The 53943-nt window shown below is 43.4% G+C and overlaps 1 protein-coding gene across 1 annotated transcript; it reads right to left on the bottom strand.

Annotated features, from left to right (window-relative positions):
• Positions 1–873: 873 nt before the first annotated feature.
• LOC131478861 (uncharacterized) lies at positions 874–21751 on the bottom strand (the record flags this gene model as incomplete). Its single annotated transcript, XM_058659423.1, is given in 10 exon segments — positions 874–929; positions 932–989; positions 3501–3636; positions 5743–5865; positions 7790–7953; positions 9351–9436; positions 12674–12697; positions 12700–12836; positions 15704–15852; positions 21191–21751. Coding segments are annotated over 10 exon segments (1494 nt in total), but the record flags the coding sequence as incomplete, so codon positions are not given.
• Positions 21752–53943: the final 32192 nt, after the last annotated feature.

Consider the following 53943-nt stretch of genomic DNA (forward strand, 5'->3'; position numbering starts at 1 on the left):
TAGTAGTAGTAGTACGGTGTGTTGTAGCAGTATACATATACATACATATGCACATACGTATGTAGGCATCTTTATGTCTAGTAGTAGTAATAGTGATAGTCGTAGTAGTAGTGATAGTAGTGGTAGTAATAGTACTACTACTAGTAGTAGTAGGCGTGGATGGTCCTTGGATATTATCTGGAGTTTGAGGACACTCTTTTGATATGTTAGTAGCAAGAGGTAGGGGGTGCTGAAAAATTCAATTTTGCTACTAGCAGTAGTAGTAGTAGATGTAGTTACAGCTGTAGGAGCAGGACACGACAAAATGATAGTGGTATATTTATATACGTATGTCTTTGCGTATACGTGTAGTACCAGTAGCAGTAGTATTAGTAGTAGTAGTAACAACAGTAGTAGTAATAGTATTAGTAGTAGTGGTTATGATACTATTGGGAGTAGGCCTAGAAGGATTCCTATTACTATTTAAAGTAAAGGAGCACTCCTCTGAAGAGTATTTTAAGAACCTTTACAGATACGTTGTGATGGCTGTACCTCACTGTATATGCCATTCGTCTCTAGCCTCTCTGTAGTAGGTGCCACAAGGGTCACAGTCGATGGCTAGCCACTGTCGGCAATTAGCTAGCCCTACAGCCGAGCGCTCCGCAATAGTAACCGAGTAGCTAGCCACACACTGTTTTCGAGCTAGCAACACAATAGTTCATAAGTAGAAACAAATTCAGAGCCACCAACACATCTCATAGCTTGCACACAATTCAGAGGTAGTAAGGATCACTGAAAATCACCCATACACGTTGTAGCTAGCCACATACGTTGTAGCTAGCGACACATGTTGTAGCTAGCCACATAGTATATAGCTAGCTTTATATACTATACCTGAGACACAATAGAGTAGCTGACGCCCCAAGCATCACGTATTTGTTCGGTTGGATATCCCCACTCAAAGAACCATCGTGAAAGTAGCTGCAGCCAAATGACTTCGATATTATCGCCTGCATGCACCCACAAGTTCATTCACAAAAACACCATCATCGTGAAAATACTCGTCATGATACCACTGCATGTCTATCTATGGACGTCTATCTATCTATGTGTATATCTCACTCTCTCTATTTATATGTACAGGTACATATATATATATATATGTATATATATATAATGATGTATGCACACCAGGCCATGAAAAACTCACAGCTCACGAATATGTGTATGTATACATGAGTGCAGCATCTGCTAGGAGCTTACGCATCCGACTACTTTTTCTGAGAGCTGCCTACTCCTTGTGCGCCTGTACATGCCTTTCCTTCGTTGCCGGCGCCCACGCACTGAATGTCAGATGTATCGAGAGCGCCACAAAAGCTGTACGTGGTTACTTCTATGCAATTCACACATACAAGAATTCACTCTACACACGAGTATACGACGCGCATATTCTTTCTCCGTCTCTCTCTCTGTATATATACATATATTAGTTCCTCTAAAGGTAGACATATATATATATATATATATATATATATATATATATATATATATGTTGAGCACACACGTACGGGGTCTTCGACACCCATACCCGCCCCTCGATCCTATGAAATATTCGCACATATACACAAGCAGACCGTACACGTACGTTTACTCCAGCATAAACACATATATATATATATATACACCGTAGATAAATCTTTGCGTGCAAATAAACAAACACGCCGTACACCTACGTATATTTGCGTATACACACACACACATACACCTACGCCGTACATACACGTCTACGCGAATATACGCACACACGTACCCACCCACCCACACACATACCCACGCTGCAGACACACATCCATTCGCTGAGGTGCAAGCACTCCAACACATACGTATGCATGCATATGCAACCCACACACATATATGCCAGTTCGCATATTATATACATACACACGCCATACACGTAGGTATATACAGAGAGAGAAAAACAGAACACTCGTGTGCCCCCCCACCGTCTACCGGCTATCACTTTTTTTCACTATGTAACCCTCAAACCACCGTTGACCATCCAAGTATTATTACGCTACTGCTGTTGCGATGGCAATCTGTCTACATTCTTACGCTAATAACACGGCTGTTGACCTTCCTCTTACAGTGCTGCTGTGGCCATGGGTGTGCTTCTACTCTTCTTCACGTTCATGTTACTGTTCACAATCTCCTAGCAGTACTAATAATGTGTTGCTGCTTCCTCCGTGTATTGCTACTAGAGTGCAGGGGCTATGACTATAGCTGCCTGTGTTGTTACTTTTATTTTTACCTCCCTCTAATTGTTGAGCAGCTGCACTATTGCAGCGGCTTTGTATCTCCTTTCCGACGCAAATTTTGTTAGGAAAAATTTTTGTACATTCCTGTCATTGCAGTAATTAGCATTGTACGCTCTCAGTTCTAGGGTACTACACACATTTTTCTTGTGCTAGTGTTGTTTCGGAGGTTGCATGTCCACTTCCCGCGTCTGCTGTTGCAGCACCTACGAAGTTCTCTTCTTCATTTACTAGTACTGGATGGATGTTCCCTGTCTCCTCACTGATGTCCACGCTCTCATCCCAATGTTTACGTTACTGTGATGGTGCTGCGGTCGCAGCAGCACGTAGTCCCAACTTCCAAACACATCGATATTCATCTCCCTCTGCACATATATACATATATATATATATATATATATATATATATATATGCAAATATATTAGGATACATTATCACTGTACACATGTTCGTTGCGCTAGTGTTGTTACTGTGGCTTTATACTGCGTTTCTAGCGTTCATGTCATTATTGTTGACGTGCATCTGTCGCTACTACTATTGAAGCGGCTACGCCTCTCTCTTTCTGAGCAAGCGCTACTGTTTCCATGTCTTCCTTACAAGGCTGCTGCTGTTGCAGCGTATGTTGTGAGTCTATATTTCTACTTTTCACAAGTGCTGTTCTCTTCGTGCTTCCGTAGACCCCCCCTACTACTTCAAATATAGTGCCACTACGATCTACTTCTCTGTTGCCAGTAATTAGTGGACGATATACATAGACGCTATTGCTGCTGCCATTGGTGTAAGTTTACCTTCTTATTCTTACACTTCTGTACACCTATAATACTTATATTATACATATATATTGCGACTGCAGTATCTAAGATTGTACTACTACTGCTATTACAACAACAACAACTACTACTTCCTTTGCAGCCCTATTGCTACTTTTTCCTGTATCTCTTATGAAGATATTACTACTACTACTACCACTACTACTTCCTTTGCAGCCCTACTTCGACTGTTTATACGTATCTCTTATGAAGATACTACTACTACCACTACTACTACTTCCTTAGCAACCCTACTGCGACTGCTGTTTATATATATCTCTTATGAAGATACCACTACTAGTACTACTACTCCTTCTTGGTACGACTACTACAGTGCTGCATGTCTGTGGTAGTGATGCTGTTCCCGTTATTTCCTAGCACTGCTGCTGTGAGACTTACTTCTCCTCTTTCGTTTTTTTCTCTCAGAGGCATTGGAAGACTTAGAAAGGGGAAGGCGCACGAGCACAACAGTGCAGACCATATCAGAACGTTTGGAGCGTTCGCGTAGTTCATCACTTTCACTCCCGCTTCCTCTCTGTACCCAATCACACGCGCATGCAGTAACTGAAGAAGCAAAAGCGTACAAACTGTTAGCATACGCAGGGAGAAGAAAAGGTACTGTTCTTTTCAGCTTATGAAAAGAAAAACACGCATAAACCCTACTTTATACACAACACACCACTGAGTGTGCCCACATGCATGCACCCCAATTAAAGAAACGCATAGAGTGTGTCAACGTGCATGCACCCGTCTTGTAGAGGACACGCATTGAAAGTGTGTCGGCGTGCATGCACTCCACTACAAGAAACGCAGAGAGTGTATCAACGTGCACGCTCTCCAGTACATATATATATATATATACATATATATAGGGAAGGCACTGAGTGTGTGTCAACACGCATGCACCCTATTCCTACAGAAGATACTCAGTGAGTGTCGAGATGCATACACCCAAAGAAAGGAAATGCACTGTGTGCGTGTCAGCATGCATGCACCGTACGTTCACAGAAGACCGCATTGAGTGTGCGAACAGCAACAACGTCAAGACAGCCCCGGTCACTCAGTCAGCCATAGGGCTTTGCGGGTGCTCGTTTGTGCAGACCCGTATGTGTGTAGGTGTGTGTACTGTGTGTTTACGGGTTTGTGTTTGTGTGTGAGAGCATAATCATGTGGGGGCGTGTGTGTACGTGTTTGTTGATGTGTCTGTATGTATATGTGTATGTGTGTGTGTGTGTGTGTGTGTGTGCATGTGTGTGTCTGACGAATGACTGCTGCTGTTCCCACCCCTCTGGCGGTGTTGGCGGAGGGCCTCTAGCAGATCACATGCGTGTGCAGCAGCAACAGCTGAAAAACATTTTACACATTCCCACTCAAGTGTCTGTAAATGTATTATACGTGTTTATGTGTATCTATCGTTCATGTTCACGATTGTGGAGTTTTCCGGCAGTATGCTGTGTTGGCGCTGTAAAGTCTCTGTGTGGCTGCTGTCTCCTACTACGACCATTTCGTCGGCAGGCGGCTTCGTTGAAAATACATGGACAACGGCAAGCAGGAAACTTTCATTCACGCGTCTCTTCACACACGCACATATAATTATACATTGACAAATATGTGTTTCTATATGTACATGTGGTGTCTGTATGTGTCTGCGTGTGTGTGTGTTTCTCTATTAAGTGCACGTGTGTGGGCGGATGTATCTCTGTTTGCGTGTGTGTGTGTGTGTGTGTGTATGTGTCTCTCTCTGCGTATGTGTGTGTGTGTGAGTTTGTGGCGCTCTGTATGTGTGTGTGTGTGTGTGTGTGTGTGTGTGTGTGCGTGGGGGGCGGGCTCAGTATGGGTGTGTGTGTGTGAGTTATGGCGTGTGTGATTGTGTTCTAACTATTTCAGTTCTGGTCAAGAAAGGAAACGCGTTAGGTACGCAAAGGTTGAATAGTCGTACACCATTCTGAAGAAGTGTCGTGACGAACAAGTGAAGAAGATATAAAGGGGTGACGCACACATCAACCTTCTTCAAACGCATGCTGCGCAACTGAGAGAAGTGATTATCATTATTATTACCACAGTTTTGTTACTCTTGATTGTGTTAACATTATCAGTAGTATTATCAACCTTACCTCATACAGAAAAAATTTAACACAGACAGCTAACTAGCCTTTGTTTACTATGGGCCTGCCTACAGTATGCGAGTATGTGAGCAGTGCTTGGTGTACCTTCCCGTCAGACGGAAGACATCTGCGGCCGCGACATTTCTTTTTCAGACTTCTAGAGGATTGATTGCATACTAAATTGAAAATGTCTATCTCTCTCTACACTAAGGCACATACGAATTTATATTTATATATTTATATATATAGGAATATACGCATATATATATATATATATGCATACGTACACATATTTATATGTATATGCATACCTTCAAACATATGAGTATGTATGTATACACATATGCATATACTATCGTGTGCTGATTCTCCTCTACCGATATATATATATATATATATATATATATATATATATATATGTATAGCTACACTGGCGTGTAAAGATTCTCCTCCACAATGATTTATATATATAAGTATATATTTGTATATATATGGATAACTGTACTAGCGTGTGAAGGCTGCTTTCTTCCAAGTACCTGTCTGCACGAGTCATGGAAATATTCAACACACGTCCTGTTCGCTGGTAGGCCTCCAAGAAAGTGAGATCTCCGAAAAGCTTTTTCGCTGCTGCTCTCCAAACATCCATGTCGCACATATATCTGCAAAACGTAATACCAGTGCCATCCACAACACATATAAACACACATATATGTTCATGTGTGTACATATATGTATATATATATATACATACCTATACATATGCATATGAATGAAGATATATATATTTATATGTAACTTCCTCCTCCTGTGTGCATTGATTAAGACACACACGCATGTCTCCTCTTTTTGTCTATTTTGATAGACACACACAGACATACATATATACATCCCCTCGTCCTGTGTACATCAATACACACAGACACACTCACACACACATATGTCGCCTCCTCTTGTGCACAACAATACACACACACGCACACATATGTCGCCTCCTCCTGTGCGTATAAGTACACACACATACATGTCCCTCCTCCTGTATATAATAATATACCCACCCCACACACGAATACATATGTCCCCTTCTCGTATGTGTCTTTATACCTACTCACACACACACACACACTCACATACTCACACACACGCTCACACACACACACACACACGCAAAGGTATAGGTTGCCTTCTGGCGTGTGTCTACATACCTACGCACAGACACACACACACAAATACATATGTTCCCTTCTAGTATGTGTCTTTATACCTACTCACACACACACACACAGAGGTATAGGTCGCCTTCTTGTGTGTGTCTACATACCTACTCACACACACATACACACATCTGGGGTTTCCTCTGTACTCGAATACAAACACACGTATGTGCCCTTGTGTCCCTTCCTCCTGCCTCTCAATACACACACACACACAGACACACATACAAATATGCCCCCTCCCGTGTACAGTAATAGAGAAACACACACACACACACACACCCCCTGTATCCACTGATACACACAGACACATATACATATATATATATATATTTCCTTCTGTGTGCATTAAAACCCACATATATAACTATATCTTTTTGAAGCTCAGTAAATATTGGCCATACACGTAAAGGCAAACGAAATACTATTCACACACGCAATAGTATCTGTCTACAACACATGTGAACTCCATATGCCTAGAGAGAAGTACCGGCAGTGTCCTATGTACAACTACATCTCCATATATAAAGAAATAAACGTATACATAGATATATATATATATCGGCGAACAAAGTGAACGTGTGGATAGATACATTTGAAGACACAGACACGGAGACAAGCATATACACACACACGAACGGGCACACTATCACACACACACACACACACACCTTTCTTGACATTATCTTTCCTGCATTATATACATCCCTACACACAGAGGGATGTATGTATGTATATATACAGGGCAACACGGACGTATAGATATATATGTTTGGAGACTCACACACACACACACACACGAAGCCACACACAAACACACACTCACACATATACACACTTCTTCATGCACGTTCACACAAATACATATACTAATATATCAGGGAGCGTGCAGAAGATTGGGCGTTCTACATCCTGTACAAGGAGCGCAATAATGACTACCATGCGCCGGCTTCACGTTATACGAAGAAACATCAACATACAATACGATACTAAATAGCTCGCAGGTTAAAGTACTGGTTTGTATGGGGGGGTGTGTGTGTGTGCGTATGTGTGTGGGTGTGCGTGGACCTCCCCACGGAGTTCAGGGGACCGCGTCTCTGGACACACACCCACACACTAAATAGAAAGATACTTCTCTATTCATGCAAGCCCCTAAACGCGTATGTACACGTATGTATATATATATATATATACATGTGTATCTACATTGTACATCTAAATATATATATATATATGACTGATTATATTTATATGTAGCTTCCTATTCAATGTGATTACATTTCATAGACGCACTATTCAGACACATATATCTATATATAAAGTGTGTAGAGATGCATATATATATATATATATATATATATATATATCTTACCCCTTTGTAAGTACATTCCATAGACGCACAAGCCAACTGTTTGGAGACAGCCCTTTCCAGTATTCAATGAGATATTCGGCATTGCCCTGTCGCAGCAGCTCTTCATCGGTCCGCGTGCACAGCCACGCTGCTACAACAGCTCCAGCGCTGCAGCCTCCTATCACCTATACACAACAAGCAATACCACAATATATATATATACACACATGTGCACGTAGCATACTTTATGGTCTCTACACGCATACGTACAGTCAAAAGAAGCTTGTCTACAACGCTTTAGATCTGAGTAAATGGAAAGGAATCAATCTGAAGTAACATAAATGTGAATATGTCACCTAATTAGATGCATGCAATATAAACATATACATATATATAGTACACACACACACCGTATGAATACTTTTCTCTTCCTCTCAATCTTTTTTTTTTTCTCTCTCTCTATATATTTCTCTATCGGAGCGTAAAATGGTTAGCCACTAAAGTGGGTCCTGCAATATATACATACTAATACACAAAACATAAAAATATCTTCTTTTCCTCTTGAGTCTCACTCTCAATGTACGTGCATATATATATATATATATACATATACATATATATAGGAGTGTTAAGTGTGTCGCCATTGAGTAGGCGTACAATCTATACGTACATACATACAGACACACACACACACACATTCACTCACACCACGAGAATATCGTTCTCTTCCTCTCAATTTTTTTCCATGTATGAGCGTACATATACACACCAAGTGAATATATTTTGCTTCCGCTCACTCTTTCTCAGTGTATGTATATATACATATATATATATACAATGTTCTTAATCTATATATATATGTATATATAGACATTGGAGTGCATAGTGTGTCGCCACTAGTATGTATAGTACTCGTGGTTTCATTTTTATAGAAAGTTAGCGCAAAGGCCTATATATATGTCTGACTTCGTACACATGCACAAATACGTCATATAAGTATCATTCTCTTCCTCACTCTTCCTCTACCTCAATGTACGTCTAGATCTATGTATATATATACATATCTGTTGGAGACTACTACTGGCTACTCTGTAGCGTACATGTTGCAATAGTGCTACTACTACTACTACTAGGAAAAGTAGTATTAGTAGTAGTAGTATTAGTATAAATATATTATAGTAGGTAGTAGTAACAGTACTAAGAGTAATGCTAGTAGTATTTATAGTAGTAGTAGTACTACTACTACTATTTGGAGTAGTAGTTGCAGCAGTAATAGTGACTCTAGCTGTAGTAAAAGTAGTAAGAGTAGTAACGATGGCAATTCTAGTAATAGTAGATGTAATACTAGTGCTAATTATTAGAGTCGATCTAATAGTAATACTAGTGATGTTACTAATAACAGCAGCGGTAGTAGTACTAGGAGTAGTACGTGTTGCAGTATGACACTAGTTGTACTTCTAGAAGGAGACGTAATATTTGCAGGAATGAGAATAGTAGTGATACTACGGGTAATCAAAGCATAAATATACAAGAGTTGTAATAACAGTAATAATTGTAATGCTAACAGCAGTGGTGATATTACTTTCGGTAGAAGATTCCTCCCGTTGACTTGTGTCTTGAGTAAAACCTCCAGGACCCCGAAATGATGGAGCCCCAGTGATGCGCCCCCTGCGATATATGCGTAGAAACATACACACACACACACATATGCATATATATATATACATATACAGATATAATACACAAACGTAATATATATATATAGTATATATAATATATATACGTAATATATACATGTATATACATATATAATATAGCACCAGAAATGCTCCCCCTGCTATATATAAGTAGAAACACACACACACACACGCATATATATACATACAAAATACACAAACGTATTATATATATGTAATATATAAGTATATATGTAGCACCAGAAGTGCTCCCCCTGAGATATATACGTAGAAAGAGACACAAAGACATACGCACATATATATATATATAGCCGAAATAATTAGCCACCTGCGATATATATGAGGAATGATAGACACACATATACTGAAGAAAATAATATATGAACATCAAATACCCATATATATATATATACGTATGTATACATATATATATTTTATGTATTTATGCATATACGACCCGAGTGATCAGCCACCTGCTATATATGTGTAGAGACACAAACCCAGCCATATATATAATACACAAATGTTTTATATATAATGAATATATACACACATAAGCATATGCATATGTGTATTTATGTATTTATATATATATATATATATATAACGGCTTGATATGTCCTGGAAGAAATAGTAAAGTGAACTCCTTATCACTCCCTCAGAGACACACCGACGTACATGCAAAACACACATACCCAAACACCTGTTTTGCAAAGCGAGAGGACGCAGCAGCAAGAACACCAGCAACAGTAGCAGCAACAGCAGTAGCAACCGTAGCAGCATGTGCACCAACAGCAGCAGCACCCTCAACAGTCAGTGTGTCTACAACAGCAGCACAAAAACAGGAACAGCATCAGCAGCAAAGAAGACCCCAGCGCCAGCAAGACAGCAATATCGATAACTGCAACAGGAGCGTCAGCAAAACAGACATAGCAGCAGCAGTGCTAGCCACTGCAGACCAGCAACAGCAATAGCAACACCACCACCAGCGCCAGCACAACAGCAATCACAATAGCATCAACAGCAGCACCAGCAAAACAGAAATATCAGCAGCAGCAGCAGCAGTAGAGACTGCACAACAGCAATAACAGTAGCTGCAGTAACGGCGGCAGCGAAATAGCAACAGCACTAGCAACAGCAGTAGCCACTACACAACAGCAACAGCAATAGCAGCAATACGAGCGCCAGCACAACGGCCCTGTGAGAACAATTTCCTCGCATTTCTTAACTTTCAAATGGCCATGTGCAGCAGTGAGAACACCGCTACAGCGCTAGCAACAGCTTGCCATGCGCAGAGCACCACGAAGACCCACAGGCGCAGACTGCATGATATACATGATATCATACAATATGGTTACGTCTAGAAATGTTGGTCGGATGTAAGAGCCAGAGGGCTCACCGACAACAACAAAAGAAGCAAGAGGGTTCCAAGATAACAAAAAAAGGAGGAAGAAGGTTATGGATAACAGAAAACGAAGCACAGCTATATGAATAAAGGGAAGAAGCAACGGTTGTAGGACAGCAAAAACAGGCAACGAAAAACGGGGTAGTGGGCGTGGTTTCTAGGCATAACATCATATATATGTAAGAGAAGACGGACGCAGCAACTCTTGAGGCATGCACACACACCAAGACGCTCTATCTATCTGTGTGCGTGTGCGTGTTTGTGTAGGCGTGGGTGTATCTATATGTATGGATGTACGAATGTATGAATGTATGTATGGTGTCAGTATGTGTGCGCGTGTGTGGAAGGCAGGTGTGTGTAAATATAGAGTGCCACTGTGTGCGTTGTGTAAGCGTTGGTGTACGCATGTGTAGTCTCTGTGTTGGTGTACGTGTTTACGTGTGTGTACGTGTGTTTGCATGTGTGTACGTGTGTTTACGTGTGTTTATGTGTGTGTACGTGTGTTTATGTGTGTGTACCTGTTCGTACGTGTGTGGGACGTGTGTGTGTGTCTGTAGATGTGTACGTGTGGAGGCGTGGGTGTATCAGCCTACAGTTTCAGTACGTGTGTGTGCAAGCGTAGGTGTGTGTATGTATAGTGTTTTTGTGTGTGGGTAAGCCTGAATGGATGTACCTATAGAGTCAGTACGTGTATATGTGTGTGTGTATGTGCATATCACCACGGGGCGGGAAAATAACGCCCACAACTTTCCTTACCTAAACATTTCAGAAACATCAGCACTGCAAAAACCTTTACATTGATTGTCTACGTCCGCATATGTACATATATATACATATATATTGAATAGACATGCAAAACAGGAAGGCTACTAGAGTGTCTAGCACATCAGCTGTCCCGACTAGACGCTACTGCTGTCGCGAAAAAAAACACTCCTTAAAAGTTTATGTTTGAAATTTACAGCACCAAGGGCTACATATATATACGTACACGTATACGTAAATATTATCATGAGAGTGAAAGAAGCGACGGAACTACTATTGTTCCCGTCTAGAGACGTCTATACAAAGGCTATAGCAGAACAGGCGTACAAATACACATGTACATAAATATGCAAATAATGTGCGGGTGACACAAGCAACAGAATTACAACTGCAAATATAAACGAACGCGCAAGAGTTTCACACTGAAGTCGGGACAACAGCAGCAGCAGCACAAGATGGTCAGTCGTACTAACAAAGCCACCAACAGCCTGCACATATATATATATATATATACATATATATATATATACATTTACACATATATATATATATATATGGCAGCAGCACATGATAATATCATAGACACGTAAACATATATCTATACATATATGTAGAGAGAAACATATACGTACATATACGTAAGCCGATGTATTAGCACAAAGATGAGTCGCTATCGCAAATATACATATATATATATATATACATCTCCATATACGGTGCCATATATTTATATATTGATGTTCATGTTTTGAAAGCCAGGCGTAGATGCAGAATGTGTATGTGAACATCCGTAGTTTGCTTCCATATTATTACTGTTTGGAGAGACAGGGAGGTGTCACTAGCATATACATATATATATATATTATATATATATATTGCCCGTGTATCTTCACTTAGAAGAGTTACTGTGAAATACATACATATATGTACTTACAGGTGCATACATATGAGTACATGTATTATACGTGGATATGTGAAAGCCTTTTCGTATAGGCCGCAGGGCCCAGCTGTGCAGTATTGACTCTTCTATAAATGACATACCACTGAGTACAAGGCCAGTCACTCCCAGAGACTTTGCAGTTGCTGGACAGTCTTGGCAACTTCATACGCATGTTCAGGGACGTGCTGTTGCAGATCGACCAAGCACCCGCACACTTCGTCAATAAAAAGCTCCACTTGCTGCTTTGTTCCAATATATGTACGGCTGCACACAAATGAACCTCAATCAACACATCTGCCTTTCCCTATACATATACTCATATATATATATATATATAATATATATGATATATATATATATTTAATGTGTAACACGTGTATACATATATATAGAGATGGTTTATATATACTTTATGAGATGTGTATATATATATATATATTTAAATACATAGTAGATACAGTGGATAACTTATACCTGTACAGGATATATGTATATATATAAATAGTATACTATATATACATAATATATATATGTAATGTATACTATATATATATTATATGTAATATAAAGGTTTATATGTGTACATATATAAATGTGTATGTAGGGGTTGTAGAGATTCGTTCTGTTCAACGTGTCAACATATATGAATATGCAAATATGTCTCTGTGTGTGTGTGTCTGTGTCTGTGTGTCTGTGTGTGTGTATATAGAGGGGTTCTATAGAACTTGGTTGTTGCACATGTCAGCATATATATATATATATATATGTATATATATATAAGAAGCTGCGTCCAGCATTGCTGTTGAACAATCAAGTCTCCACAACCCCTACACATATATATATATGCTGACATGTTCAAGAAGGGAGCTGTATTCAACCTTATGTAATAAATAGAGGTCTGTGTTTTTACGCGTCCCTGTGCAGCAAACAAGGTCTATACACAAACCCTATATATATGTATGATACACATATAAATATATATATATATGAGCTCACATGTGCAATACTCAAGTTCAAGTTCTATACAAGTCCTATATGAACATATATACATATATATAAGCTGACATGGGCAACAATTGGCTTATATATATGTTCTTTTACAGAGAGTAAACGTATACACGTATATATGTGTATATATATAACCATAGAGAAAATAGCAGCGTCACAGAAGGAATAGAAGAGGGGAAAACACGAGCAGACACTGCAGAAGAACGGTTGCCAGCGCGCCAGTATGTACTCGCCAGATACACACATACGCTGATATGAAGACAGTACAGCAGTCACAGAGACAATGGGAAGGAAGCACTGAAAAACGTATGTACATACACATACATATATATATATATATACATACGTATATGTATATATATATATATATACGTGCATGTGTCCAAAAGACTGAGTGGTACATGACAGGAAACAGAAATATAGACAGGATAGCACGCACTATGTACTACACAAGTGTACACATATTAAAACCCAGAGGGTACTAGCCATAAAGACAACAATGATGAAGCACTGATATCTCTAGCTATACACAGAGGATAGCAGGCACAATGTAATACACAGATATATATTTATATGTACATATATATATATATATATATATATATACGTGACCCCAGAGAGAAGAGGCGACAATGGCATGGACCTGTGCATGCATATATTCATATACGTATACACACACAGACACACTCATATAAATACACATGTATCGACGGCCCTCGCTCTCGTAAGGGGAAGGAGGAGCAAGAGGGAAGGAAAAGGAGGAGGAGGAAGAGGAGACAACGTGTACGGGAAGTCTATACGCGAGGGTGGGTGGGGCTCCTCCTTCCTCCAACTCGTATATGTGTACACACGGCTCTTCAAGAATAATTTCACGAACACGCGAACATATTCAAAAACAGGCGTTAATGCCACACATATGTGTACCTGCATATTCTGCACAGTAACACGCACACACACTAGACGTACCACCTCAAGACGCACACAGACACACACACCCCTCAGATACACTAACACTCACGCTTACACAGACGCCCACACCTCTAGAGACAGACAGACACACACTGACACTGATACTAGACAGTCGTACATACATACACCCACGCATGTACATAGATATACACACAAACATACACACCGAAAACGCCTAGTAACTTATGTGTTTATACCCTTCCACAGATACGCCGTGCATGCGGGTAGAGAATATCGCTGAAGACTGACCCCTAACCACGTACGTCAAAAGATATCATGAGACTCACTCACATGCATCATCAGATGGATGCCTATATATATATATACATATATACACATACATATGTGTATGTACACATATGTACATAAATGTGTATGACTACTACTGGAGCCGTATAGAGTCATGTAAATACATCAGTACAACCCTGTAGACCTCTAGAGAACCATACATACATATATACGTATATATGTCGTGCCCTAGTGTATGTATACATATATATATACATATGCATGAAGTCTGCTGGCTGCTCTTGTTACACATTCATATACTTTCATGGTAGCAGATTTATACAGATCTACATTTAAGTATCTAAATGACTCTATATATATCTACATACATACATACATACATACATTTCTAGCGTTAACCTGCCTATACATATGTATGTATATACACACATATATATGTATGTACATAAAAAAATATATGTATATATGTATGCAACATTTCCTTACTAAGTGTGTATGCACGCACATTAACAGCGTATTACAGAGGTACTCACAGACAATCGTTCACTCTCTGTAATGATTCGCAAACTGCGACAGTTGCGTCTTCCTCCTCCTCCTCAATTTTGTGGGCGTCGCTGCATATATGTTGCGTGCACGCAGAAAAACGTATGACAGAGTAGCAAATTATATTCGATGTTGCTGCCTATTGATATCTCTAGTGCATGCGAAAAAGGGGCAGCAGCAGTTGCTGCCGCTGAAAAGAAGATTTTCCGATATTCGCAACAGTGTTTTTCTGCTCCTCGCTGTATGTATGTCTCTCTCTCCTCTAAAGCTGTCTTCTGGATACTGATAACATATCTGGAGAATCGCGCAGGCTAGCACATACATCCACCAAATACACCTCTCTGTGTGTATACGCCACATACCTATAAAGTTTTTCTTTGAAAACTCCTAACATTTGATCACGCATGCTTGCACACAAAGCCTCTTGCAGGTCTTCGAGTTTCCCGCTGCGACGTGCTCGCTGAAGCATCCGCACTCTCTTGCCAACAGCCTCAAAATCATACAGCGAGCTCTGTCCAAACAACAATGCACACACACACACATACATACATACATATATATATATATTGAGCGCTGAGCATGCAACAAAGCACATATACATATATGTATATATATATATTTATAAATATGTGTCCATATGAGCTGTGAGCATGCAGGAAAGTACACATATATACATGTACACATGTATAGAGGAATTATGGAAGGGCCCTGTGTAAAGGATCTTCGTGTAATTTCTCTTTCTCACATCTTTCCGAGAAAGGGCGTAGGGGCGGTGGTGGTGGTGGTACTGGTGGAGGTAATGGGGGTGATAAAAGGGTCGTCGGTGGTAAAGGTGATTATATCGTTCTCCACATACAGTATATATATGCATATATGTGTATATACATACATATATATACATGCATATCAGTATACATACAGATAAGTACATATATGCATGTACGTATATATATATATATATACGTATGTATCTATTTATTACTATATGTATGTATATATATGCACATATGTATAGTGATGATTTGACAGATTCTTCTTCTGGGGAGTTGCACCAGTGGAAAAAACGAGTTCGGGAAAGACCGTCGTTAGTTGTCTTTGGTTTCCTGATGAAAATTAGGATATGTGACTGTTTATCATACATCTGCCACTTTGTAGGACGGGTATCCAGAGACTCATTTCTACGACTGACACAGCGAGCAAATGTACACAATCATCACCCTGCAAATTCCTATGTATATCTCCATACATAGACCGGCGTACATATATTCATTCACATATATATATATATATATATATCAGTGCATATGTACGTGTATATATACAACCCTTTTTACACTCATGGACCCGTGTAGAACAGTACTATTAGAAATAATACATATATGTATGCATGAATACGTGTATAAGAATACCTTTCTAGGTAGTATGAATGAAGAGACATAGGTACATGTGCTTTGCATAGTTATATTCGAGTCGTTGATAATAATATGAAGGAGAACCTTCTTTGGCACTACGTAAAGGCGAACTGTCGAACTTCTGTACTGTGTGTATGTATGTTATTATGATAGTAATACGATCAACAACGATAGTATGAAGACTACTGACAGTAAGAACAGTGGTAGTAAGAAAAACAGGGGGAGGGGACAGAAGGGAGCAGGGGAATAATATAATCCTATCAACTGAAAAAGTATCGATATGTAGTGAAGTTCTAAAGCTACTAATATATTTAAAAAATGCATACAGAAGTTCTAAAGCTACTAACATGGCTGAAAAAATGCGTACAGTCCACCATCAAGATGTTTGTTAATATGCGCGTGAAAGTATGTACGCGTTGCTGTAATACAATCTGATACATTAGCTATTCAGCATTACCGCCATTTTGTACAGTGAGCCGGTAGTAAATCGCACGAGTGAAAATGAACATGAAGCTCAAGTGTCTTCCAAAAAAAGTGCATGATTTGCCCGACTTCCCATGCACGAGAGCGAGACAAGTGCGTGCGTGCATCCGTCTTTGCCCAGAACCATACAGTCGCGCTTTCGTGAGTGAGATGTTTGTATATGTGTCCGATTACCGAATGAGAAGAGACATGCAAATGTGAGTAGACGTATGACCACGACAAATACGTGAGGACTAAACAACTCCACGCAGCACACAACTGACACAGACAAAAGCAGCAATGCCTGTGCGTGTAGTATACACTGCAACGACTACATATGTCCACCACGTGGAAGAAGCAAACGAGCCCCAGTCCCTCGTGGCCTTGCAGCACACCACCGCTGCAATGCAGTGTGTGTGTACGTGTGTGCTAGTATACGACAAACACAACAGAGAAACTGCCACCCTTCTCTTTTGGGTAAAAAGCGAGAGAGAAAGCGTTTCTATAGACCCTCTTTGGAGAGAGAATTCATCGACGGCTCGACGGGAAACGAGAGAGGAAAACAAATTCCTCCGCAAACAACAAAGAAAACCTTCCTCCTCTCTCTTTCTCGTCCTCTAACTCTTCCTCTACCTCTCTCTCTCGCTCACTTTCTCTCTCTTCATTGTATCATAGCAACGTTTGCTTCAACGTGTACATGTGAAAGGAAAACGAGTGGGCGGCCGTACCACGAAGAGAGAGAAACAAACAAACCACATCACCGCCCCTTATCCTATAAACCAGAGAGAGAGAGGCATGAAGCTCAACAAGTTAGGTGTGTATCTGGAAATACCAGCAAAGTACGAGTAGATACAAATTTCAGAATGCGTCTTAATATACAGAGATACGAGGATTTGAGTGAAAAACAAAAGAGAGAGGAAGGATAATAAAGTTCAGTGATGATATAGAAACGAATGATTACCATCAAAAAGGAAGGAACGTGGGGGGAGACACGACTAAAGCACAGTAAGGAAAGTAAACTTTAGGAAAGCCTTCAATAAAGTTGAAAACTTCAGCGATATTCCGTACGGGGTATAAACATTTTTGGCGAAAGCGGACACATCTAAATAACGACTCCAAACAAGAATACGAGAAGAGAGGATGTCTACTTCGGAGTGTGTAAAAGATACGGACCCGAGCGCGTGAGCAGGTAAAATACCTCGCGAACTGCCAGAGAATTTGAGTTCACCGCACTGCAGTATTGGCAGAGGAATGAACTCTGACACACAAGTGAACGAAACGTGCGTTGATGAAGAAATAGCGAGCTAGAGGAGGAAAACGCTTTTCACCAAGACAAAAAAGGGGAATATATACATTCTTGCGGCATACTCATAAATATGAAATCTAATACGAGAAAAAGAGGAGATACACCCTGACAAGGAAGAACCGCAGGACGGTATAAGTTTGCAGAAACGAAAAAATATACTTCTGTTGAAGACACCCACAGATACGAACACCGTAACAAAAGAAAGATAAATAGAGAGTGGATCCAGGTATAAGCAGAGGCAGATGAATTTCCGGGAAGAACAAAGGAACGTTCTGCTGTGCAGAGAAAAAGTGAGGAGAGTACTGGAATTCACAAAGCAAGTAAGGTCTCATCAAAATAGGTTAACTGACATGGTTAGCTAAAAAGCTAGAAAGGTGGATTGTACCAAGGGGCTAGCGTACACGTCAGCACGTAAGAGAGAACGGGGTCTTCCCGAGAGTGAATGGTGAAGGAGAGAGACAGACAGACAGAAGACCTGCTACGCGTATAGGACACGTAGTTCCCCAGCGACGGAAGACAAAATCTGACGACCGATCCACTGCCGTAGTCGCTCACATAAATTACCAGTAAAGGAAGGAGAAGAAAATCATACTGGTGCCAGTATAGTAATGGATACCTACCTGAACATGTAAACAGCACAAAGTAGGGTTGACTCTATTTCCCTTCCTACACCGTAGCGACAATGTGTATATATTTATACACAGAAGTGTGTTCAAACACCAAGTGGTGTGTACATACACCAAGTGGTGTGTACATACACCAAGTGGCGTGTACATACACCAGTACATACACCAAGTGGTGTATACATACACCAAGTGGTGTATACATACACCAAGTGGTATGTGTATACACCGAACCGTGTGCTCATATACGGTGTGGTGTTTACATACATCGACTGGTGTGTACATACAGCGAGTGGTGTGCACATACACCGAGCGGTGTGTACATACACGGAGTGGTGTGTACATACACCGAGTGGTGTGTACATACACCGAGTGGTGTGTACATACACCGAGTGGTGTGTACATACACCGAGTGGTGTGTACATACACCGAGTGGTGTGTACATACACCGAGTGGTGTGTACATACACCGAGTAGTGTGTGCATACACCGAGTGGTGTGTACATACACCGAGTGGTGTGTACATACACCGAGTAGTGTGTACATACACCGAGTGGTGTGTACATACACGGAGTGGTGTGTACATCCACCGAATGGTGTATCCATGTACGGAGTGGAGTGTACATACATAGACTGGTTTTGTACAAACACCGAGTGCTGTGTACATACACCAAGAGGTGTGTACACACACCATAAAGTGTGTACATACATCGAGCGGTGTGTACATACACCGAGCGGTGTGTACATACACCGAGTGGTGTGTACATACACCAAGTGGTGTGTACATACACCGAGTGGTGTGTACAAACACCGAGTGGTGTGTACAAACACCGAGTGGTGTGTACATACACGGAGTGGTGTGTACATACACCGAACGGTGTGTACATACATCGACTGGTGTGTACATACACCGAGTGCTGTGTACATACATCATGAGATGTGTACACACACCACGGAGTGTGTACATACACCGAGTGGTGTGTTTAGGCACATAGTGATGTCTATATATACACCGAGTGGTGTGCATGTATACTGAATGGTGCGTATATAGACGGAGTGGTGTCTACCTTGACCCAGTGGTGTCCACAAAGACCGAGTCCACACACACCGAGTGGTGTGTACAAATATTGAGCTGTGTGTACATATACCGAGTGGTGAGCATATACAGTAAGTGGTGTGTATGTACACCTCATTCAGCCTCTTTTCGAGGCCGATGTCTTGGCAATGTGCATAAAAAAAAAATGATGGTACCTTGCGGACGGCATAGAATTCCCCCTAAAAAACGAGGTTTACTATGCTCTTTCTACCACACATACACGTATATATATACATGAACGCAAACGCAGATACAGACATTTTTCACCAAGGTCGCCTACTAGCGCTGTTGCCCTAGTAATAAACCTGTAATAATATCTGCAAATTGAAGAGAAAATTCAAATACTGCAGCCTATACACGGCAGTTGCACGTGTGCCCCCACCGTTTCATCAAGCCAACGCTCTAAGGACCATCACGTACGTAGGGCACGTAGGTCGCATGATCATACCAACAAGAGAAGTACGAACACACGTGAGGCAGATGCATGCACGCACGGAGCCCCTCTCTTTCAGCCTCCATATGCCTCTACAACACGCTCTACCAAATGTTCTCTACTCTACATACAAAATAGCAGTCACTCTGGAATCCGCATTATATACAATCGCAGTCACACATACACACCCACATATATACATATATATATATACATAGAGAGAGATGGAGGCTCCTGATGGATACACACGCTAATATACGTGGTTCTACGTGTGGATGATGTACACTTACATATATGTCTGCGTTGTTCCTCTATGTGTGTATGTGTGTCTGTGTGTGCCTGTGTCTGTGTGTGTGTGAGTGGGTACGTATATGTGTGTATGTGTGTATGGGGGGGGGGTGTGTGTGTGTGTGTGGTGTGTTTGTGGCGGTGCTTGTGTGCCCCGTGCATCATGTTTGTGTCTGTATGTTGAGATATCCTGAGGAAATTAAGCGGTGCATTATTTCTTGAAAGAATACCTCAAGTTCGTATTTCCACCGTTCGCGTCCAGTAAGACGGTCCATAATGAGAGCAAATCTGCTGTACTCTTCGTATGTTCTCGCTTTTAGAAGACTAGCACGATGAGCCACAAGGCTTGTTCCACTAAACTCATATTCTCTGAGATCGTCAGCGAAATTCATTTCCTGGCTATACCGCAGAAGCTGTTTTGCAGCCCTACTTCCGCTGCTTCCCCCGCGTCGTGGTGCTGTGCAACGAGGGTGACGTCTACGCTTAGACGGCACTTTCTTATCTTCACTTCCCCCCCCATCAGCAAGTGCGTCCGAAGAGGATTTACCAGATACATCATTCTTCTTCGAATAGGCCTTATGACTTCCTGATCTTCTTCTCGCCGTCTTACTATCATCAGTACTTTCCCCCCGTATACGATGTCGTTGCTTATGCCTCTCGTGGGACGAATCTTGTACATTCTCATTATTGGTATTATCATATGAAGAAAAAGCACTAGAAGCGGCCCCTTCGCCCCCTCTTCCATCTTCTTCTGTTTCAACATGAAATGCACTACTAGTCGGACCCCTCATTCCAGCCCCTATTTTGTGTAATATTGATAGTGGTGGTGCTGGTGACGGATTCGTTGTTGCACTGGTAGTACTAAGAGTAGGTTCATCAGCTGGATATTGAGAGAGAGTATTATCACTCGGTGATGGTGGCGGTGGTCGTGGTCGTTGGGGGAGGTATACGTGCAGAGGGTCTGGATGCGAAATATGAACAGACGGCATCTCGCGCGCGTCTCAGGAGATTTGCAAAAAGGTGTAATCCTTGATAGAGTGACTTCTTATAATATCTCAAGAGCAGTATACTTGCAAGAGCACGCCCAAACATGCTTGCACCCGCTGTCACTGTACTGGTAACTCCGCCTAGTACGTGGCTCACTGCGTCCAGCATAGAGGATTCATTATGTTGTTCTTTCTCTTGTGAAACTAGCATGTTTTTCTTGTCTTCAGGAAGACCAGCTTCATCAGATGCAGGTTTGTATTTAGTTTCAACAGATGAATCTCCCAAAGGGTCTGAAAAGTAGGGTGAAGACAAAGGAGACGACGGTTCTACGTCCTGCTGGGTACTACCTTTTGGAAAGGCAGCACTCGCATACCCCATCTCAAGCGCAGCTGCAACAGGAGGTGGAGCCGACAGCGTCGCAGAAGCGGTAGGTGCTGCTGCCTGCATAAACAACTGTGCTGTTGACAACGGGGCTCCACTGGAAGGAGGTGTACGTGTTGGTATACCAACGGAAGTAGATGTGACAGCATCACCGCTAGCACCATTACCATTACCACCACCGCCGCCGCCATCATCACCAATAGCCCCATCACCACTATTACCACCACCAGCACTTGTAGTAGTACTGATACCACCAGTCGAGATAGGACGAGGAGCTTCGAATGGTGTGGTAGTCTCCGATACAGTAACAGTGTGCGTGGTGCCAGCTGCATGTGGAGCAGCAGCAGGTGGGGCACTAATCAGGGAAGAATGCAAAGAGTGCATTCGCATAACTTTTGGGGAATCAACGTGAGAAGTAGAAGAAGTAAAAAAGGAACGGGTTCGTGCAAGTGCAGCCGCACCACCACCAGTAGTAGTAGTAGTAGAATCAGCAAGAGAAGTACTACTGACGAGTTGAGAAGGTGATGCAGCGTTCACTTGAGTAGGAAGGGGAGGGAGCAGGACACGGAGAGAAATTCTGCCAGCTCGTACGACACAGATGTGATAGCCAGTAGCTAAGAGAGGCCGCATAGAAAGAAAACGTTTCAGTAAGCAGTATGGCCATACGTATACCAATATAGAACGTAGCCTCAACAGATAATATGCTAACAATCAAAAGAAAAATAGGAAGGGCCAATATACTATGAGTATCGACACGAAATATGCGAGAAGCAGCCCAACGTAAACGTTTCCCTGCAGGCATTCGTCTCCAAAAGAGAGTCTCGTCATGTTGTTGTGAGCTCGAAGATGACATGAGTAGCCCACTGCTGCTACTACTCCCACTACCGCCACCCCCGGCACTTTTTCCTGCTTCGCGAAGCCAGATAACTCTCTTTCCCTCTTCTATAGGCTCTGGAGAGACTTCATCCACTTCATCATACTCATCGTCATCGTCTTCTTCTTCTTCCTCTTCTTCGTCTTCTTCTGCTTCCTCTCCATCTTCCTCTTCTCTGCCATACTCCCCGTGGTGTTCTTTTTCTTCTGATGCTTGTCCTCCCCCTCCTCCTCCTCCTTCTCCTCTTCTTTTGTCTTCTGCTCCTATTTTCGTACCTTGTACCCCCTCCACTGCAACAGCTTCCTCAAGCTCATCCCCTCTTCCATCATCTCTACTCAGTTTCTCTCCTTCTTTTTCTTCGTCTTTGTAGAACCATGCCCCTTCCCCTCCCTCTCTATTCGCTTCTTCTCTTCCTTCTTCCTCCTCCTCCTCCCCCTCATGTAGAATAGTCAAAGCACTTTCCTTGACATCTGCAGCGCCAGTGCTTCTACTTTCACGAAGTCCACTTCTGCTCATCATGTCTTCACCATCACCACCACCACTCCTAGCACCGCTACTTCTTTTCTTCGTATCCTCCCCTTGTTTCTGTCTATCACTACTACTACTACTCGCTCGTTCGCATATAGTATCACCGTCTTGGTTTTCAGTATCCTTATCTCTCTCTCTTCTTCTTCTACTATTCATGCTACTATTATAATCAGTGTTTCCTCTGCTCTCCGTGCAAGCAGCTTCACTCGGAGCTTTCATATCACTAGAGTGTGTATGCACTGTCTCCTCTGCTCCTCCTATGTCTCTTCCATCGCGTGTTTTTGCTGGTGTTGCAGCTGCTGCTCCTGTTGCTGCTGCAGCAGCGGCAGCAAACATCTCACTGTCCTCTCTATATCCGAAATCTCTGATTTCTCCTCCAGCCGAAATAACGTGAGTTTTCTTATGCCGATGGCGTCTCCTACCCTTACTATCACTACCACTACCATGACCTCGTCTACTTTTCCAGTGCCACGCTGGACGTAGTAATTTCCCGTCGCCCTCGACTACCATGGGTACCCAAGCCAAGCAGTCATCAGGTGCATCATCACTTCCTATCTCTCTCATATTACCACCTGCTGGCGTGGCTATAGCATCGTCTATCGTATCTGCATTATTACCAATACCATAATGATTATACGTCAATTTTCCTTCTACTTCTCCTTCGCTCTGTCCCTCTACCGCATTCATCAGTGTTAGATTGTCCTCTGGTTCTGTTGATGCTGGAAACTGGTGTGCCTCAGACCCTTCTCGCGGAAGCGTATGTGTGGTAGCATGTGTAAATCTCTCTGGAACATCTCCCTCTTCAGCATCCATAAATTCTCTTTCACTAGAAACAACACCACCTGAAGAAGCCGATGAAGAAGAGGTCGAGGAATGATGAGTAGGAGAGGTTAACGAAGATGATAACCTTTCTGCAGCCGCAGCAGCTGATGTGATGTAAGGAGGAATCGAAGACGAAGGCGAAAAAGAGAGAAAAGAAAAGGATGAAGAAGCAGACTGAAGTGACGGTAACGCTGAAGAAGCAGCGGCATTATCACTATTAGTAGTGGTAGTAGTAGTTGGAACAGTAAGTGAAGGGGACTTACTACCACTAGTACTTCTACGACGCCCAACACCGTCGCCACCAATAGGACGCATTACAGCAGCATTACCACCATCATCAACAGGAGACTGTGCACGTGAAGAGGGTCCTGACGAGACCGGTGTGGGGGAGCCCTAATGCAGTGCCTAACTGCTCTACACAACGAAAAAGAGGAGACGGCTGTTTTGTTTGCTGTGGCAGTGTGTGCGAGCGTTCGTCTCCTTTGCATGTAGTAGACACCTTGTCCATTACTAGTGATTGGTAAGAACACGGAGAAACACCAGAGAAACACGATGCAATTGATGGGTGGGAGTAATACATGTTGTCGTTCGAGCACGAGGTTGATAACGAGAAAGAAAGAAGTATTATGAGAAGCTGAAGCGGTTGTGGGAGAGGGGGATTGAGTCTTCTTTTCAGACATACGACACATACCGGGACGGAGATATGAATATCGAAGTTTCGCTCTTTCCGTGCCGTTTCTCTCCTCATCATAACAGGAACACGTCAGTGACTCTGTTGTAGTACGTCTCTGCCCTACATGTGTTTCTGAAGGAGTCCCGTCTACACATGCTTTAGGATAAGCCAGAGACTTCGAAGAGTTGACTTCTCTTCCCGAGTCTCTTTCACGGCGTCACTACTAGGAGGAGGAGGAGGTGCATACAAAACACCTGCGTGCCGAAGAGGTGGTGGTAGTGGTGGGATTGCCTCCTGTAGAAAGGGCGAAGAACAAGCGAGCGCACGAGAAGGAGGACATGCAGATATGCTGAATGGCACAGCGCCCAAACGTGAGAGCTCTCTACTCCTAGTGAAACTACTAATACCACCTACCCTAGTGTCGTCTGTAGAAGACTCAGCACACAGGCCACATCTCCTTCTAAAACGAAGGGCGCGAGATGCTACTCGGAAGCCTGTGCTGCTGCACTGCGTTTCTTCTGCTTCTTTTTTTTCCTCTGGTTTCTCGTTTCCTTGTGCCTCTGTTGCCACGCACGCATCTCTACGAGAAATAAGAGATCCGTACGTGTGTCGCACGAGGGGGTCGTCATCTCCATTTCCGCGCATCCTGCTATTTCGGTGCAGAAAAAATATCTTTCTTCAAATCCAGGACAAATACATCCTTTTTCCATCCTCTCCTCCTCCTCCTCCTTGCTCTCCTGGGGTGGACTCACCAACTTCATGTATAAAGAGCGCCGTCGGTGAAGCCACGACTTCTTTCCTCCTGGACTACGACTATCACTCTGCATGCGTGTGTGTGCATCTGCCAGTCTGTGGTAAACGTCTCTCCGTCTGTGTCCGTCTGTATGTGCTAGTCTGGGACTGTCTCTCTGTCGGTGTCTACTTCTTCGGTAGTAACGGTGCTGCTGATGACCGTAAAAAATCGTTTGCATGCGTCTCTCTTTCTGCTTCGTAATGTACAAAAACGCCAGTATGATGGCCCGCCAACTTTCGACGTCTCACTCTTCTTTGCCTCTACATCTTCTCCCCTCTCCTCAACACGCTCATTTGATCGTCAGCATTTCTCGCAAGAGGCTTGCTGCTCGAAAGCGTATGACAGAGCAGGTTGCTGCCAGAGGTCATATTCGTTTTTCTGCTGCGACGACGGCTGCTGCTCCTGCTGCATCAACTGCTGCTCCTCCTGCTCCCGCTGCTGCTGCTGCTTCTGGTTCCGTTGTCTTGACTGCTACTGCTCCAGCAGGTTGCGCACGTTGGTGCTACTGCAGCTTCCGCTGTCCGTGCTGCATCGAATGGTGTTGCTGTGACTGTGGGTGTTGCTTATTAGTATGATACTAACACCAGAAGGACACAATGGCAGCTTTGCTTGTGCTGCACGTTGTGCGACGCAGAGACTTTTTTCCGCTGCGTTGCTCCTTAGCGTAAGCAAGCACAAGACAAACCAACGTCCTCATAACATGTATTAAGAGAAAGTGCTTCTGTAGCACTGTCATGATCACATGTATGACAGAAACACTCTCCTCCGTCTAGGGTGTCCTCATATATACTAGAGAGCCCTCCTGCTTCTTTCTGGCCATAGTCATATATATCAGAGAGCTCGCCCGTTTCTTCGTTGCCATTATATACATTAGACTGTGGAAGAGAGTTCTGTTTACAGTGCCACAGTATTTTTTAGATAGCTCTCCTGGTATGGTGAGAAAGTATATACTAGAGACTGTCCGTTTGTGCTAGGATGAACAGGTGTAATAGCGCGCTCTCCTTCTTCACTGCCATAGTCTTTAGTAGACAGCCTCTTTTACCGTCGTCTTGAAATAAATAGAAGAGAACTGTCCATTGTTGCTCTGACGAGGGAACATACTAAAATGCTTTCCTTCTGCAGTGCCATTACATGTGCGTCAACCAGCCCTCCTCCTCCTATGCTCTCGCTGTCGTAACATGTATTAGAGCCCACGCTTTTTGTTTCACACGTTGCTGCATTGTATGATATTCTCTTCCTCGATCGCACTCCATATTCTTCCTCTTCGTTTCTACTTCACTCACAGAACTCCTCCTGTCGCTGTGACATCCCCCTTGACTGCTGTCACTACTGCGTGTGTGCAAACAGCGAAAAGATTAACATGTATAGTTGTATACTTCTCAGGATCTCCAAGCATAACACCTGTCAATATACGGAAGGCTGCTAGTTCTATTCTTTCCCTGGTTACCACACTTGCACGTATAAAAAATCCTCTCTTTCGCCTTCTCTCTATGCAGCCATCCGACCAGAGACAACTTCGTCTAAGTAGAGGTTCACTGCACGTAAAACGTCTGCTTCTGCTGTAGCGTTTAATATTGCTATACAAAAGGAGGTGTATGGTAGAACTACTGCAGACCAGCTTATCTCCGTTAATGCGTCCTTCATCACTTACCACATATACGCTGCTGGTGTTGCTGCTCCTGCTGTTGCTAAGAGTGGTCGTGCTGCTGCGTTTCCTGTTGCCGCGTCTGGTGTTGCTGCCTTTCCTGTTGCTACAACTGCTTCTGCTGTTGCTGATGCTGCTGCTAGTTCACGTACTAATTGTGGGACGGCAGCCATGGATATGCATGCATGGAGGGCACCGCTGTAATTGCTGCCGCTTTCTCTGTAGCTTCCGTCGATGCGTGCACGCATAGTATTGCCGGTGCTGCCTCTGCTGTTGCGGCTTCTGCTTCTGCTGTTGACCCTGATGCTACTTTTTTTGTGGAGACAGCATGTTGCAATCACGCCCATTCAAGATAATCTCTTGCACATCTATAACGAGAACACACGCAACACTTCCTCTGTCAGCACTCCTTCTGTCTAGATCAATTCATAGAGAGATTCCTCGCGCCGTTGGTCTTGACAACGTTTCAGTTAAGGCTGCTGCGCCAGTTATCCCCCTTCCTCCTGCTGCTGCCTTGACCCCCCCCACTGCACCTGCTTCGAAAAAAAGCGCTATGCTTATGAACACTATATGCAAGCAGTTCTGCTTCTTTAGCTGTTGCTGCGCGTTAGAACTTCTGCTGCAATTACTGCGACTCCGTTGTGCAGGCTGCTTCCGCTACGCCTCGTACTTCTTCTATATGCGATACCTCTCCACCTGCTGCTGTGCGTGCTCCTTCTGCTGGATATGATGGTTACTCTAGCTACGTGGGCCCCTCCTTCTGCTAATCACTGATGGCGCTGCCTCTGCTATTCGCTGCGCCTCCTGCTAATTTTGACTTACATACGCTTGTTGCTTCTGCTCTCACTACGTGCGCACTGCGAGCAGCTTTCGTTGTGTGCGCAGCTTTTCTTCAGCAGAGGAGAGAAGCTGATACGATCACTTTCAATGGGAAGGCGAGCATGCCCTACACCCATGTGCTGCCCGTCTTTATCTCGCACATGCCTTCGAAAAAATGAAAGCGTGGACCAATGAGCATGCGGATGGCTACTACAAAGCCCATGTGTGTATGGGTGTGTGGCTGCCACTGACTTTCCTGCTGTTGCCTTTTCACTTCGAGCTGCAAAGAGAGACTCCTCCTCTGTGGTGGTGGTGGGGGTGGTGGTGGGCGAACTTCCAAAATGCATCACGGTCGACTGCCGCTGCTGCTGCTACTGCCACTGCTGCTGCTGGTGCTACTGCTGCCGCTGCTACCGGCGCAGCTACTTTCAAAGGTTGCTCGCTTCTATTTTCAGAGGCATGCAGGCGTCGGTAAAACTGCATGTGCTAGCGTGGGTGTGCAGTGTCTCTTATACGCAAAATCAGCAGCATCTTTTGCCAGTGCTACCTTAGTTAGTATGTAAAGCTTCGCTTAGCTGCACACACATAGCCATTCACATATCTCCGTGAAGATATCAGTTCTTGTATGACTGTGTGTATACATATGTTTGAATATCTGTATAGACGTATGTATGTATAAACCTTGATAAATTTATGTGGAAAATCGCTCACAAGCGGCGGTTTATTGCAGCTACGCAATATGAACGAGGAGAAATAAGATGTGTTAGCGCCCGTGTGAATGCGTCACTTCTTACTCCATTTTATATGTAGTGCCTAGATATAGGCTTGCCGATGCTCGGATGCTGCTATCCCTCATGCACGCGCCCTGTTGCTTCGTAAATACAGCAACCGAAACCACTGCTGTCTATATGACAGTTGCAGACAGACAGTATCAACCTTCGGAATAAAAGCAGTTTAGACTGGAACATGTGCGGCGGGACGTGACGAGACCCTCCGTACGGCACACGATCTCCCAATGTATAAAAGAAAAAAAAGTCTTACTAGCCCTAAGAAAAGTCTTATACGTACATGTACCTATATGAGTTCCTCGTACACTCATATATAGCGCTTTTGACGTTCAGTTTATACTGCAGTGAAGAAACTATAAGTTACAGGCATACAATTGATCATGTAAACCTGTTTCACCCTCGCAATTAGTTGCGCACAGAGAAGAGTTTTCATAACTTCCGTTTTTGTAGCTATTTGTATTCTCTAGGCTGCACGCATAGGATACTAGTTGTTTCAAATTTGTGAAGCTAGACCTTACATGTCACACCGTCAGAGCTTTGATTCATTAGCTGTGCATCATACCGTCACAATTCGAACGCATTCTAAGAAATGCATACACAAACTATGTCATGCATCTTAGGTGTACGTTCGTTGCACATCACATGCGCACAAGCCGATACTGCTCCAACCGTTGACGGCAGCGCAGCTGCGCTGTGTACATACATCGCGCCAGAGAGGCATGTGCAAGCCGGGGCACACTCAAGTGTACTTACACTTCGTAACAAAGAGCTCTTCTTGCCGATTTTCCGGGAAAAAAGAGACAATACACCGCACGGACAGCCCAGCACGAAGGCCGCTGTCTATCCACACCTCAAAAAGGAGAGATACGCTTTAGGTGTTATCATTTGAGTATACGTGCATTTGTGAATGTGCAAGTATATTCATGTATGATAGGCCCACATATGTGCTTTAAAAAATACGTCTGTGTGACAATTATGTCGGTAGCCGGTGTGTCCTGCGGTAGCATGGAAAGAGCGCCCCTACAGAAGCACGTCGTGGTAATGACCGAGCGTGCCTCTAGCTACTTCAAACCTCGAAGCGGAAAAAGTATATATAAAGCTCCCAAGCTGGTGGAACAATGGAGGAGGATCGGCAGAGTAAAAGCGTATCAGAATATCACGTCGATTTTGACACGAGGACCGTACCTCAGGAAATATCCAGGTCCTTAACATACGTGTACTGCGTGATTATGTAGAATCGCTATACAAGACAGAACACCGAGGCAGGAAAAAACCTCCTCTATAGTAGTTATGTGTGTGTGTGTAGGTCCGGCCAGGAGAGGAAGTGACTCGTATGTCATGGCTGGTGAGACAGCTACTGGTTGCTGGTGTCCCGTCAGCTCGTTGTTCTTACTTTTTGCTTCTGCTATTGCTGTGCGCGAGAGACTATGATTGTTATTATATGCCAATGCTTTGGCTGCCACCGCCTCTGCTCAAGATTTGTTTCGTCTGTATTTGTTCATATCATAGGCAAAGCCCTGCAGCTGCAGAATGGCCCCAGTCAACGAGATTCACGCAGCTACACAGCTACGAGGTAGTAGAGACAGAGAGCCACGCAGCACAAAACGCGCCCGAGCTAGCAATGGGAAGCAGGGGATGCAGCAAGCAGCGCAGGACACAAACCAGGAAAATATGTATCGAGAGTGTGAAGAGGATTGATATTACAGTGACGTGGTAGCTGTGTGTGTGTGTACCGACATATGAGGCACGCGGGTACGAGCAATATCCCAGCAGTGTCGTTAGACATACACCTGGCGCAGTATTGGATAACTGGTGCGCGTCAAAGGAAGGAAAACGTAAGACCAAGGAAAACGTATCACCTTGGTGTTTAAAGTAGCGCGAGCACCTTACAACACGTTGCAGAACAACAAAAGCGGGCAGTGCAACACCGAGAGATAGTGAGATAGGCTCCGCCACGATAACTGACCGAAAGATTGGTTCTCAAAAACCAAAACAAGTACGTGCGACACATACACGGGCGTGACACGACGGTAAAAATCTATTATAAGTGAAGTGGAAGCTCGACTGGAGTTACAAGTGTAGCTGTTTGGCTTGTGCAGGTAAACAGCCTTACGCATGGATAGATTCACAGGGCGAAACTGCTAGCGAGAGCCCGTTGTCGCGCTGCCTTTCCTCGTACATATCCTAGAAAACACCAACACAGTTGAGAACGTTAAGATACGACTTGTGGCTGGGGGGACGACTACATGTCCTAGTATCTGCTGCCAGCCGCTGTAAAGGCAACTGAGTAGTGAGTGGTGCACAAACTAGTATAAAGATATGCAGAAAGGAAAACATAGTAGTGCGAAACGACTTGCAAGAAACGATGGAACTACGACGTCACTGCTGTTCTAGCTGTGCTCCACCAGTAGATAGACTCATGCGCAACACCAATATATGCGTCTCTCACAGTGACACACCGGCTGCACAAACAGCCGTAACCACCAGCGCGTGTCGACCGTTACTGCGTGCACAACTGCAGTAGCTACAGCTGTAGTACTAAGGGCCGCTGCGCAGAAAATAATAGCTACGCGCTGCATGTATTCGCATCACAGCCCACTATCGTGGTAAGATGCCTTTAAGATCAACCCAGCCGCCATTGTTGTGGCACAACTACGGGAGGGGAATGTCATCGTGAGCTACAAGCGAAAGGAAAGGATGTTTCCATTGATCGTACAAACGGGGGCGGCACAGACTTGCCACCAGGCTCAATGGACAGCATCGTAAATTTTGTGGAGCGGGAGCACGCAACACTCTCCGTGAAAAGGAGCAACATAGTCACTATACATTTGCGCAGCAGACATAATCCCGGGACGATCGCTACATACATACATATGCACACATTCAGTCTGAATTTCGTTGAGGTGACGAGTCGATACATATATATATATAAATATACATATATATACGGAGCGTATAATGCGCCGGTTCAAGCCCCTCTCTGCTACTGTAAGTTAGGGGGGGTACATGGAGATAATGAATTACCCTCGGAAATACAGTTATAGTTTGCTGCGGATGATCTATCTAAATGTGCTGAGTAGACCGTCTGGAATTTCTTTCGAAGTTTTGCCTCTAGTACTTACAGATCTGTGGAAGGCCAGAAAAGAGTGTTGCGCCTGGACCTTTCTCTGTGGGAACATGCCTCGTCGTGCAAGTACCAAGACAAACCCCGCTTTTGACTACCAAATTAGGTGTCCGAGTCAGTGACGTGGGGATACACATGAAATGAACATGACGAGCACCAGCAGAGCCGCCACTGAATACAAACTTAGTGCCCTTGACTACTAAGCCATGGCGTAGAAGCAGTGTCGTGGGGCTACACAAGGAATGAGTATGACCTGCAATAGCAAAGCCACCGCTGTACACACACGTCAAATCTAGATAGTGCCCTGGACTACTAGACAATGTCTCCGAGGCAATGGCCTGGGACCACACATGAAGTGAATGTGACGAGCACTAGCAAACACCACCAGTGTACACATGCTAATACTGCTCCTCTTCACCTTGTGGCGATGCACAGGTAGAAGTGCAGCAATTCTCTTTCCGGTTGCAACCTGTGCTGCGCCTGCTCCTCATCTCCTTCTTAGGTTGCTTTATTGAGTATTAGCGCGATCGCGAGTCACCGCGCTTCCCTGATATGGTCGTTTGTGTTTAATATAATTATTGCTATGTGGCACACGACCTCTGAGACCCTATGTTGTGCTCTGCAGCGCTGATTGCTGCTCCTGTGGCCATTACTTCCTCCATTGGTGCTACTGCCCTTGAAGCTGCTGCCACTGACCTGCCTCTTCTTCCAGTTGTGGACTCGTCCTTGCTGCTATTATTTGCACCGCTGTGCCTCCAGGGCCTCTTCTACGAGCCTTCACAACGTTTTCTGGGGCTGTCGGAGCGGCTGCTGCCGCTGTTGCTGCGTATGTATGCATATGCAGGTATATATATATACCTATTTATATCCATACGAGTATGCATGTTGGGTGGTAGATACCCGGCGCTAACGTCTACCTGTAACAGGGCGACCCCGACTTCAAGGAGGAGTCTTAACCGCGCAGCTTGTATATGCCTCGCTACTGTTTACGGCTACAGCCAGTAGTAGGCTGATACAGTAGTCCTGGGGCTGACACGGGGGTTGAGCAGCATGGGGTGGTGAAAAGTGCGACGGTTCATTATTTCAAGTTTCTCTGGTGGCGGTCATCGACTTCGTGAATGCAGCGCTTGAACTGCTGTCAATACCTCTCCACTCTCGACGCGACGTTTCGAATTCTGTCTTGGCGCTTCCGCCTAGGCTCTGCATACACTGTATGTCCCTGTCATACGGCTACGAGCAGCTGCGAGTCGCCCTACAACACGCAGATCCTGCCAGGAAGACTCGCAGCTTCTTGCGGCGCTTTGTTGCACCTCGTATAAATTGCTGATGGCTCTCACCCGTTAGAGAGGCAGGTGTTAGCAAATACTGTCTAGGTGAGGTTTGCCTCGGGCTGTGTGTACACCTGGGGGCACCGGTAAGCCAGCGGAGCTTTCTTCTGGCGGGCGGAACGGGGTGTGGTGTCCTGTGGTGTTCAGAAGCATCAAGGCTAGCCACATTGAAGGCTGCTGGGTCCGTGAGGTATTGCGTAGTAGCATTACTGATTTTGAAGCTCCGCGGATACAAATGTACGCTGCTGGAAAACTTGAATGCCTGAAGGCTATCCTTAGTCACGCATGATGTCCTATATTGCCCAGCAGCGTAGCACACACACTACTGCCCTCGTGGTAGAGGACGTCATGGAGTATACTACTTCTGGGGGCTCTGCTTCAGACGGAATGCACACTGTTTGAATAGGCCCTCCTTGATGCTGCAGGTCTGCTCGAGTATCCAGCAGGATAGCGTGCTAAAGATAACGGTAAAGCAATGCACATACACGCACGAATCACTTTTGTACTTTATATCCGATAGATTTTTAGTGTGGGCGTGGGTGCGGCCTCCAAACACGCGAACGAAGGCCTTTACTGCACAGCCCCCAGATGTCGCATGCCAATTCTCGCTCCTTAACTTGGAAGTAGGGGTGCAAGTAACTTGAGCATGCGCAGAACAACTGCTTTGAAAACTGTCTAGATGGCTCGACCTCTTCCGGTTGTGCACAGGCAGCGAAAGCACAAGGGAAACATCGCTAGCGTAAAAGGTGCGTTTGTAACGCGCGAAAGGAGCCTAGCACATAGCCATTGAAGCTCGACTGTCTATTTCCAGTTTCAAGGCTAGCTTGCGCAGCGCCTGCGTAGTTGCACGACTCCTAACAAAGCGCGTTCGTAAGCAGCGCAGACAGACGGCGATTTACCGAAGGGTATGCAGCGGAAGGAGGTGTGGTTCGAGTGATAATTTGACTAGACATACAATATGTAGAGCGAGTCTCCGAAGTGGTGTCTGCATTTCGCCGTTCAGTAAGATTGCGAGGGCTCGTATACGCTAGCTGCCAGATCGTTGTCTGCAGAAGAGCTTTGGCTGAACACAACGCATGCACTGAGTCGTTATTTGGCTTTTGTGCTCTTCGTAACTCCTGCTCATCGTCCCTGCAAATGACTGTAGCTTGGCTATATCACTTACGTTCCATCCAAGGGTATCTGAGATAGAGTTGCCGTGCATCAATCTGTGGTGTTCAGCCAACCAGCCACCTTTGTGAGCTAGGCAGTCCACAGAGGCAGAACACACTTATGTGTAGTTGTGCTACGTCTTCCCTAGAAGCAAGCCAGGGAACACTACGAATTCCGCGTTTGCAGTTGCACTGTGGTAGAACAGGTGCGTCGTCAGGGGAACGACTCGGTGGCCAGGTGGCTGCTGTTAGAGCTAGAAACAGCCGTGCAAGGGTACTACTACATTTTGCTAATAAGTGTAGTCGTAGACACTTGCCAAGATACTTCGCCTATGCGTCGCACTTAAGAAGGCTTCGCTCTATTGACACGCTGACAAGGTCCGAGCAGAGCGACTTTGCTGCATCAGCATTGACGTCGTAAATCTTCCATTCTCCCTTTAACTGAAACAGCGCCGGCTCTTCGGCGTCGTACTAAAAGGAAGTGGCAAAACGAATCAGTGACACATACCTTTTTTCGGCTAGGTGGCTAGCCCGTAACAGGCTGCATCGCGCAAGCGACTACTCGACAGTGCGACTAGACACGTACACCACTCAACAAAATTGTCAGTGGGAGTTGCTAGGAGAACACACTAGATTGTAGGAGAAGACGTGCGGGGGGAAGAGGAGCACACACAAGCACTCGTAATGACGCACAACATGCAGCAGAGAAACATCCTCTCTTTGTGGCTGCTCGAGGCATCTCCGCGTCCGGAAACCAAGACAAATAAATGCTGCAGGAGGACCGACTTCATCACCCTCAGTGTAATAGGCATTTCACCGCAATAAACATACTACGTATATCGTATGTGACAAAGATTTCCTGTATATAAAACAGCCGCTAGTACTGCTGCGGGAGACCCAGCAACCCCCCTATTGCGAAGCACGCTACAATTGCTGTCGCAGCCCGCCACCAGTAGGAATCAAAGAACCTTTTCATTGAGATGCGATGTACGAGACCACGCGATATACCACGTTGCCGCGTTCCCCTCCGCCGACCAGTCCACGTTTTGTGGTGCGTGACGCGTGTGTAGTAAACGTTCACTACAATCCATCTCACGCGAAAAGTGAGTCACTGTGGGCAGCAGTGGTGAGCGAAGATCCAAAGAAACACTCATTGCGACAGCACGCTGCACTATTCACAGACCACTCCCACTTATTCGTGTGTCTGCGTATTCTGCATAGCGTACACATCGATGTCTCGTAACCATACAAGGAAGACACCACACACCATCACCATCCACAGAACACCCTCCAGAAGACACCTGTGTGCAAGCAAACATACGTGATATGTGCGGATACGGGACTCTACAATGAAATACATACACACATACGTTCCCCAAGTGTACGTACTCTATTCATGAATGTGCAACTACACAGTGCCACATATATATATATATATATATATATATATATATATACGCGCAGATGTGCACGCAGCAATATGTAATACATGCATAGAAACGAGACTACAGACTGTCATACTTAAATACATACTATATATATGTTTAAGCTCACACGTATTGGAACGCATCCATTAGTTGTAAAAGTTATTTTGCAGGTGAATCTGGTGCGGAGAAGCGGCGCACAAATGACCTAGTTGCTCGCGAGTGACCACATGCGGCAGAGACACGCATGCCGGGCACGAGGGCTCTTGTTGCAGAAGAACCGTTCTTTTTTCTTAGCAAAGCGCGCCATCAAAGCACAAAGTTGAGGAGTAACTTTTTACTACGTATCAGGGGAAGTTACAAAGCACATGCTTGTAAGCGCGGAGGTTATATATAACGGACAACACAAATTTACGTTTCAAGGGGACAGACGTATGGATGCGTGCTCTTCGCGTTGCAGTACTAATAGAGAGCCGACAATTTTAGCAAAGAATCAAGATGGTTGCACGTGGGCAACCCTAGCACACAAGTGCGTACACAAATAATGTAAGCGTCAGATTGTTATACTCGCCATAAGGGATTGTTAGGGTGTACATGGAAGAAAAGAGAAAGGTCACCAGACAAAGTGCACAAAAGAGTTTTTAGAAGAGACGACAGAGAGAAGTGTGTGCGGGTATGATGAGGACTACAAAGCCTCCCTAACATTTGCTGTCTTGATACAAAACGTACGTCCGGCATGCATAGGCGTAATGGTCATTTATGTTACTGCCTCCAGTTGCGGTGGGGTAGACACGAAGCGAACAAAAAGATCATTCAACGTGTGTGAATAGCACCCTGTAGCTTTTTTAGAGGGTCTCTTATCGTATCATGAGCCCCAGCCGCATGAATGAAACTCTCACTGATACAAGAAGTTGCTTCTCCATCTAGAGAGACCGTGTCACACTGCCTGAGGAATGCCTGCCTTTTTTTTCCTCACTCGAGCGACATCCACCCCCCTGCATGCGTATGTAAACCCTCTCAACATACATCCTCTATACAAGAACGCTGACGCCTCGAGTAAGTGTACATATACAAACATGCATCACAGACAGGCAATAGCCTTCCTGTCTGGCTGGCCTGTGGTCTCCCTCAACCTCGTGCCCTGTCTCACATACATACACATCTACACGTACGTTCACAAGCAAATGCAGTAAGATACTGACACACACACGAGTATACACACAGACTCACAAACCTCCACGAACGCGCAATTACAGGAGCGAGTGTTCCCTAATTTCAGTCACAAATAGAAATTGTGCTTGTTTGATTGACTTGTATGATGACCCAAGACATGTGAGGTTCACAATGAAGCACCCACCTCTTCTTCATAAAAGCTGCGTGCAGACAAGTGAATTTCGCAAGACAAACATGAAGGGCTGCTGGCCTTCCTCCCCCTCGCGCTACGATTTCACATAAACGGGGAGGGACCCGCAAAATCAAAAGTGAGGGGCGACGCTAGTGCGCAGCACTTGCTATATTGGTTGGAGACACGCGTCCCTCAGTTCGCACGCTTGGTATAAGAGCAAGCAGAACATATTTTACTAGAACAGACTTGTTATACACGGTAGTAGTATTAGTGCGCGCAGCCTGAAAACTGCGTAATTCTACGCGTACTCCCATGAAATAAAATATATGAGTGGGCATCAGGGGAAAAGGAATACGTATGCACGTGATGGTATGACACGCGAAAGAAGTGAGACTCGTGCAATATCTGACCGTCTCTCTGTTCTCTCTTCTGCAACATAAAACACTTGTTACACAAGTGATAGTAGCTGTAGTGGTAGTACAAGTAATAGTAATAGTAAGATTGTTATTATACGTAGTAGTAACAGTAGTAGTGGTAGTAGTCGAGGGATGAGTTGATGACGTATATTTTAATGTGACTCCCTTATATATATGTGAGAAATGACATACATAACAACACGACAACAGCAGGGGCCTTCGAATCGGGATAACGTGAATACACATTTGTACATAAAACATATATTACAAGAGCGTGTCATGGCTCTCGAACAAAGAGCTAGCCAATACAAGACGACGTATATATATGCACATATATATATATACATATATATACATATATATATACAAATATATACATATATACACTACTACTACAGGGATATATAGCCCCTAATATGTGACTCCTTTATATGAATATATATATGTATATATTCATTGCATGGCCCTATATGTCTAAGTAGATGTGTATGCATATGCTACTACCCATATTGGCAGACGCATATATCCACGAGAGCAAACGTACACATTATTCTTTGAAAAAAAAAACTGCAGATCCAAACACTCTACGAGAAAACAGAAGAAAGAAACGTCATGTCACGTGGGCCTCCTCCTTCAGTCACGTATCGTCTCTTCCACTCGTTTCCCGCACAACCGCTGCGTGGAACTACCTGTAGAGGCATATTTATATATATATAACCCTCATTGATAGTGCATGAACACTGATGCATGGATGCGAAATGAATTCTCCCTCGCAATCACAACACACACACACATACACAACACGACTCTCATGATGAGCTTCAACGATATCAACAACCTTCAGAACAGTACTGTACAGTCTCGACACAGTACGCAGGAGCACTCCTGCAGCAACCGATGGTGGGCGACGCCGAAGGTGCAGCAGCAGCAACTGCAGCAACAGCAGTAAGCATGAGGGGAAGCAGCCAGTCATGCAACAACAACAGCAAACACTCTCAGTAGTTACTACTTCACCTACAACAGCAGCAATAGTAACACTTTCACAGATTACTACTACTACTGCTACTACTACAACAGCAGCTACAATAGTAGTAAGACGCTTATGTAAATAGTTACTTCTGCAGCAAGATTTTACATAACAACAATAACGATAAGATGATGGAGAAGAAGCAAGAACAGACAATGCTAACAGTAACAACGATATGTATGTGTCTAAAGAATGAAGAAAAGACGGAAAGAAGGGGAAGACTGGACGGGTAATTTGTTTGGTGACGGCTGCTGCTGTTGCTGATGCCGGTGCTGCCGCTGCTGCTGCAGACAGAAAGAGGCATCGTTGTCGCTGACAGAAAAGCAGCAGCTGCCGCAAGTGCTTTCACTTACAGAAAAAAAGTTATAAAAAGCTAGAAAACACATTGACGACAGAGAGGATCTATGATGTTGAAGGCTGCTGTTGTTGTTGTTGCTGTTGCAGCAACAGGCAGACCTGTCGTTAGCAGAGCAGCAGCTGCTGCTGCACGGGCTTCCGTTCTTTCCAGCGAACGCGAACAGTCGCAACAAATTTGGAACGTGTATTGAGGAGCAAATGAGAGAGAAGAAGAAGGAGACCAATTACGGTACTACGCTGTTTAAGGCTGCAGCTGTTGCTGCTGCAGCAGCAGGCACTGTTGATGCTGGCAGAGAAGCAGTAGCAGCAGCCGCAAGGGCTTTCGTTCTTTCTAACTCTGCGGCGGCTTCCTGATGGTCGCGTAGTAACTCACGAAAGCTTTTCTCCTGGAACATTAACAAAACAAACGCAGCAGCACCGCACGATATAAGTAGCAGCACCAGCAGCAGTAGTAGGGCACACCATCGTCAGAGCAGCAGCACTTCCCCAAGAACGACGAAAAAAAAAGCAGCAGCACAACCGTAGAAATGGCAGCAGCAGAAGCAATGGCACACCACCACCGACACAAGCAACAGCAACTGGCCCACAGCAACAACATCGACACTCGCATACACAACAGCAGCAACATGCACTCACGTACCACCAGCATCAGCTGTATGTGCATACTGATCTGTGGGGCTACCGACAAGAAACTCCTGAGCACCACCACTAGTAATACTGGAAGTAATAGCGGTAACAGTTGTAGAAGTGGCGGCGGTAGTAATATTAGTAGTAGTAGCATTGGTAGCGATGGAAGCGGTGGTAATACTAGTTGCGGTACTAATAGTATAGTAGTAGCGGGAGTAGTAGTAGCAGGAGTAGAAGTAGTAGTTGTAGTAGTAGCATTAGTAGTGGTGGTTGTAGTAGTAGTGGTAGTAATAGTAGTGGTAGTTGTAGTAGTAGTCGTGGTAGTGATAATAGTAGTACTGGTATTGGTAGTAGTAGTAGTGGCAGTGGTAGTAGTAGTAGTGGCAGTGGTAGTACTAGTAGTAGTGGTATTAGTAGTAGTAGTGATAATAGTAGTACTGGTATTTGTAGTAGTAGGAATAGTAGTAGTAGTATTGGCAGTGGTGGTAGTAGTAGTAGTGGCATTAGTAGTAGTGGTAATTGTAGTGGTGGTAGTTGTGGTAGTGGTCGTGGTACTGATAATAGTAGTACTGGTATTGGTAGTAGTAGTAGTAGTAGTAGTAGTGGCAGTGGTAGTAGTAGTAGTAGTAGCATTAGTAGTAGTGGTAATTGTAGCAGTGGTGGTGGTCGTGGTAGTAATAACAGTAGTACTGGTAGTGGTAGTAGTAGTGGCAGTGGTAGTAGAACTAGTAGTAGTGAAAGTTGAAGTAGTGATAGTAGTGGCACTACTAGTAGTGGTAGCATTGATGGTAGTACGTAGTAGTAGTGGTGGAGTCAGTCGCCAGACAGGTACTTCACTATCTAAGAGACAAGCGTCACATACAAGACACTCAATTATCTGTTAAGCATGCACTCTGTCCGCTGTAGCTCTGAAAACAGATCAACATGCAGAACGTGCATGTAATAGATTGCATGTCTCTCAATTTGTTGCAAAAGGAATGCTCCTCATGAGGCTGCAGCTACCTTGGGTTATTTTACAATGCTGAGTATATGTATGTATATACGTGTAGACATACACATAGAAACGCACATAGATGCAAACGTATAGAGAAATGTACCGATGTATACTCGCATAAACCAGTGTTCACTACTGAGAAATATTTGACTGCAAGTCTACACCAAAAGAGGGGTCGCTCACAGCTGCAGCACGCACAATCGAAACCTTTACAAATAAACACAAAGTAGAAGCGCTCGTCTGCTCTTTCTGTTGTGCGAGTGTGTGCAAACATGTGAACAGCGTATGCAGGCTCTCTATATTGAAAAAGCAAAACATATGTGTACTATAAGTTAAAGCGAGTATGCTACCACACAAGCATAACATAAACAATCTCTTTTTCAGTAACACCGACACACAGGCAGATGCTAACACGTCTGCGGAGCGTTATACGTACAGATATATCCCTCTAGGCACTCAAACGTACTCTCACTACACATCTTTCGGTATAAACCGACCAAACAAATACAAGTGTGAAAAATTAATCTGCGGAAGCGACGCATTCAAACTTACTTAACTTTGTCGACATACAAATATATATATATATATACATACAGACACAGATATTTAACGTCTTCTTGCATATACATACATATGCACAATATACGTACATATATATATATGTATATGTTCAGTTATGGGCTATACATATATATATACTGTATGTATCTCTGCAAGAGATATGTTTAGGATATATATACGTGAACACACCACTCGCACATACAGGGCGCACAGGGGTAGAGCCCGTTGCCTCCGCGCTTTTTCCCTCTCTCCGTTCTTCTCAGTACGTCCATACACACACCCACACACATACGCACAGCGATGCTCAAACAGACAACACCCACAAGCACACGCACACGCACAGGTGCTCATACACAACACACACAGACTCCCACACACATACACATACACAGACACACAGAGATGGTCATACGAACACCCACAAGCATACGCATACGCACAGATGATCATACACAATACGCACACGGATGCCCACACACAAGACACCCACATACATACATACTTATACATACAAACATACCCACAGATATACACACACACACACGCCCAGACACGCCACAGACAAACGTACACATACACAGTTGTCATAAGAGGAGAAAGAGGAACCTACACACAGACCACTGCGGAGCTGTTGCTAGTACTGATGACGCGCACCCACACACAGTGTGTGTCATACACATACATACACACTGGAAATTCACGCGTATATACGTATGTATACATATATATATTTATATATATACTAATATATATATATAATATATATATATTTGAATGTATGTGTGACCTTTCCGCCTTCATATTCATGACTCTCTGTATGATACAGACGCCAAAAGATAAAGTCGTATTAGAATGACAAGCATAATTATGGCATACACACATACATAACCCAATCGTATATATATGTATATGTGTATATATATGTATACACAGTTGAGTGTGCATGTAACCCCTTCCCGTCACTTCACCCATATACTTCTAGGCCTCTGCACGACACATATATAAGAACAGCAGCCACTACACCCACACAACTGCATACAGGCTGAGTACTACTAGAAGCGATATATATGTACGATATCTTCTGTTAGTATTGCAACACAAAGTTAGCTAACTCCACACCTATACATAATGAGCACCCGTTCTCTCTATGCTTCTCGCCCTCCCTCTCGCTCACTCTCTTTTCTTCTATGTGTAAAACAAGTGCTCTACATATATATATATATATATATCGTATATATATCACCATCACCTATTAGCTAAGGCGCATTACTACTCGCTTTTTCATATATGTCTTCCCCTTCTCTCCCTCCTCCTTTTCTTTCTCCTCTTTTTTTCACTTCTTGAACTGTCCGTCGATTTCTCGCTTTCTTCTTTCTCTATTATGCCTCCCTCTGTTGCACGTGTCGTTCACTCCTCGCTCTTCCAATTTCCCAGCACCCTTCTCCACATTGTTGAATTTTAAATCTTCCACATTTCTTTATTAGTACGCTCACCGTGTTCTTCTCTGTTCAGTCTCACTCTCCTATCTTGCTTTTCTCTTCGCTGCATGTACGTGTGTCTCTCTCTCTCTCTCTCTCTTACCAGACTCAATTTACTGCGAGCGATACGTTCTTCGAGAATCCGCAAGCAACTCATCTTGCATTCGAGTTGTTGCAATTGGAGCCTCACAACCTCTCGTAGAAGCTTCTCTGCTTCTACTTCTTCCGCAATTGCAAGCTCTGCTGCACTGGCAGCTCCTGCCGCAAGGGCTGTACTGCTTGCAGCCTCGAGGTCCCGGTCAGCTATAAGTCCTTCTCCGCTACCCCACATCGACGTAATGCGCTTTTTCTCACGCTGCTCTTTCTGTCGTTTCTGCTGCTGTTGCTGCTGCTGTTGTTTTTGTTGTTGCTCAGAATCAAAAGTTGTAGGCGCAACAGCAGCAGTAGCAGGTGCAGCAGTAGTAGCATCTGTGGAGATTCCACGTGGCTTCATAATATTATCACTATCAGTCTCTTTCGTGTAAGGACTACCTTGTTCTTCTGTGTTTTGAGCCCCACAAGCATTGTGTTTTCCAGATGATAGAACAGACGTTTCCTGTTTTTCGTTTTCTACCTTTGCACTTTTTTCTGAACTGTGTGATTTCTCTGCAGAAGGAGCTTCTTCCTGGCCAGATGACTGTACGTGTGACCCGCTCCTCCCTTTCTCCTTCTCATGCGCTGCTGCTCTTTCTGCTGACACTTTCTGCTGTTCCTCTCCAGCGACTACTTTTCCATCCGTCTGGAGTCATCTTCATTTTTTGCAATTTTCAGCTTCTTCTGTTGAAACGCGCTTTCCGCTGCCATATCATCACTGCCTTCCCTCACACTCTCATCCGTCTTCTGCAGACCCTTCTTTATTATCCCTGCTGTTTTTGTTGCTGTGTCGAAAACTGATGTTGCTGACTTCTTTCTTTTCTTCGAAATCTCCTCCTCTTCGATTCCTGTGTGATCTCCTTTGCAAAACTCTTCGTCAAAATTCTCTGCAAAAAGTGACCGATGTGTCCCTCTACTGGTGTTGTCTCCTGCTGCTGCGGCTGCTTCTGCTGCTGGTTTTGGTGCTGCTGCTACCCCTGCTCCTCTACCACTTCCTCCTCCTCCTGCTGCTGCTGCTTGTGACTGTGGCCGTCGCAGTGTACCCAACTCTACGGCCCTTTCCAACGCTGCCTTCGCAGCAGCAGCAGCAACAGAGGGATGGACCGAAGACGCGAGGAATGCGAGTAACGATAGCAGTGGATTTGCAAACCCCACAAATGGCTCCCGGTTCGATCCTCTCAAATAACGTTCACTGGAAGAAAACGCATCGGAAGACCAAAAAACAGCCAACACTGCCGTGTAAAAAACCCAGATGCATACCCCATGTGAATATATATATAATATATGTATATATATTCGTGAAGGCTTGTGTAAGCACCTCCAACACGTTGCGCGGGTGATGGTCACACGTATGTAAGTTCGTACATGCATGTAGGTACAACGTGTAAACACAGTAAGAGACATATATATATATATATATATATATATATATATATGCAACACGATACTGCATATATACGTTTTCGGATATAACACGTTTTTGTATGTAATGATATTTTGTACGTGATACGTTTTTGTATGAGTTACGCACGTATGTAGGCACGTACACGGCGTTGACGGGTGGGGACGGGACGGTCTGTCATGTAGACATGATTGTTTGTATACGCGTGTGTATACGATGCGATTTCGGAGAAAGTGAATAAGTGTTAATGTACGTATGTATGTATGCATGTATATATATATATATATATACGTACATACATACAAGGTTTACATTGAAGGGAGAAGACGCATACATGTCTACGTACATATATCTGTACATGTATGTATATATATATATATACAAGTTACACACAAGGAAAAGGTGGATGCGTGTCTAAGGGAAATATACATATACTTAAGGATACATATGTAGTCATATATATATATCTGTACATGTATGTACGTATACATAAGGTACATTCAAGACGAAGATGGATACGTGTCTAAGTGTATATATGTATGTACATATATATATATATATATATATGATACATTCACAGAGAAAATACATACGTATCTACTAAGTATTTGTGGGTGTACATATATATATATATGTATATATATATATATATACACGGTGGATATCCCAGGGGAAGATGAATGCGTAGCTATGTGTGAGTGTACAAGCATATATATTCAAGACGACCGAGGGAAGGTGACACCACCACGTATATCATATGTATCACATAATTATATTATATGCGTTTATAGAGTCCATTTTGTACGTGTCTTTGTGTCTGCGTGTGTGGACGTGTGAGCTAGTGGGCATGTATGTAGTACGTGTATGCGTGATATACGTAAGTGTGAACACGTATGCATGTGTACGTATATATATATATATATGCATACATATATAAATATACATATACATACATATATACATATGTATATATAGAGAGAGAGACAGAGAGAGAGAGACTGTTCGTTCACATAGAGGCTTAGGTAACACGTGAAAAGATTGAGACTTGCATCAAAAATGAAAAAACGATGAGGACAGCTCCCGCTTTTTTTCTTTTTGCTTCCTCTAGGAGAAGACGGTAGCGAAAAATTACTCAGACGAGATGCTCAAGTGTTCCCGCCTCTTCACCGTCAATTGCACCAACAGCACCAGCAGCAACAGCACCGGTAACAGAAGCACCAGCACCAACAGCGACAAGAACAACAGCTACAGCAGCAGCACAGGCGAGCGCGGCGGCGAAACAAACGCTTGCTGCAGGAGTTCCTCACCACTACACAGAGCAGAGCCTCGAAATACGTCTGTGTAAATGAGGAACTACTATGCACAAACGCTTGAGGAAGTGAAGGTGGCGTACACATATGCATGAGATTCATTCGTGTTTCCTTTTCAGTCTAGAAAATAATAAACTGCGAAAGAAAATTTGTAAAACGCTTTTCAGTAAGCAACGTATGCATAGCCCGTTGGCATCACCAATTCGCACAGCTTACACGCTAGAAATATTCTTCCTGCATAATGATACTATATATATATAACTACATAAACATACATATATACATATATACATATATAGATACGTACATACATATACGCATATATAAAACATAATACGCTTCCCACGTCAGGGAAATAACACACGACGAACATATGCATAGTATGCCCCAAGGCGGCATACCTCATGAATGAATAGCTCGTAGTAAGCTTTCTCTCTCTATAGCTTGAAGACATATACGTGTATATACTACTCCCTCGTAATACGCTTTCTCTAAGTATATGTGTATGTATACAGTACCACCTACGAGAGAAATGCTTGTCAAAGCTTTCTGTCTCTATATATTACGTATCCATATATATAATATATATATATACGTATAGGAATATATACATATATGGTACTCCCACCTCATAGACAAGACAACATACGCCACACAGACGCTTGTAAGCTTGCCTCATCCATAATGGTGTGGTTTTATTATATATATATATATACATATGTACATATAGATGTATATAGATATATATGTATATATATATATATGTATATGCATATGTCTGCGTTATTGGCACACATTCGTGAAAGAGTTGCATGTGAGGCTGAATATAATGAGAAGACGTCTTCATTATATATCCTCGAGATTAGTAATAACAACAAGAAATACAAACGCTTTTGGAATCTCGAAAACTGTTTCTGTACAAAACCTTTCCCCCCTTCCCTTTCGGTGCCTCTGGTTGTCTGTGTGTTTCTAGAAATACAACCGCCTCCCTCGCAGACCTTTCTTAAACAAAAGCCAACTTCAAAACATATATATATATTTTATACATCACTAGTAATACACGCACGACGGACACACAAAAGCTTGTACCTTCCCTACGCAAAAGCGATTTCGAAATATATATATATATTATATACATCACTAGTAATACACGCACGACGGACACACACAGATGCTTGTAAGCCCTATCTAATGTGGCATATTTGTACTTTCTCCATATATGTCTGTGTAGTGTCGTTCAGTCTGCGTAATACGGCCTCCCTACATCCTTTTCAAAAGAAAACGTAACGATGAACTCTCTGCGTCTCTCTTCAATTTCAGGATTGAACGCGCCTGAAGTATGTTATATATGTGTGTGTGGTGGGTTCATGTCGTGGGGGGGAGTGTGTGCTTGTGTATATTTAAGTGTTGTGGCTGCGACCGCTCTAATGTCGTGTATGATGGGTAATGCGTGTGAGTTGTTCTTGTCAATATTAATGGCATATATATATATACATATATATATAACTATATATATGGACACCTGCAATATTGTCCTATACTACAGTGGTATATATTGACACCCGTAAGACTTCCATATTGTCATTGATGTACACTTCATTTACAGTATAAAATCTTCAGTACTGCAATATGGCAGATTGCCAGTGATATACATAACATTGATATATACATATATATATATATATATACACCTGTAGTACTGCCATATTGTCAAAAATATATGCTAAAGTGGTATCTATTGACACGTTTCAATACTGGCATATTGTCTACAATAGACACTACGGTAATATATATCTTGACAACTTCACTACTGCCATATTGCCAGTAATATACATAACATATATATATACATAAATTGACACCTGTAGTACTGCCATATTGCTGATAAATATACACTACAGTAAAATATATGTTGACACTTAAGATCCTGCCATATTGCCAATGATATAGATAACGTAAATATACATATATATATATATATTGACACCTTCAGTACTGTCATATTGTCAGTAGTATACACTCCATCCCCTCACGTTTTTGCGATCGGGTATTTCCTGCGGGTGCAATGCAATAAGAAGTAGAGTACGTTCTATCTGTATAATTTTTTATACGTGTTACCAGTACACCGCTGCGTGAGTCTCTTTTAAAATTAGAGGCACAGCGAATATCATTGAATACAGCGATGGTGCTCCAGTTCAACATATGAATGGCCTGCGCATGGGGCCAGAAAGAGAAAATGGCAACGTATTGGTGTCAAAAAACTTTGTCTTGAGCTGAAAACCTGATATTAGGTAAATGTGTATTCTCTCCCGGGTACTGCATATATGCATAATGTAGAAAGCCCTCTGTCTTTGTGTGTGATGAAGAGGAAAGAATTGTCTTCACTGGCGAAGTGCGCTACACAGGCACATGTGCATTAACAGCCACTGCTACATATACACAAGCACTGCCAGCCAGTACTACACATGCACAAGCACTGCCAGCCAGTACTACACATGCACAAGCACTGCCAGCCAGTACTACACATGCACAAGCACTGCCAGCCAGTATTACACATGCACAAGCACTGCCAGCCAGTACTACACATGCACAAGCACTGCCAGCCAGTACTACACATGCACAAGCACTGCCAGCCAGTACTACACATGCACAAGCACTGCCAGCCAGTACTACACATGCACAAGCACTGCCAGCCAGTACCACACATGCACAAGCACTGCCAGCCAGTACTACACATGCACAAGCACTGCCAGCCAGTACTACACATGAACAAGCACTGCCAGCCAGTACCACACATGCACAAGCACTGCCAGCCAGTACTACACATGAACAAGCACTGCCAGCCAGTACCACACATGCACAAGCACTGCCAGCCAGTATTACACATGCACAAGCACTGCCAGCCAGTACTACACATGCACAAGCACTGCCAGCCAGTACTACACATACAGAAGCTCTGGCAGCCAGTATTACACACACACGCGAATTAGTAGCGTTGATGCGATACAAACCATAAGTAGTGTTTTGTGCGGATACACGAAATGTCAGAGACTTACTACATCTGTGAGGATGACGAGGAAGACGCATTACTACTGTGAAGGCCATTATCCCACGCGGTGCCCATGGTAGCACCAGGAGGAGCGGCCATGAAGGGTTCTCTGATTGGTAGTTGGATGAAGCGTTCTACGCACATCTGCGCGGGTACGACCACCTCCAACATGAGCCGCCACGTCCGTCCAGTTGTCTTTATATCTCTCTATCGCCTCTGCAGAGGGAGGAGCATGTCACAAAAGCGCAGCCTCAACAAGTGAACACCACCAGCAGCAGCAACAGCATCACCAACAGTAGCGGCAGGAGCAAATACAAACAATGCAGCCGCCACAACAGCAGGCACTGCAGCAGCCACAGCCACAGCAGCAGGAGCACGAGCAAGAGATTATCACTGCAAAAGCAGCAGCCACAGCAGCAGGAGCAAGAGCAAGAAACACATAATGCACAAGCACTAACCACAGCCACAGCCACAACAGAAGCCAGACCAGGAGAAACAGCAGGAGCAGCAAGAAAGAATTAGTGCATCGGCAGCAGCCACAGCAGGAGGTGCAGGAGCACAGAGTACATAATAAGGCATACGCTCTATACATGCGAAAGTTGAAGGGCAGAGAGGGACGGGGCAGAGAGGACCACTAAACACCTCTCATGGCTGAGCTTCTCCACATATATGTATATATATGTATGCACATGTTTGTTAATAGCAGCGAGAACACACTAATGCCTGTACAAAGACCTCCATAGACACTTTCACTACAAAGCGGCAGTAAGATGAATATATCACTCTTCTTCATGATGCGTCGGTATACATCAAACAGACAAAACCTTCACTCCCCCTTTGCTGCGCAAGTATACTACAGTCACATATCGTCAATACGTATATATACATATGTCTGCATTTCCATCTACATAGCACACCCAAACATATATATATATGAATAGGTTTACAGGTATGTATATATATATGTAGTGTATATAGCCCACAAAAACAGTGGACTTGTATTCTTCCGCGAATTGACACATGTACACTCGCATGCAGAGACACCCTCCCCCCTTCCCCACAATCATGAGGAGCAGTGCATGCGATAAAATGCAAAAGAACAACAACTGCGCACGAACGCACACACATAGAGCACGTCTGTAGCATACGCACACGGTTCACACGTTATTACAATTCTCTGTCGAATCTGCGATACAGTAAAACACAACACGCATGCGTATATACATATATATATATCCGTATGAATATGAGAAAAGTATGTATGTACACATGTACATACAGAGAACTGCATACATATATACACATGTATATATATAGGACACGCTACCATCAGGTTGTTGCAGTCGACTACTAGGCATTTACTACACGTGCTGAAGACACTCGAAATACAGCTCTACGGCCCGACATAGATTTTTTCAAAGGAGTGACGTTCCTCAGACACACCAAATTTGTTGTCAAGATGGCTACTCCGTGCACGAATCGTCGGTAGTAGTAGCAGTTTTAGTAGTAGTAGTATTATACATATGTGTCTTGTGTTCCATCAGATCGTCTTACATGGGCTTTATATCCACGTGGCACCCACAATAATATAGTACGACGGTAAGACTATTGTATGAGAGCTATACTGTGAGTGTAAGAAGTCCACATGAAGGCTTTACGTATACATGCTAATACTGCTGTAGCACTAGTGTAAGACTATTGTATAGGAGTAGTACTGTGAGTGTGAGAAGCCCATATGAGTTCTTTACATATACATGCTAATGCTGCTGTAGCAGTAGTGTAAGACTATTGTATGGGAGTACTTCCGCCGTAAGAAGCTCACCAATAAGACGCTCTGTTTGAGCGAGAGTCCACCCTCCTTCTTTGTCTTCGGCGGTCACGACAGGCACATCGACCTGAAAGAGAAAAGGAAGTTCAGCACAGCAGCAGAAGCAAGTCTACACACTTGTGAAGCAGTACAACATCTATTAGTACTCTTGAGAAAATACAGAAAGAGGAAAACGACGGGTGCATATATTACTACTACTAAGAGAAAGCAGGTTAGTAGCACAAAATGGTGGAAAAACCACACCACCTCCGCATGAACAACACAAAACTGTCATGAGAAGAACTGAAGAACAAAAGCCCCTTGAATGTACATCTGTATATGTTTCATATATGTAGAAATATATATAAATATATAAATACGTAGAGAAATAGAGAGAGAGAGAGAGAAGAAAACGGGTATGTATATATGTGTATGTACACGCGAAAGCGTCGTGATAGATACCGAACTGCGAGACTCTTTGAAAGTAAATATATATATATATATCTGTATACAGAGAGAGAGATACACATACAGAAAGAGACAGACGTAAGTATGCGTACATGCTATAATATACATATTCGCACGCGAAAGCGTTATGAGAAAGACGAAAACCACAGGCCCTTTGAATGTATACATATATATATACATGGTGGGAGAGAAAGAGATGCACGTATACATACACAGATATATACACAAATATAAGTAAATATATATGCACGTAGGCGTCAACCTTATATATATGTAGATAGAGAGGGGAAGGGTTGTATGTATACATTTATATATACATATATACATACACGAATGCGTCAGGAAAAGTTCTGAGCAACCCTTCGGAAGTACATCTGTATACATATATACATGTACACATACAGAGAGAAAGAGAGAAAGACATGTATGTATATATACACATATACACAGAAACTTCGTAGGAGAAATCGAACAAATTGAACCCTTCGGTAATACACTTACAACACAAACACACGTACACATTATGTAGACATATATATATAGAGAGAGAGAGAAATTGATATTTTGAGATAGAGACAGAGAGATAGAGAAATGTACGTATATATACAAATATATCTATATATATATATGAGTATGAAGTCCTGGAGTGTGCGTGTTTAGCATAAAAAAGCAAGTACAGTTATTGGTGTTTTTCTTCCAAGATTACTTTCAGAAATTGACGAGTATTGAGGATGGGAGGGAAGCGGCCTTCGGCAAAACATTTAAGGCACCAGACGCATCTGTCCAATACTCCTAATGAGACGCCTGCAACAGCAGAAACAGCAATTGGCAGCAACAGCAATTAGCAATTGCAGTAGCAAGAGCAATAGCAGTAGCAATAGCAACAATAGCAATAGCAATACTAGCAATAGCAATAGCAGCAATCGTAGTATCAGCAACAGCAATCGCAGCAATAGCAAGAGCAACAGCAGTAGCAAGAGCAATGGTAGCAATAACAATAGCAGCAATCGTAATAGTAGCAGTAGCAATTAGCAGCAAGACTACTAGCAGTAATACTGGTAGTAGCAATAGCAAGCGCAGCAATAGCAATAGGCACAATAGCAGTAACAGCAATCGTAATAGCAGCAACAGCAATAGTAGCAATAGCAATACTAGCACTAACAACAGTAGCAATGGTAGTAGCAGCAATAGCAGTAGCAGCAATAGCAGTAGCAGCAATCGTAATAGCAGCAATACTAATAGCAAAAATACTAGTAGTAGCAATAGCAATAGCAGCAATAGCAGGAGGAGCAACAGCAGTAGCAGCAGTACCAGCTGTGGTAACAGCAGTAGCAGCAGCAGCACTAGCAGCAACAGCAATAGCAGCAATACTAATAGCAGCAATCGTAACAGCGGCAATAGCTATAGCAGCAACAGCAATAGCAGCAGTAGTAACAGCAACAATAGCAGCAACAGCAGCACACGTTGCGTGGAGTACGTGAGATGCACAAGCGGAAAGGGTAGTACATAAGAAGACGAGTCTTTCTTACTTTCGAAAAACGTATTCAGTGGGTTAGACTATAAATATCACCTACCTGAAACGCATGATGGGCGTAGAACGTAATACGAGTAGACGCATATTTTCCCACATACAACACAACGCCACGGTCCCTTTCCTTCGGCAGGGTGTAATATATCATCAGGAGGAGAAGAGCTCCCGCATATTTTACTGCTGCTACTGCTGCTGCTGCCATTTGCGGACGCCTCTTTTAGTGAAAGATGTTCTTCTTGTTGGCTCATAGCCTGAGCGCAACATGAACACGCAGAATACCATACGCGCGCATGTATACCTCATGTCCTCCATTTATTCACATATCTCTTTTCGCAACGTCTTCCTCGTAAGGCGTCTCAGCAAACGTCTCTCTCTGTCTCCTGAAATGATAATTTTGTTCTATCTCTCTCTCTCTTGACATTATCAGTGCTCAAGTGCACACACTCATCATCACGAGTGGACCATTCACACAGAGATATACATACACACATATCGCCCTACACACATACACACACACATACACACAGCCATGCAGATACAACCCGCCCCGTGACAGAAGCACACAGACACCCATATACACACATAACCCCATACGCATACACAGATTCACATACACACAGAGAGAGAGAGACACATACACACACATACCGCCACACACATACACACATTCACATACACACACACACAGACACATCTACACACAACTAACCCCATACATTCACATGCTCACATACACCTACACACATACACACATACACACATACACACACACACACACACACACATATTCACAAAAACAGACACACATACACACACAAAAACCCACATATACACATATTTTATACACACACACACGCAGACACATACACATACATATTCACACACATACGCACATGCACAGAGACACATACACACACACACATATTTTCGTCAAGCTACTCCATCAAAAGAACTCTTCTCTCACGAAAACACAGGCACGTGACAGAAGAAGCTGGAGACAGACAGACGGGTGGACTTTACGTTTCATGTATATATACATATACATATATATATACGTAAATATATACATATACATATATATGCTGATTGACAAACTTAATCGCAAACAAAGACCCCCATGTAGAGAGGCAGTCTTAGAAAAT

Source organism: Ochotona princeps, unplaced genomic scaffold (assembly GCF_030435755.1).
Source record: "Ochotona princeps isolate mOchPri1 unplaced genomic scaffold, mOchPri1.hap1 HAP1_SCAFFOLD_2039, whole genome shotgun sequence".
Classification (NCBI taxonomy): Eukaryota; Metazoa; Chordata; class Mammalia; order Lagomorpha; family Ochotonidae; genus Ochotona; species Ochotona princeps.